General features: G+C 49.4%; 1 protein-coding gene across 1 annotated transcript; it reads left to right on the forward strand.

Annotated features, from left to right (window-relative positions):
• The first annotated feature begins 2,495 nt into the window (after positions 1 to 2,495).
• Positions 2,496 to 47,341, forward strand: Esyt3 (extended synaptotagmin 3). The gene is made up of 23 exons (XM_052187559.1): positions 2,496 to 2,984; positions 21,123 to 21,164; positions 23,532 to 23,666; positions 26,779 to 26,855; positions 28,162 to 28,228; positions 28,806 to 28,895; positions 29,796 to 29,851; positions 31,611 to 31,731; positions 34,812 to 34,982; positions 35,616 to 35,698; positions 37,224 to 37,272; positions 37,672 to 37,761; positions 38,259 to 38,324; positions 38,407 to 38,469; positions 38,918 to 38,986; positions 39,290 to 39,376; positions 40,006 to 40,155; positions 41,467 to 41,966; positions 43,234 to 43,335; positions 43,790 to 43,921; positions 45,343 to 45,448; positions 46,456 to 46,505; positions 46,779 to 47,341. The coding sequence occupies exons 1-23, from the start codon at positions 2,646 to 2,648 to the stop codon at positions 46,813 to 46,815; spliced, it is 2,682 nt and encodes an 893-aa protein (XP_052043519.1). The 5' UTR covers positions 2,496 to 2,645; the 3' UTR covers positions 46,816 to 47,341.
• The last annotated feature ends 3,610 nt before the right edge of the window (positions 47,342 to 50,951 follow it).

The raw sequence follows: 50,951 nt of genomic DNA on the forward strand, positions 1-50,951 counted from the left end.
GAAGCAGCCTCTGCTGCTGCTTGTCTGTCTTACACCACGGGCCTCACTGTCCTTTTCCTCACCCGTGTTTACTGTGCGTCATCTATTAGAGACAGCATCTTCTCCATGCCGTTCATCCAGACTCTCTCCCAGACCTGGACCAGTCCCTGGCGTTTGGTAACTGGCTGTGCACTTTTCAGAGGACTGTGTTGCAAAGTTACACAATTTAGGTGTCTCGCACATTGTTTTAAGACTCTGGTAGCCTGACACCAGAGCCTCCTTCTTCGATTTTTCTTACCTTCTACGGGCTGCCAGCATCCATCCCTTGGTTTGCAGCTATATCACTCCGGTTCCAGCGTTAGTCTCCACGTGGCTTCCCTTCCATCATTTCCTCTGTATCTCTATGCACAAATTTCCCTTGTGTATGTGTACTTAATGTGTAGTATGTAGTTGTTTGTGTGTGTGCATGTGTGTGGGTGTATGTGTATGTGTGTGTGCATACACGTGTGTATTCATGTGTGTGTGTATTTAGTGTGTGGTGTGTAGTTGTGTGTGTGTGTGTGTATGTATGTGTATGTGTGTGCATGTGTGCATATGGTTGCCCATACGTGTGTCTGTCTGTCTGTCTGCCTGTGAAAGCAAAAGGTCCAGTTTGGTTGTTTTCCTTCATCAATTTGCATCTTATTTATTTATCTGCTTATTTTGAGTAGGGTCCTGCTGTGTCTCTCTGCTGGTCTGGAACTCACCATATACACCAGGCATGCTACCTTACCCTGCACTCTCATCATATTTTATTTATTTGTTTTTTGTTTTTCTTTTTGACAGGTTCTCTTGATGAACCACTCACGATTTTGGCCAGGCTGGCTCTACCCAGGACCTGTTCCTGCAGTGCCGAACACTGGCGGGAAGGTACAGCATTCTACACGGGCGAGGATCGGGGTGCTGATGGGTGACATCTCGATCTGTGTATCCCGAGTGTCCCTTCTCCCTCACGTTGCTGGAGACAGCTCTGAATCCTTGACACACAGCCTCATGTTAGCTTCTGTTGAGCTGGGCCAATCAAAAGAGAAATGGAGGGATGGATTCCATAGTAAATAATTGGAGAAACACAGGGTTAGATTGTGTTTACCAGCCTTCGCCCGTAGGACTTTTCAGAAACTTTAATAAGGTTTGAATGCAGTTGATTCTTCAAAGGCACTGGAAGGAGCAGTTTGTGGTTGATATCCCAGCGTACCCTGAAGACAAGAAGGTACCTCAAAAGCAGAGGAGGGAGATTCAGGTATTCTGACCTCCAGGAACATTCCCATTGTTGTAAAACCTTACTCTGACAAATAAATTTTTTTATATTGATTCTTTTTTTCTTTTCTTTTCTTTTTTTTCCAAGACAGGGTTTCTCTGTGTAGCCCTGGCTGTCCTGGAACTCACTCTGTAGACCAGGCCGGCCTCGAACTCAGAAATCCGCCTGCCTCTGCCTCCCAGAGTGCTGGGATTACAAGTTGATATTGATTCTTAATTTAAAATTATATGTATGGATGTGGTATCCAAGGCCATCCCTTGGAACTGGAGTTATATGAACTTGGCGTGCCTCTTGTGGGTGCTGGGACCTGCATTAGTGTCCTCTGCTCCAGCAGTAAGTACTCTAACTGAGGAGCTGTCTCTCCAACCCCTGCTGCAAGGAATTTTATCCAGAGGGGAGGAGGAAGAGAGAGAATTAGGGAAGGGTGCGAGAAAGAGAGCGCACTCATCTTTTGATTGTTCATGGGGTTAAGCCTCTCATTGGCTGTGGAAAGAGAGTGACATTACTCCAAACCAAGCCTGTTCTCCTCTTGACCCTGCCTCACCATCACTGCCATGATCTCCTGTATAGGTGCCTACGGTATATACCATCTACAAGGTGAGTCACTCTCTGAGTTACGGAGCCATGCTCCTCTCGGTCACTTGCCGTCTCTGGGAGCACCAAGAGAGGGAAAATGACTCTGAGTGAAGATGACCAGGCTCCTGGAAGCTCCCAGTCCGGGAATGGCACTGACTGACTCCCTCGCAGAGAGGGTTTTAAAAATGATGCTGAGGATGAAGGGTAGAGAAGGGTCCTTAAGCTCAGTTTGGCTGTGCTAGAGGCTGGGTCCAGATGGCTTAAGTAACAAATAGTTTGAGAGAGAAAAAAAGCAAGGCTTTAAGGACCAGCTGGCTGGGAGTGGTCCTAGACTTAGGGTCAGGTCCACCCCAGTGCTGGCCTAGAACACCCAGCAAAAAATCCAGACGAGTATAAGGAACGGGTTTAAGGTGATGTTTATTCATGTTGGGTCGATGTGAAGAGTAATGGTTAACTTCAAATGACAACTGCACCCCTTTTGTTGACATCTATGCCCAGGATGCCCTCAAGGCCTCATCGGGTTGACCACGCCCCTTTTCACCTGGGCCCGCCCCTGGTGGCGGAGACTTCCGGATTTCCCTGCCTGCCAGAGCTCCACCCCTCTGGCCGTATTCCCAGACTCCGCAGTCCAGGGCTGGAAGAGCCAGAGCTCAGAGCTTGGAGAGGCTGGTGGAGCAGGAGCTGCGCGGCTGTGGAGTCCTCGTGCCTTGAAGACAGATGTGCGCAGGCATAGGGGGTGCTCCAACCTGAGCAGGGGTGAAGCTTCTGGAGAGGACAAGACGGCGACAGCGAGATGCAGCCAGAAGAGCCCTGCGCTCAGAGCGCGCCCCGCGGTCCCGACACCCCGGAGAGAGGCCAGCGCTCGCGGGACCCCGAACCGCGCCTATCCGGCCAGCTACTGCCCGAGCTCTACAGCTTCGTGGCGCGCGTCCTCTTCTATTTGGCACCCGTCTACCTGGCGGGCTACCTGGGGCTCAGCGTCACCTGGCTGCTGCTTGGCGCCCTGCTCTGGATGTGGTGGCGCCGGAACCGCCGTGGGAAGCTGGGTCGCCTGGAGGCCGCCTTCGAATTCCTGGAGCACGAGCGCGAGTTCATCAGCCGCGAGCTGCGGGGCCAGCATTTGCCAGCCTGGGTGAGCCGGGACGGGTGGAGGGTTGTGGGCTTCCTAGGGGAAGGTAGGGTGCACTCCTGGGTCTTCATGTAAGTAGCCGGGTTTCAGAGAAGAATCGGGGGCGGGACACACCCAGGATCAAAACTGGGCGTCCAGGACTCCGCGAAGTTGCTTGCTTAGGAAACAGAGGGCGCTTCTTCCACCCGCCTGTTGATTTAAGAACTAGGGAAGGGCGTGATACGTAAATGGACACATACAGTGGTGACAGGAGCACAGGGCTCTAGTCGCCTTCAGCCCAGAGCTGGCAGGAGTGCCCCGCAGAGCTAGCCGGGATGCTGCGTGGACCACTGTCCTTTCCCTTATGTCATGGGCTTGAGCAGGCCGTTTGTCCAGGGACAGACCCGCTTCCTGGTGGCGACTGGCCTGGCTATGGTTTCTCAAATGCATCTGGTCCTGAGAACCCCACCTGGTCCACTTAAAAACAAACTCTGTACCCTTAGCTTAATTCCTTGGATGGGGCACAAGAACGCTGGGCAGTCCTTAGGATTGAAAGTTTCACAAACATTGACCAAAGGAGACCATTTCAGAGGGTTAGTGTGTGACAGACCTGTCCCCTTTGGAGCTGGAGGCTTCTGCTTCCCTGAGTATCCTGTACCTCAGATTCCCAGGGGAGATATGCAGAGCCCCCTCCCCCTTGCATGTTTTGTATGTGGCCTGAACTCTAAAACGCAGCTGAATCTAAGAGCATCACACCTGTCTGTGATTGAGAAGAAAATGTTAGCATGGCCTGTTAATCTCATTTGGAAATTAAAGTCTTGCCCGTAAATAGTTTGCTCAGGCCACCATAGCAAAGTACCGCAGATGTGGTGGCTTGCTCAATAGAAACTTAGTGTCTTGTAGTCTGTAGGTGCTGAGTTCAAGATCACCGTGTCTGTGGGTCCGTTCTTCTGAGGCTGCTCTCCTCTGCTGCCTGCGGATGACTTCTGACTTCCCTCTGTGCACCGTGCCCAAATGTTTCTTTTGCATACAAGGGCATCAATCGAGGTGTTCAAATCCATTCTAATGAGCTTATTTTAACTTGATTAGATCTGTCAAGATGTTCTCTAAATGCAGTCACATCCTGAGGTCCTGGGACACAGAACATGTGCATTTTGGGAGAGGAGGTTCAGTTTAACCCATAGCACTGATGTGTGGATCAGCACTAAAGCTTTGTACACAGGTTGAGAGGGTCAAACGTTTGTGGATAAGGGTATATACACACTGTGGGTAGGTTCCTAGAGGAGAAGCCATGGGAACAGGTCTGAACCAGCTGGCATGGAACACAGAGGAGGAGGTTGGTATTTCTTAGGGATGCTAGCCTCAGATGGGAGACGGATGCCTGATTGGTAATTGTTATGGAGATCCTGGGGAAATTAGAAGCAGGAACTTGCCTGGATTCTAATCAGGGGATCCGAGGTTTACAATGGACACCTTAGTGAGTTTCACATCAGGTTGTCCCTAGACCACAGTCGTCTGCCCTCAAGAGGGTCTCAGCCTAGGTTTTCCAGACTCTTGGCTACTGTGGTTGGCTGACTCTGAGGACCAGATCCTAGGTAAGCTTGGGGATTGAGGTGGTGATGCTAGGCCAGGCTCTGTTGACCTAGAGAGGTGTGTGAGCACTGCCTGGAGGGATGGACTGGACACTCTGAGGAGTAAATCAAACTTGATGGACAGGAAAGAGAGGAGGCGAGCATTGGGGAGATGGGGCAGATTCTGAAGGCTATCACCCTTGTGAGGTGCCCGTGCAAGATTTTGAAAGACCCCACAGATGGGGGAGGGAAGGGAATGAAAGGGGTAGAGAACCTGCCTGAGAAAATTCTTGAACCTGGCAGTAGTGGGCATAGCAGGAGGAGATGAGAAGCAGCTGGAGGGGAATTATAGCTGCCTATGGCCTCTAGAGTGAGGGCAGAGCCTATGGGTCTTCTAGGGTACTTCCTGGTGTAGAGAGCTAGGTGACAGCATGCCTGGGGTTCCTGAGAAGCAAATCTAAAGAGGTTACCTTCCCATGAACACCTGGGAAGGGTGCGCAGCTTGATGCAAATGTGGCCTTTTGACCAGGCTCAGGCAGGACAAGGAGGAACGCTGGGGGGGGGGGCCCTCGTGGTTGACTGTTCTGCTCACTTCCTCTTTACAAAGCCGAGCAGTGAGGAAACCCTGGCTGCAGCGTGGAGGTTAACATGCAAAGGAGAAAGCCATCGACGCTATTGGCTTAACCCCCGAAGCTCTGCTTCCATGCGCTGGCTGTAATGCATCGAATATTTGAAAACCCCAAGTTCAGAGCGAGACATGCCTGCCTGTAAGAGTCTGAGCATTCTAGAAATAGAGGCAAGAGGATCAAGAGTTCAAGGCCAGCTTTAGCTACACAGCAAAATTGAAGCCACACAGGGACACATGAGAAGCTATCTAAACAAAACAAAACCAAAAACTAAAGCGCCTATTCGAGCCAATCACCAGTGGGTGTTCAGTAAAATTGTTACTTTATGATCCTTAGTTTTCTTAGTTTCCCCGAGGAGTGTCCCAGGAGCAAATGTATCTTTGTGGAGCTGGTTGACCATGGAGAGCGGAGCGGTGGGAGGGGTGCACAGGGAGGAGCCGGTGGGAGGGGTGCACAGGGAACCTCCCAGAGGCCGCATTCTGCCTGGCTCTTGCTGGGCCACCTCTGTAGTTTCCAGGATGCCAGCAGGATGCTGGCTTCAGTGCTTTAGTGAGTATTCACCTACTGGCCTTCAGAGAGGGGCCTCCTTGCTTTGATCTCAAGACTGCCGGTGGGCTCAGCATCTGTTGCTTCCCTGCCCCAGACACCTCCTTAGCATACAAGTGGGCTTTCACCCGCTTGCCCATTTCCAGGACATCACTGAGCCAGCCATTCACCTATGATAATAATTCCTTACTTATCAGGTGTTTACTTTGGTTCCTCCTTGGTAAAGAGTGAAGACTGGCGACTGACTGCCTTCCCTGGCTCCTGGTCTGATGGAGTGTGTGAAGGATGAAAGCCGGTTGGTAGGCAAATAGCCGGAGGCAGGGTAGAGGGTGGAAAGAACTGTGGGAGACATTGGCAGTCTGTCTGCCTGTGGTTCTGAGTCTAGCTCAGCTTGTTACTGCCAGCTGATAGCAATCAGCTGGCAGCCTTGTTGGGGACAGTTAACCCTTGGGGAACTGGGAGGGTGGTGCGGATGGGAAGAAGGAGAAGGTATAGACCTGAGCATCTCTGAGCATTCGCCAGGGTATGCAAGGTTCAGGACATCCGAACCACTCTGAAAATAATGGATTTGTGGGGGAAGCTCGTCTGGAGAATCCGTTTAGCCGTGAATCAACCCCAGGGCAGCTTTTCTCTGCTTTCAACCCCCCACCCTAACCTTTCTTACCCTCCATGTGACTGAGAATGCCAGCCAATTCCAGGGAGGTGATACAACCACTCAAAATAATAGCTATGTGGAGGTCGCAGCAGCAGGTGCCCTGGATTGTCTCTGGTCTGCATCCTTGCTAGCCATTCTTACTGTGGGAGGACACAGCGGCCTTCCTAGAACCCAGGACTCCTGGTCGGCTCTCATGGATGGGTCTGTTAATTAAAGCAAGTTAATGTAGTAAGCCCGGACACTCTCAAATGAGTTCAGTTCACAAGGTTTGATGCTGGAGTCAGGGCCAGTTGATGGCCATGTGGGACCAGGGACAACTTGCTGCCTTGAGGTGTTCACAGCTCTGAGAGTCACACAAGTCAGTTTAGAGTTGGGCCTAGCCTCAGGAAAGAAGAGGAGGCCAAGTCATGCCCTCTGTTTCGGTCCCATGTCTCGGTGATGCTTCATGGACTTACCGTGTCCTGGAACGGGATTGGGCAATACATACGACTGCGTGTAGGTGTCCTTTCCTCCAAGCCCAGCCCAGGGATCTTAGGCATCTGTGTGTTCATTCTCTGCTCAGTCACCAAACATTTATAGAGGGCGTGCAACATGTGAGGCGCAGTTCTGCAGGGCGAACCACAGACATGAGTGTCCTGTCCTGTGGTCTCTGCCCTGGAGGAACCATGGAGCAGAGTGGGCACAAAGGCGTGAGAGCAGTCCATTCCAAGACATGTCAGGGGTCCAAGATGTTGCGCAGTTTCTGGGTGGGATCTAAAGCAGGCAGCAGTCCAGGAAACCTTCCTCGAAGCAGAGGTACTATGGCGTGAAGTTGAGGACTCTGGTAAGGACGTGACCCAAAACTTTGATTCACCTGAGATTGCCTGTGGCTTCATTTAGAAGTTCTGATCTCATGGTTGGACAGGAGTGTCTGGGGCAACCTCTCCTGTAAGCAAAGACCCGACTGACCTGGGGGTCACATGGTAGATGCAGATTAGTGCTGTGGGTGGGAGCAGCCCGGGCTCTCCTGTGCTGCAGGCCCCTCCCACTGGGCAGAGGAATGGAAGCCAGTTGCTAGCTTCTTCTTGTTGAGCACCTCAGAAGCAAGCAGAGGTGGCACTTCTGTGGGAATGTCCCTGGTGACTTAGGGTGGTGTGCGCTTCGTCATGAAGAATTGTGAGGGTCACAACATGAGGATCACAATCTAGCTGTTATTGGTTGGTGAACAGGGGTTGGGGCCCTAGCCTGCCTTTCTGTGATAGTTTTAACACTTCGACAGATATCTTAAGAGAAACAGTCTCTAGAGGAAGGATTGATCCATTTGGTTCACTAACTCAGTGATTTCTGGCCAAAGTTGTCCAGATCCACAAAATTCAGGCTAAAGGTTAGGGAGTCCATTTTGGCAGTGTGGGAGTGAGTGTGACATAGACTATACACGTGGAGAGGAAGGGGTGGGACAGTACACACCCTTCCACGCATGCCTCCAGTGACCTGTTTCCTCCAGCCAGGTTGCACTTCCTCACGTTTCCCTCATCTCCCAACAATGCTGTGGAGCTATGACTCTACCAGGGACGACTAATCAGTTCATGAAGTCAGAGCCCTGGTGATCCAGACACTTCCTCAAAGTCCTGCCTCTGGATGCGGCCACACTGGAGACTAAGCCTCTGTGGGGACACGTCATATCCAAACTCTAGCATCTTCCTTCTCCCCGCTGAGCCCCAGCGCTTCCTATGTTCTCTCTTCCTGTGTTCTCTGGGAACACAGAGTTTCAATACGGAGCTGCTCTCAGGTTCTAGAAGCAGGACTTCCCTTTTTCTTCTTCTTCCTTGATAAATAAATACTGAGGCAGGATTAGAGAAATGTCTGGTTGTCCCGTCCTGTGCCCCAGTGTGACCTGTTATAGGGACAAAGCAACATTTTGACACATCTTGTGCTCCTACAGACTATATGAGATTTGACTCTCTAGTCTCACAGAGACTCAGGGCCCAGATCTCACACACTCTGCAGCAAGACAGGGCCACTCCTACCCTACATATACCTATGTGTCATGTATCCTTGAAACCAACAAACTTCTTTGGACCATTTCAGAATCCCATAATCTGCCATCTGTCCCTTTGCACATGTTTATTTTTAATAAAAAAAAATTCCCCTTAAAATTTTAATTTTTTTCAAAATGTCAAGGTTAGAATACATTGTGGCCTTTTCATGTATGCATGTCATTATACTTTATTCTCATTGTCTCCCTCCCTTCTGCCTCTCCCCTTCCCCCCCCACACCTCGTGGTGCCCTGCTCCCTCTCATTGGTTCCCTTCTCTCCCCTGGTATCTCTTTCTTCACGTCATGTGTATTCAATTACCCCCTCTTTCCTCCTCCCCACCCCCACCAACTTCCTTAATATCCCACCCCCATGATCCCCTTTCTGGTTTCATGACCACATATGCAAACACATACGAGTACATATACCCTATGTGTAACTTTAAATGTAGATCACACGTGTGAAGGAAGTGGTGTTATTTGTCTGATTCTGACTTAACGCAATGCTTTCTTTCACTTAACGCAATGCTTTCTGCTATTTTCCTGCAAAGGCCTTGGTCTTTATCTTTCTCTATGGCTGTGTATACACATTTGGACCACATTTTCTCTATCCATTTCTTCTTGCTAATTCCAATTCCCGGCTGTGGTGAACAGTGCAGGAATAAACAGATGATGTACATGGGTTTCTGGGGTCTGCCAACTTCGAGTCCTTGTGGTGTAGGCCAAAGAGAGGTACAGGTGCCTCACTTCCCTAGGAGCCCCCACCCCTTACTGGTTTACAGGTTTACACCCGACAGTGGCGATTAAGGCTTCCACTATCCCCACATCCTCCTGTGCCAGCATTTGTCACTTGTTTTCTTGATGACAGTCATCTGAGTAGCAGAAAGTGGCGTCTCCATCAAAGTAGCTTTAATTTGCCTTTCCCAGTGGCTAAGGACATTGAACATCTTTTAAAGTATTCCCTTGCCATTTGTTATTGTTGTGTTTTCTTTTTAATATATGGCTATATACTAGTTTAAAACCTGCCTTTCTTATCTATCCCCGTGTACGAAAGGTACAAAAGACAGACTTAGAAAACACACGGTTTCATCACACAGGGTTCTACTTGGGTACACTTCTGTGCGTGGACCGTATGTGAAAGTTAAAAGCTAAATGAACTTGTAACCTTTCCTTACTTTTTAATATTCTTTTAAAAGAAGTTTCGCTTTGATTTTACAGGCATGCATGTCTGCGTGCATGTATGTATGTGCATTATAAGCATGCCTGTTGTTGCCCTTGGAGACCAGGAGAGTGTGTCGGATCCCCTGGAACTAGTTACAGTAGTTGTGAGTCACCATGTGGGTTCTCTACAAGTGCAGCCAGTGCTCTTAACTGTGAAGCCACCTCTCCAGCATCTTATTGTTTTTATAATCTTAGCCTTTTACAAACGTTCTCTGGGAACACTGGGAACAGCTACACTTTCTATGATATGAATATACTGTAAGTTACTTGACCATTTCTTTATGTGTTTTCCTATCCCCCTACCCCCCATATAGCCAGCTAAGGTTCTTAGGTCTGCCTGGAGTTTCTCCCTCTGACCTATCAGTCTGAGTCTCCTACCTCTTACCCCCAGGCCAGCTCCTTGGGCTCAGGCTCCCTGAGAGCGCACTTACCACTTATGCTGATGTATACCGTCCAGTGAGTGTCTGACTTTCCTCCAGTCTGAATGCTCCCCAAGGCAAGGCTGCTGCTTCATTTCTGTTCCCTCTGCTCCTGGCTCAGGGGCTCAGCACACATCAACCCTCAGTTAAAAACGTGCTGGGATGGAGAGATGGCTCAAAGGTTTTAGAGCACTGGCTGCTCTTCCACAAGACCTAGGTTCAATTCCCAGCACCCACGTTTCAGCTCAGAGCTGTCTATAACATCAGTTTCAGGGCCTTCAACTCCCTCTTTCAACTCTAAAGATACGACACGCACACATGATACACACATATGAGTGCCATGGAATCAATCCAGTTAGCGCTGCCTTGTGTGCCTGGTTGTAGGACCATCCACTGGTAGAGCATGGCCATAGCCCTGAGGAGAACTGACCGCCACAGGTAGGCAGCCACAGGGGCTCTATACTCACGAGCGTAATGGGTCTGTCAGGTCCCAAAGACACCATTTCGCAGCAGTTCTCCCCAACTGCAGACCCCTATGATGATCTTGCCCCTTCTTCTGTGATGTTTCCTGACTTTGGCAACGCGGACAACCCACTCGCTCTCGGCACTTGGGCCAGTTGTGAGCCTCTGTGTTATGCTTTCCACTGCAAGGACTTTCTCTGATGAGGGTTGAGAGTTTTACTAATTTACAAGAAGAAAGGTAAATATATAGAAGATGGTTTGTCACTAGGTCCACTTAAAGCTTACACACATTTAAAGAGACTTTTGTCCAGGTCATTGTCCACTCGCCAGCCTCAGTGGCTATTATTTTTTGGGCCTTTATTAGTCTGATACACAAGAAGATAATTATTTTAACCTCTGGGTATTGTCCAACCTGTCTAGATCACGGACCTTTCTGGCAGCTTACACCATCACTGAGGTCTCCTGGAATATCTGCTCAGGGCCTAGGGAGATGGCTCAGTGGCTAGTGCTTTCTATGCAAGCATGAGAGAGAGCCTGAACTCAGACCCACGGCAATCACATAAAACTGGGTGTGGCCACACGGATGTCTGTTACCCCAGTGCTGGGGGATGGAGCAGTAGACCTCTGAAGCTCACTGCGTAGGCAGGCTAGTCAAATAAATGGTGAGCCCCAGGTTGAATGAGAGACCTTGCTTAAGAAAATAAGCTAGGAGCTGGAAAGATGGCTCAGTGGTTAAGAGTGCTTACTGTTCTTGCAGAGGACACCAATTTGGTGACTGGCACCCACGTGGCAGCTAATAACTATCTGCAACTCTAGTTCCAAAGAACTCGGTGCCTCTCTGACCTCCATTGGTACCTGCGTGCATACTTCTTACATATATGCATTCAGGCATGTGCACGGCTCGTGCACACACACATACTTACACTCACATAAATTAAATACTAAAAAATAAAAAGGTTTAAGAAAAAGTGGGGTAGGCACCCAGTGTTGATCTCTGGTCCCCATACATATGCACATACACCCCCCTACTCATGCGTGCGTGCTCACATGCACACACACACCCCTGAGAAAACCTTCCTTGTGAACAGTTCTGAGTCCTTAGCCTTCGTAGGCTGCTGGACATCAATCAGGTCATTGATGGCCACTATTGGAGTTCCAGCTGATCTTTCTGCTCAGTTCCAGCTGGTTTTGACCAGTTTGCTAGCTGGGTGTGTTATTAAGAGCCTGTGGATTACAGGATAGCGCCAGACGGGTTGGCAGAGCAATTATTTTTCTGAAAGCACGTTTAGCAGGGTAATTTAAAGCAGAAAGGGGTCAATTTAAAAGTAGTTGTCAGCCAGGTGTGTCGCACGCCTGCATCTCTGGACTCCAGAGGGTGAGGAGGGAGGACAACAAGGTTGAGGCCAGCCTAGATTATTTAATAAGATCTGTCTCGAAACAAAAAGTAAAACTGGGACTGTGCATGACTAGATATTTGCTGCCTGATAGCAAACAGGGGGAAAGGCAGGGCTGTGCTTCCTCATGAGAAAAGTAAGGGAAAGCCAGGGACTGCTGTCCTACAGAAGCCGCTGGGTCAGGCCCTGTTGTGTGGTCTCCAGTCCCAGTTGGGGTAGCATGAGGACCAGTGGCTAGCCTTCGCAGGACATCTCTGCACAGTACCCAAAATGTGTGGGCCTCATCTCATCTGACCATGAGATGGGGGTAGCAACATCTGGTGGGGCCATTGTGTGTGTGTGTGTATGTGTGTGCGCACATCTGTCTATACTGTTTCATAGGAAGAAACGCCCCTACTAGATAGAGGGAGCAGAGTCCACCCAGAGCCAGGAAGACCCCTAAGTGATGCCTCTTCCAGCATCCTGGATCTTTCTGAGAGGGTCCAGTGGCTCAGAACTCCATAGAGACTCAGACACTCAAGCCACACCTTTCAAGATGGGACTTTATAGTCACTCTGGGCTCTGGTGCTCTGGAATTTCTGTCACCGAAGGCTGTATTAAGTAGGTTTCAGACATCTCCACCTAAAGATGGATACAGTCTGTAAGGTGGGCTCTGTCCACTTGGGGATTTGACTTGAACCTGAGCTTTCTCAGGTCTCCCTCCTCAAACTCTCATTTTCTCCAGTCAAAATGTCCTTGGTGAAATTATCAGCCTATGGCCAGGTGTATGCTCCCAAACTTGACAACGTTAATTTGATTCCTAGGACTCAGATGTTGGATACAACTGACTCCCCCAAGTTGTCCCTTGACTTTCTGACTTCCACATGCACCTCCCCCCCTCAATGATCCCGGAAGTCGGGCCATGTGTTGGGCCTGTTGGTAAAGACACAGCCTTGCCTGTGGTGCATAGTTTGGGATTTTGTACAAGTTTCTTTGGGAATGAATCAGGCAAGAGCCCTAACACATTTAGACGTAGGCTCACTTCCTATATCCCTGGATCATGTATATGAGCAGAGTAGAAATTAGCCTGAGGCCAAAGACCACCCATTCCTCTAAGACCACCCATTCCTCTAAGACCACCCATTCCTCTAAGAGAACCCATTCCTCTAAGTCCTTGGCTACCCTTTCCATTGGGGAGACATGCCTGGCAGGGTGAGCAAAGTCACAGCATTAATATCCAGAGCTACCCTTCCAGCTTTTCCTAGAAGGGCCCTTGTAAAGGAAGAGCTAAGGCCCAGAGGGCAAGCACTTAGTGACAGCAGTGCCACCTAGAAGAGCTGACGTCCGGGCAGTGGCTTTGGAGCATGGCCAGAGCCTGTAGAGGTGCTGCCACCTCCTGGGTCTGAGAAGACTCCCCCAAAACCTCCAGTCAGGAAAGCACGACTTCCTTGTTCTTTCCTACCCATCGCCAAGATCAGAACCATGCCTGGAGCATGCTTGGTAAGAATCAGAACCCCTGAGGACCTAAGAGAAAGCCCCCAGGTTAAGGAACATTCCAGGAAGTAAGTTTCCTGTTGTGATTTGCTATAAATGCCTAAGAACTACTTCCAGAATGATCCCAGAGACTCCTCTCTCTGGAGCACTGGACTAGAAACTCTGTGGCTGAGGGTCTCTGCCCCATGTTGCTGCCCTCTCTGTTCCTCAGAAATTTAACTTGGGAATTTTACATGACTGTAACACACACACACATATAAGAATGAAAACTAAAACCCCATGAGACTGTCTCTTCAGAGGCACTATCTTGGTGCTTCAGCAAGCTCTGAGGAGATGCCAATCAAACTCCTGCTGTGAAAGGCCCAGGTAAGGGATGTTTTCCTGTTCGGTTCTGCTGCCCCTAAACATGTCAAGAGTATGCTCAATGGCTCTTAAGCTTGACCTGGAGCTCCCTGCTTTCTGTTTCCATGGTGACCCAAGCTCTCAGGCTGGTAGTGTTCCACTTCCTGGCTAGCCCGCCTCCATCAGCACTGTGGGCATCTTGCCTAGGAGAGCCAGCTTCATGATGGCTGATCACAGCTGGGTTCAAAATCTCCTCCAACTCACATCCCAGTGAGTCAGTGCTGCTGACCCAAGCTTAGCACTCGGTCCTATCTTTAGTCTAATGGGTTCCTGCCAGGAGAAAGATGAGCCTGTCTTCTGGTGAAGGAACTCTACTTAGGAAAAACCAGAGAGCCATCAGCTGCAAGGACCACACCGAGTGTGTACACTGTGCACATACACATGCAGGTAAATTACATGTAAAATAAAATGAATAAATCTAAAAATTAAGAAAGAAAGCATTCACGGGGGAAAAGGACAGTATATTCTACAAATGTGCAGGGAAGCTGGAAGCACCCAAAGAGGAATGACCTTAGACCTGCATCTTGCACTATGCTCAAAAATCAACCAAAGACATAGCAGAGACTTTTTTAAAAAACCCTGAACTCTGAAACTGATAGAGGAAAACAATGGGATACAGTGAAGAAGTTGTCGATCTAGGCAAGAACTTTCTAAATGAGACGCCAGCACCACAAGAAGCAACAAATGTAACAACACAACGTTAAAATGTTTCTGCACAGCAAGAGAAAGTAGCAGCAGGGGAAACAGGCCACAGAGTGGGTGGAATCTGTGCTAGCTGTACCCCAGACAGGATGGATACCTATCATTGGCAAAGAACCTCAGAAGGTCATCAAAACCACAAAACTACCAGTTAATATTTGGGCTAATGAAATGAACAGACCGTTCTCGAGAGAAGAAACACAAAAGGCCAGTGTGTTCAACACCCTTAGCCATCAGGGAAATGCAAATCAAAACCATTTTGAGATTCCATCTTACCTTGGTCAGAATGGCTGTGATCACAAAAACAACAAATGTTGACCAGCATGTAGGATATAGGTCCCATTACCTATTGCTGGCAGGAGTGTACACTAGTGTAACCACTAGGGAAATCGGGGAGCTTCCTCCAAAAAATAAGACTAGAATGACCCTCTGCCCCAGCTACACCACTCCTCGGTGGATACCTCAAGGATCTGTGTGCTACCATAGACACAGCTGCGCATCCAAGCTATTGCTGCATTATTCACAGTAGCAAAGGAATGGTCCCAGCCTAGAGGTCTAACCTATGACAGATGAATGCATAACTAAACTGTGGCCTGTATACACGATGAAATTTTACTCTGCTATTAAGAAAAATTGAATGATTAAAATTTCAGGAAAATGGGTGGGACTGGAAGGTATTAAGTAAGGTGGCCAAGTCTCAGAAAAAAAAAATCACATTGTTTTTCACGAGTGGATCCTCACACTTAGTGTTTCTGTTTATGCAAGTGAAGGTTTGTGAGAATGGCTATAGGCTATGGAACTAGACAGGAGACCGTGAGAGGGGAACCAGAGGGTTAAGAAAGGGGAGAGGCATCAAAGCTACACGGGACATGAGAGTGGAAAGGAGGGTCTCAGGATCAGAGAGCACAGGGGAGGAGGGGCAGGAGGGAAGGAGGACGGGGAAGAAGCAGGGAGAGAAACAAGGACCATCTTAAAATATCATAATGGAAACTGGTTGGTTTTTAAAGATTCTATTTTCCTATTTTCTTATTTTTTGGGCTGTCTGTCTGTCTCTGTCTATGTTTCTGTCTCTTTATTTCTGTGTGTGTGAACATGTGGAGATAGAAGATAACTTGGGACAGTTGGTTCTCTCCTTCTACCGTGAATTTTAGGGATTGAATTTAGATCATCAGGCCTTAGGGGTAGGTGTCTTTACCCACGGCCAGTGCTAGTGAGTCCCAAACTTAATTTTTTTCCATAAGTTACTAAAAGGAAAACTTAAGAAAAACCAAACTGGGGCTGGAGAGATGGCTCAGAGCTTAAGAGCACTGACTGCTCTCCCGAAGGTCCTGAGTTCAAATCCCAACAACCACATGGTGACTCACAACCATCCGTAATGAGATCTGACGCCTTCTTCTGGTGTGTCTGAAGACAGCCACAGTGTACTTACATATAATAATAAATAAATCTTTGGGTGGGAGGGAGTGGGGCCACGGCAACCACATGATGGCTCATAACCATCTATATATAGCTGCAGTAAACTCACATACATAAAATAAATAAATAAATCTTTTAAAAAAACCAAACAAAAGCAAACTGTTGAGAGTAAGAGAAAGGATTCCACAGTTAAGAGAAGTTACTGTGTATGCAGAGACCCTGGGTTCTGCTCCCAGCATCCGTGCTGAGTGCCCACCACAGAACTTGGCTCCATCATTTGACCAGAACAGTGTGCTAAGCCCAAACTGTTTTCATTGCATAGAGGGAAAGAAGTTTATAAATGAGATGTGTTTTCCTAAGGGAATGTCCTGCTACTGGCTTGCATCCCTGAGGATCTGGGGAAATAATCAAGGAAAATACCTGTAACCACAGCTCTCGTCTGGCCTCTGCAGACTCTGCACTTATGTATACCTATTCCATATGCATGCACACACACATGATTCAACATTTTTTTTTAAAGAAAATGTTGAAAGTGGTATAGATAAAAACCTCAACCGAGCAACTTAGCATTGAGAGAAGACTTTCATGTTAGACAGCATGGCATTTAACACAGGTCTGAAGGCCATAAAGGTGAGGCATCCTCGCACAGGGTGCTAATTAGATGCCATCATGGGCAAATGGATTTCACAATACAAACCTGAAGTCGAAGTTGGCAGCTGGCATGGGGAAGTGATAGACTTGGGAATCCTAGTCTGTCCCTCTCTGAGAATAGCTGATCAAGCAAAAAATAAACACAAGGCAGAACGTATTAGCAAGACAATTAACAAGTCACCCTTGGAGCACTCGCCCACAGAAGAATTATCGATAGGTTCCATCTTGGTTCACACCATGAAGAAATAATATTGAGGGCTGGAGCGATGGCTCAGTGGCTAAGAGCACTGACTGCTCTTCTGAAGGTCCTGAGTTCAATTCCCAGCAACCACGTGGTAACTCACAACCATCTGTAATAAGATCTGACGCCCTCTTCTGGAATGTCTGAAGACAGCTACAGTGTACTCACATATAATAAATAAATCTTTAAAAAATAATATTAAACAGAGAGCTATAGAAATCTTAAAATCTCTGCATTTATTTCTTATTAGGTTTATTTTATTTTGTGTGTGTTTTGTCAACAAGTATATATATGTACACCATGTATGTGCTTGGTGTCCAGGAAGGTCAGAAGAGGGCATCAGATCCCTGGAACTGGAGTTAGGAATGGTTGTAAGCCACTGTGTGGGTGCTGGGAACAGAACCTGCCATCCAGCTGAACTGGTGACCTTCTGGTTCAATGAGAGACCCCGCCTTGAAATTTAAGATGGAGCATGATTGAAGAAAATGTCATGCATTGACTTCTGGCTTTTATATGCATGTGCACACACACACAGGGGCGGGGTGGGTTCTGATCTGATCCTCTGGCTGTTACTGTCTGTCCCTGCTCCTTCATCTGCTAACGAGCCCTGAGCCCTAGGTGCAGGGTGGTTCTATAGATAAATCTATTGGAACTGGGCTCCATAGCTCTGCAGTTTGATTGCTTGGACTTTCCTGTAATGGTCTCCATCTGTGGTAGAGAGACGTTTCCTTGATGAGGGGTGAGGACTACACTTTCCTGTGGGTATAAGGACAAATATTTAGAATGTAGTTAAGGATTATGCTGGTTTAGTTAAGTCGCAGTTACAGGTTTTCCTCCAAGATCCAGGGCCTCACAGTCTGTGGTAGTTGGCTAGGTTTTCAATATCACACATGGTTCCCTCTTGTTGAGTGAGAGCTGGCTCTGTTTAAAACGCACCATCACTTAAGCTGACAATGATGTTTATGGGATAACTATAAAAGGTCATGATTATCTCAGTAGACAGTAGAAGGTGTTGGGTATCCTAAATGCCTGTGCGTAATGAAGGCACACAGGAGACTGGGAGAGCTTGCCCTACTCTGACATGTGCTGACCCGAGAGCCTTTCCTTGAAGGCCAAAACCCAGGCAGAGACTCTAGTTTTTTTTTTCTCCCACAACTGTTTTTCAAACTCAGGTTTCTGGCTGATAAGGTAAAGTACAGGAAATGTGGAAGGCTAGGGCAGCAAGAAAGGAAGATAAAGATTGTTACTGGGGATGGAAATGTGGGAGAGCTTGTATCTGTATCCCTGCCTGTGAGGGCAATTCCTGAGCCTCCCACTTCTGCCCTCACAGGTCTCCCTTAGCGATGTAGCAGCTTGGAGCTTCGTGAGGTCCTGCCTAAAAGAAAGAAATGCATGACTAAAATTGAGGACAGAAATAACCTAGGAAAACCAAGGAACAATTAGAACTATTTATTTTCAGCAAAGTTTCTCAGACAGTAAAATGCTGATTTTTTAAAATAACTGCAAACCCCCAGTTTTTTGTTTGTTTGTTTGTTTGTTTTGGTTCTGGTTTTTTTAGATTTGTTTTGGTTTTGTTGTTGTTGTTGTTGTTGTTGTTGTTTTTTTTTTGAGACAGGGTTTCTCTGTATAGCCCTGGCTGTCCTGGAACTCACTCTGTAGACCAGGCTGGCCTCGAACTCAGAAATCCGCCTTCCTCTGCCTCCCAGAGTGCTGGAATTACAGGCGTGTACCACCCACTGCTCAGTCAAACCCCAGTTTTAAAAACTGAAAAAAAAAAAAAAAGCTATCTGATCAGTGTTCCTATGGGAGAACAAATACCTTCTGCAGTGGGTTGATCTGGAAGCCCCCCAAAGCCCTGTGGCAAAGGCTTGGTCTTCAGTAGGGTGCAGTTGGAAGGTGACACAGCCCATAAGGGGTAGAGTCTAGTAGAAGGAAGTTAGTACATTATAGGTGTTCTCCCATGGGATTCTGGGACTCCAGACACTAAAGCAAACCTTTCTTTATAATCTGATTGTCTCAGGAGTTTTATCACAGCAGTGCAACACTATTGACTAACACGCTGCCATTATCTTAAATAAGTTTGGCAAACAAAAAGCGAGGATCTCTCTACCCCAGGTCATTTTGAAATGATAGTAACTGAAAGTGTGAAGAGGGGAACAAACCTGAGGGGTTGAAGCTTGACCCACTCCAGGTCACGCGGGAAGGGCATGTGCGCCCAGCTTTGTTGTAGTTGATTAAGACAGCCTTCGGTGAAGTGGGACAGAGAGACATAAAATTATATCCTTATCTTACCCTGTTTAAAAAAAAAATCCAGGGAGAGTAAGCCCTGAATATACAAGCCACAGACAAAAACTTAGGATAGCCTTGAGAATTTGGCATGGGGAGAAGTTTTTGCAGAAAGATGGAAAAAGACCAGTTCTCATGGGAAAGAGGCTGATGGCCTTTGCACATCAGGGCGTGCTAATGTCAGGCTTCTGTCTCCGGCTCACTGGGCGCAGAGCATTGGCTCCTGTCTGCCTGTTCACCAGGGTGACGATAGGTGCTGAGATCCCGGCTGAGGGAGCCCCCAGGAGTATGCGCCTGACTGGATGCCCTAGCAGTCTTGTATTCTTAGAATTGCTGTCCAGGGGTTTCAAACCATCTGTGAGAGGCCTCTTGGTAAAGAGCCCCGAAGGCAGGTTTGGTAAATAGAGAGAGAGACCATGGCAACTTCAGGAATGTGAGTCTGATCATTTTGTTGCTCCCACGCTCTCGGGTGTGGGTCACCATAACACAAAGCGTGGGCTGTTCCTTGATATCTCAGAGCCAGCCCCGAGCGAGCGAGCGAGCTCCAGAATCACTGCAGGAGCTTGTTAAAAATAAGTCAGAGGGCCCCGCCCCAGTGCACTCTGGTTCAGGCGGTGCCGGGCGGCATAGGAATCTACACTTGACCAGCTCCCATGGGTGGCCTTCGTTAGACCTGCCAAGCTGGATCAGCCTCCAGGGTCCAGACGCAGAACAGCTCAGCTCCCAAGGATGTAGCGCTACCCGGGTAGGGAATGTGGAAACGTCCACACCCACTGGGTGCCAGAGCAGGAATCGGGATGGAGAGTGAACAGTCTAGCGACAAAAGCAATCATGTCAGTATGGGTTGGACTGAAGCTGATCCCCCCCTGGCCCCTCCATCCCGTCTCCGTCTTGTGCTCAGGTGCACTGTTCTCTGCATACCGGTTCGGTTCCTTCATGGCCCCCAGTGCTCTTTGAGAGCAAGAGCCTTACCTCCATGCCTGCGTGTATCCAGTCAGCAGGATGGTCCTTCATCCCACAAGTGTTTATTACGACATCCCATGATAGGGGAAGGTTGCGTCAGCTACGCATTTCCAGGCTGGTAGGGAGAGGGCGTGAGATCACTATTCAATAAAGGGTATTGAGTTCTACAGTGGAGAGGGACATCTGTTCTCTGCTTGGGGGACCCGGAAGTGAAGGGCGGGGCAGATAGTGACAAACAGCAATCCCCAAAAACAGGGAGGCCTGAGTGAGGGTGACTGATTGATTGATACCCTCGAAACTGGCCTGTGCAGGACCTTGGTGGGAGGTTGGACTAAGAGGCCCTGAGGATGTCGTAGGGTTGAGGCAAGTCATGTGGAGGTGAACTTGCATCCTGGGACCCCACCAGGAGCAAGATGAGTGGTCAGGAGCTAGAGGAAGCTAGGTGGCTACATGACAAGGCCTGTGGTTCCTCTTTGCTGGAGACAGGGTAGGGGGGTGGGGCTAGGGTGGGCCTCCGAGAGTAAAGAGGATAGTAGGTGCTTTATGACAGCCACACACCACCCCCTAGTGGCTATGGAAAATGGCACCCTGTTGAAGATGGCTGTCAAGGAGTGGTGACGTTTCCTAATAAAATTCTGAATTTCTCTTCTGTTTAGCTAAGTTTTGCATTTGCTGGGGTGCTGTTGTTGTTGACAGAGAATATATCGCTTGCCTCCTTGAAACAAATAAAGAAAATTTGTGAGGCGCAAACTTGCTTATTAACCCAGCGGAGTTGGGGGTGTCCAGTGAATGAGGAAAGGAGCGTCTCCAGCGTGCCTCCACGTAGCTGCACGGGAGACCAAGGGGAGAGAGACTTCCGGAGCCTTCCTCAGGCCTAGAAGGCACTTCTGTGAAATCAAAGCAGAGCTAAGAGCATACTGGCCATGAATGGGCAGGGCCTGGTGTGCGGTGGATGCCGAGGACACCCTTGTGACTTCTGCAGAGGCAGGAAGGAGCCCAGACACGGGCAAGGGGTGGGGACTCACGGAGCCACCTACCTTCCACACCTCAGGCCCCGGCTTACCAGCCCTCTTGGAAGGGCATGTGGCTCTTGCCTAATTCCTCTTGGGGTTTCTCTTTTCTAGATACATTTCCCAGATGTGGAGCGTGTGGAGTGGGCCAATAAGGTAAGGCCATGGCCAGTAGGGGCGTGGGCGGGCAGGGGCGTGGGCGTGGGCGAGCAGGGCAGCTGGATTCATGGCAGGCCTGGGCTCTTCAGTTACTCACCATCTGAGCCCCTGAGCAGCAGTGATGGGATCGCTGTGCAGACAGACCCAAACCTCAGCCAGTACTTCTCCTGTGAGGGATGGACAGAGAGGCCCCTCCACTGCCCAGCTTGAGTGACAGGTGTCCCCCCTTGGTTCATTCACAGAAATGTTTGCCTCCCTTTCCTCCTCCTGCCACCCCTTTAAACCGGTTTTTAATTACTATCTGGACCGTGGGAGAAAGCCCCCCTCTAAAAATAGGGAAAATTTATAGAGGAAAGTACAACCTTTATTCCCCCCTCCCCTCGAGATCATTGAGTAAAAGGGCCATGCTAATTAGACACAGCATCTGGATTCCATTATGGCTCCTACCCAGCTATAGAACTAGTGCTGTGCAGGCTTGGACAATTTGCCCAACATCTCTGAGCCAGTTTCCTTATCTGTGAAATTGAGTGACTACGATCCCTGCCCAGGCCCAGGATGAGTATGGGTCACTGGAGGAAGGCCACCTAAGGGGACTCCCCTTGTGCTGGCTAACTGCTCCGTGTCCTGCCTTCTGGCCCATGTGCATCAGGAACCCTGACTTTCCGGATGAGAAGCCTGAGTCCCATGTCCCTGGTGTGATCCGTGAGGGCTTCCTTGCAGCCTGTCCCTGTAGGCTCCTGACTCTCAGACTCTCCTTAACTCTGGAAGGAGACTTGGTCCACGGCAGCACTCACTTAGGTCAGGTACTAGCTAGCAACATCCTTATGGTTTAAGGTTGATATCCTCGCATTCCTGGAAATGTCCTTTGCCAAGTGCATCAGAAACTGCCCCCAGCCTCCAGGAAGAGTTTGGAGGAAACGGCTCGCTGCTTTAGAGTGACCTGGGTTCTGTGGTGAATAGCTGGGTATCAGGCTCCTAGGATACCCTCTGCAGAGCCCTTCCTGTGCATGCCAGCCAGGTCCTGGTCACTGGAGAGCCCACATTGACATGGAGTGCTATGCGACCCTGGAGGCAGCTGTGGATGTGTGGTGTGTGCCAGAAACGCTGGAGAACACAGGAAGACGGCATGGGAGAGGCCTCTGAGAAAGTGGGCGGACAAGCTCCTGGGTCCCGTAACTTCAGGCTCTGCTGTGATCATGGGAAGGAGCACAGTGGGGGAGGGGTACCTTTATATTGAAGCCCAAAGTCCTCACTCCTGGCGTCACTTGCCCTGAGACCCAAGGTCTTCACTTCACAACTCCTACATAGAAAATAGAAATAGCCATGACTGCTAGAAATAGTCTGTGGGTCAGTTAAAAACATGATGCCTTGCCAGCGCAATAGCCCAGCGGGTAAGGATGCTTGGCCACCCCCATAATGCACATGGTAGGGGAGAACAGACTCCTGTGTGTTGCCTGAACTCCACATGAGTGCTAAGATGTAAGCACGCGTATGCACACACACACACACACACACACGTACACGTACACACACATGATGTAAAAGAAACAAAAACATTGTGGCAATGTCATTTTGGGAAACTATGATCATTGTATAGCCATGTCTGCACAACATCATTTTTTGTCAACAATAAACCAAAATACCACAGTGGTCCCATTGATTATAATGGAGCTGAGCATTTTCTGCCTGGGGTTTCAGCCATGTCTTTCTGTTTACAAACACTTCCTGCTGTGTCATAGTTGACCTGTAGTATTCATTCACCTCAGTAACTTGACTGGCAGGTTCATAGTCTAGGAGTCATAGGCTGTACCAACCAGCTGGGTATGTAGTAGGCTAGACCATCTACTAGTTTATATAAGAACACTTGATATTTCGTGTAGGGGATATGAGGCCCTGGTATCAGGAGGAACGTGGTCCCAACATGGCTCTCAGATGAGCCCTGTGACTCATCCTGGTGTAGCAATGGACCAAAGGCTGCCTTTGCTGGCTTCTGAAAAATTATGCCTACAGGAAAGAGTCTCTTCTGTCACTGTTTTTCTCAAACCCTTCACATCTGTTACTCTGTACAGCAGCCGCAGTGCGGAGTGATGCTGCGGTTTAGCTCAACTCTAATGTAATGGCTTTGTATTACTGAATTAAATGGAAGTGTGTTTCCATGGCACCCTGCAAAATGCACCTCAGCCTCCGCACGGCAGTGGGACCTGCTGCTGACCCTGGGTATTTGCAGAATGGATTGATGACTAGGTGGGAGGCTAGTGGGCAGGCAGCACAGGGGCTGTGGACTCCGCCCGTGGAGTCAGGCTACAGAGGTCTGTCATCTACAGCACGGGTCTGACCTCCAAGGGCTTCTGTCCCTCTCTGCAGATCATCACACAGATCTGGCCCTACCTAAGCATGATCATGGAGAACAAGGTCAGGGAGAAACTGGAGCCCAAGATCCGGGAGAAGAGCATCCACCTCAGGACCTTCACTTTCACCAAGCTCTACTTTGGGCAGAAGGTCGGTACTGCCTCAGTGAACTCTGCCTGGACTTGCAGGGCAGACTTTTCTCAGACTTTGCTCTCTTCCTAGTTCTCCCAAACCTAGGTCAGTCAGATTATGAGAATATCCCTCTGGGCCCCAGAGAGCCAGAGGCCCCTGCCTGTGTTTCCCTGCCTGTCAGCTTTAGTGCACAGTCCTCCCCTCCTGTCCTCCTACCCAACTTCCTACGCTCCATGGAAACCAGGGCCCGAGAGCAGAAGGAAGCGGAGGGAAATAGCTCCTCTCTTTCTAGAAATTGTGGAAGCGTGCGTGAAGGGAGCCAGCTGGATCCAAAGATGGACAGGCTGTAACTGCTAACCGCAGTGCCCGCTATGATCACCTCTGTCTAGTGCTTTGTGACAGGCCCACAAAGGTCAGAGTTGTAGGAGATCATGCCTATCTACTCTCTGTTCCTCATCCTCCCATCCTCCCCCGCCCTTCCACCGACTGCAGTGTTATCCCAGGATGCCCCTGAGCATTTGTCCTCCCATGTCTTCCAGATCTGCCAGGATCTCTAGCATTTCCCGTGCTTGAGTTAGCTTGGGTCAATGACCTACCTTCTCTCAGTTCCAGTTGCTTGTCCTAGAAAAGGAGAGGACCGGAGTTTCTAAGGGCTGCTGTGGGGCATGAACTGGCCTCCAGTGGCCTCTGAAGTAGGTGTGAGCAGCGCCCCACATGCAGAAGCCACGATCTAGCCTGGCGCCCTTGTCCAACTGTGAGCCTGGACCAGGACTTATCCTGCCTGGCATAGAGTGTGTGCCCCAAGTGTGTCCCTGAAGGCGAGGTATTGGGATAGCTGAACATCATAGGTGCCCACTATCCTCTGCTCCCAGCAGGCCCCGAGAAGTGGTAACTGAGCATGGCACCCCTCCCCCAGCCCACACGTCCAGTGAGGCCCCGGCAGAGCCAGGCTGTGCATGTCCTTTGCAGCTTTTACCATTCTGGGGAGTTCAAAAGAATAATAATATAAAATTAAAATTGTTTAGTGTGTGGAAGGTCTTGGGTTCAATTTCAGGTACCACAAAGAGTCTAAACTGAAAATATCAAATGAATATTAAATAAATGTGAGAAAACTAATCACAGATGTAAAGTAAACATTTTGTTCATAATGAATTCCTGGACAGACATTCCCTCTAATACATTTTTCTATATTTATGCACCATGCTCTGAGAACCTATTCAGAGGTGAATACATTTTTAGATTTTATATATGTGTATGTGCCTAAGTAAATTTATGGATACCATATGTGTACCAGAGGCTCCCAGAAAAGGGGTTGGGGAGAAAGAAAGGGCGGCCTCTCTGTAAAGTTCTAGGGATCAAACCGTGGTCTTCTAGAGCAGCACTCTTAACCACGGAGCCATCTCTCCAGCACCAATAATATATTTTAAAAGGACACTTTCTGTGGAGTGAATAGAAATGTAATGGATTCCTTCCTCGTGTGACTGATTGGATTTTCCCCCCAATTATTTATTATCATTTTTTCCAAACATTTAAAATTGTAATGGCTTGTTCAACGAGTATCACAAACTTGACATCGGAACTGTGCAGATGTTACTCTCTTGCTGTGTTTGATTTAAATATATCCCTGTATCTGTCTTTATGTTCATCTTTCTCTGAAAAGCTACATAGGTCAGTGAACGTTCCCCCCTCAGCACTTTGCCATGCACATTACTAGTTCGGGTACAGAGGAAATTTAGTTTTTACTGATTAGTCTTACCCAGAGTCCCTGAGAGAACAAACAGTGAGCAGGGGGGTGGGGGATGGAACGGAAAGGATTGGGTCCCCCAGGCAGTGACCCTGCCCTCTCATGCCCATGTGGAGCCAGCTCCTGCCTACCTGCCACACTCAGGTTAAACTCTCTTCAGGAGACCTTCTACCCTCCCCTGAAGTCCCACCCTGGGGGCGAGGGCGCTCCCACCCCCTCTTCCTCTCTCTCTCCAGTTAATTAATTTAGATCCTAAGCGCTGCCCCTCTCCAAGTTCCCCTCATATAGCCCCTCCCCTTTGCCTGGGTATCCTCCAACCTGTGCATCGAGTTTCTGTAGGATTAGGCACACCCTCTCCCACAGAAGGAGAGGCAGGACAAGGCAGCTTTCTGCTACTTATGTGCCAGGGGTCCAGGTTAGAAGACACTGTTGGTCTTGCTGTGGGGTCCCCATACCCTTCAATGGCCTTCAATCCTTCCTCCAACTCTTCCATAAGGGTCCCCAACCTCCATTCAATGTTTGGCTGTGAGTGTCTGAATTTGTTTCAGTCATCTACTGGGTAGAGCCTCTCAGAGGACAGTTATGCTGTCTGTAAGCTCAATGGAGTATCATTAATAGTGTCAGGGATTGGTGCTTGCCCCTGGGGTGGGTCTCAAGTTGAGAAGGTTACTGGTTGGCCATTCCCTCAGTCTCTGCTCCATCTTTGTCCCTGCATTTCTATTTTGACAGGACAAATTTGGCATCCAAAGTTTTGTGGGTAGGTTTGAGTCCTTATGCCTCCACTGAGGGTCCCGCCTGGCTACGAGGAGGTGGCTTCTTCAGGCTCCATGTCCCCTCTGTTAGGCATCTTGGCTAAGGTCACCCGTGTTGACTCCTGGTAGGCTCCCAAGCCCAGGCCTCAGGGACTGCCTTGAGATTCTGCCCACCATTCTACCCCTAGCAATTGCAGATTTCCATTCATTCTCCTGGCCTTCTGGGTCTCTCTCCTGTCTCTCCTGTATTTTCCCACACCTGATTCTGCCACCCTATTCCCCTCTCCCCAAAGCCCTCCCTCTCTCTTCCTCCCGTGACTATTTTGTTTCCCAATCTAAGTAGAATTCAAGCATATTTATCTGGGTCTTCCTTCTTGTTTAACTGCTTTGGGTCTGTGGGGTGTATGGTGAGTATTCTGTACTTTATGGCTAATATCCAGAACACATTTCTTTGACTCCTCCCATTTCACTCTTGTCTGGGGCTGGGCTGTGAGCATCTGAGGCCAACCTAGGACCCTTCTGTCCCCTGGCTTCTTGTCCAGGCCAAGGCCTCATAGAGTAGATACTGGTAAGTAGCTATGGTAGGAAGGGAAAGCAGGAAGGGCACCCACAGCCCTTCTGTCATCTTCTCCAGTGTCCCAAGGTGAACGGCGTCAAGGCACACACAGACAAATGCAACCGGAGGAAAGTGACCCTGGACCTGCAGATCTGGTGAGTCCTGGTGTCAGGGGCAGGCAGGGTAGCTCTGGACAGCAGCTTGGATGGAGATAGAGTGGATTGTGTGCACACAGATGTGCAGGGTATGAAAAAGCCTTCCTAGGGTCACAGCTACCTCCAGGTTGGTACCCAAGTCTTTGTAAAAGGTTAGGTATAGAAAAAAGGATGGACGGATGACTGTCCCCAAATAGACAACCCTGGCTCACTCTTTAGCCTTAGCCTGGCTTCCCGCACTCCTAGTAGCTCTGTGTCACACAGTCGGGTAGCAGAGCTTTCTTGTGGGCTACCTGGAGGGTCAGAGCAGCCTCTGCCGAGGAGGGGGCCAAAGGGAACAGGTGTGGCAAGAGAAGAAGAGACGTGTGCTGAGGCCAGGGAACTTTAAGCACAGAGATGAGAGGCTGGCCTCTGACCTGTCAGGGAAACTAGAGAGTCTACTATGAGCAGTGGCTGTGTACAGCGCTGGGCATGGACATCTTTCCAGTGAGGCTCAGGATGGGCTTGGGTCAGGAAGGGAGATTCAAGCAGTAAGTCTCTCTGGAGGTGTGCTAAGAGGACAGAACTAGCCCCTGTGGTTGTCATTCCCTCCCAGAGTTTCACATTCCTTGGCCTTGGCCATACATAGATGTCTAATGGGGCCACCCTCTTAGGAGCTGGTCTCCATTGTGCTGGGGTAGTGGCAGGTCATAAGTGCCCCTGGCTCTGCCCTGAGATCTTCATATGAATATTTCAACCTCCCAGTAAGTGCTTGGCACCCCTGCACCCCTCTGCCCGTCCCTTCTCACTAAGCACCTATGTTCACATACCCCAACCCCCAGCCTCCTTCAGACCTTAGGCGGTCTCTTGACCTTTACCCTCAAAGGCACCCATCTTGGGATCCTCAGGGTCTATCACCAACAGGGATCATGAGTTGGCCAAAACTTTATCACCAACCTCTACCTCCAGCAACAATGAGGTGTGATGGCAGGGTGAACCCAGAAGCACTACCTATGTCCTCCTGGTCAGGGACCCAGAAGTAGTAGATGGACAGTGTGTTTACCAGAAGTCCCTCCTTTTCATCCGTGGGTGCCCTGGGGCCGTTGGCACCACAGGACACTGCTGTCACTGACAGAGGTGGCGGTATGCCCAAGCCGTCAGGTGTAGGAGTCTGGGAGGGGCCAAGAAAGGCCGAGGCTATGGTATACGCGACATGCTGAGGGACAGCTGGGACTTGATGGCCAGCAATGAGGACTGAGGCCGTGGCGCACTGGGCGTGTTCCCCGCCTGCTCTTTCCTCTCCTTCCTTTACTCTTCCCGTTTCCAGCTACATCGGGGACTGTGAGATCTGCGTGGAGCTTCAGAAGATCCGCGCTGGCGTGAACGGCGTCCAGGTGAGCGGGGATGCTTGACGGCTCCAGCCCCCACGGTAGGCTCGGGGAAGAGGAAGCGGCTCACCCTGGAACGGGGCTGGGAAGGACACGATGGTACCAGACACGGGTTGGTGACATCGTGGGAGCAGCTATGAGGTCATACAGTCAGCAAAGTGGTCCTCGGCTTCACTTACTGGTCCTTGGCTCTGGAATTGCCTGTGTGTGGAGTCCCCAAAGGCTTTGGATGCCTAGGGCATGAAGGAGAGCCAGCCATAGCTGAGAGCCAGGTAGTCTGGGAGGTGGAAATGTCCCTCAGCAGAATCTGTGACAAGATTTGGGAGTCACTTCGGTGTCTCAGCCACCCCAGCTGCCTGCACAGTGTACTTAGTTCATAGCCCTTGGTGGCCAGCAGCAGGGTCATAGCTATGCACTGGCCCCTGAGCATAAAGTATGGGCCCTTCGGTGACAGCATGTGGTCCAGGCAGGTGGCCTTGACAGTGTCATTAGCATGAGTGATAACCAGGCCACAGACGGGCTAAGCTGAGCGGCAGGTATGAGAAGAGAAGTTTGGTTCCTCACAGCTCTCTGTGCCTACCAGTTGCAGGGGACCCTGCGCGTCATCCTGGAGCCCCTGCTGGTAGACAAGCCCTTCATAGGAGCTGTGACCGTGTTCTTCCTTCAAAAGCCGGTGAGCTCAAAGCCTAGGAAAAGGCCTGATACTCGGCATGAGGAGGCGCTGGACCTCATATGTTGACATTTAGCTTGAGAATGGATGTTACCATAACCCACCACCGCTGGACACCTATGCCACAAACCTATTTGAACCCACCACCACTGGACACCTATGCCACAAACCTATTTGGTTTTTAAGGGAACCTCAAGGAGTTTGGTTCAGCTCTGCCCGTGCTGAGGAGACTGAGCTGAAAGACGGTCCCAGGGTCCCAGAAGGTGGAATTGAGACAAACCTGGTCTCTGGAGTCCACCAACCTGGCTGTGTGGCACAGCCCCCTTCTGTGGTGGTCCTGGCATGAAGCAGCAGCCTAAACTAAGGCCTCGCTCTAGTCTCTTTCTGCTGTTGTGTTTGAACACTGATCAGAGGCAGTTAAGGGGAGGAATGGGGTTATTTTGCCTACAGTCCCTCACTGAGGGAAGCAGGAATTCAAGCAGATATGTAAAGCAGAAACCACGGAGGAAACCTGCTTGCAAGCCCACTTAGTCTCCTGCTTTCCTGGGTTCTTAGACAGTCCGAGACCGCCTCCTGCCCACAGTGGGCGGGCCCTTCAATTAACAATCAAGACACACCCCTACAGATGTACCCGTAGGCCAGTGTGAGCTGTGCAATCCCTCAGTTGAGGCTTCTCAGGTGTCCCTGAATTGTGTCAAGTTGACCATTATAGCCAGCTAGGAAACTCCTCCATATCCCAGGCCAAGTTTGGCAGGCTGAGAGACATCCTTTCTACCTCACTCCTGCTGAGGGTGGACCCCAGCAGGTAGGGTTCTCCCTTCTAGGGGTGTGAAGAGTTTGGGAGAAGGTATGAGCCCTGGGCTCCCAGCTCCTTGGGCCTAATAGCTTCCCTCTGCCCTGCAGCACCTGCAGATTAACTGGACAGGCTTGACCAACCTGCTGGACATGCCGGGTATCAAGTAAGTGCCTGGGGTGTGAGGGGCTCTCCTAACAGTGCTGGGAGCTGAAGAGGCTGTGCCCCACATACACACACTCTGCATAAGGGGTGGGCAAAAGGGACAAGCACCAGGGGACATGTGTGAGTGTGCTTGTGTGTGTGAGTGTGGTTGGGGGAGGGCTAACGTGTGGACAGGTGCAAACAATCCTGCTGAGAACTGTGCTCAGGTCTCGGCTGAGGGGCCAGGCTTTTCTGTCCTGAGGTTCCCAGAGGGCATGCACATATGCCTGGTAGAATCACACTGTGATTGTATATGTCCTCACTCTCCACCCTTCCCTACCCCCAGTGTACTAAGAGGCCCAGGTGGCTTCCATGACCACGGTTGATGGGGAAGCGCACTTCCCAGCAGAGGCCTGAGAGAAGGGACCGGACCGGGGGCTCTCTTTCCTCCTCAGGCCAGGGGCAGGCGCCCTTCTGAAACCAGGCATCTTTCAAGGACAGAGGAGGGGACCAGCATCATTGGGTTTGGCTCCCCAGCAAGCAGGGTCAGCTGGACTGGCCAAGAAGGCTATGAGCTCTCTGTCTAGGGGATGCTCCCTGGGCGTGTCTCTTCTGTTCTAAATGGAGAGAATCCAGCCATGCAGCTTTTCTCCCAGTCTTTGAAGATTTCATAGATGCGTGCGATGAAATCTATCATCCACTTCCCCTCTAAGGTTCCCCATTTCCGCCCCCCCCCACATCTTCCTGCTGACTTCATGTATTTTCATTTTAAATAACCTGATGTCCATTAATACTGACTGTATGTGCGTGAGTGTGGGACCCTCCATGGAAGCATGAGAAATCTCCCAGTGCCCACACCCTCGTAAACTGTTCTCCCTCTAGCAGCAGCTGTCCGCTGCCAGTAGATTCTCAGTTATCAGGGAGGCCTCGAGAGTTCCTTCCCCACTGATGCTGGAGTTGTGAGTGGTTTGATCTTATGTGTGTCCTGTGCGGGTACCCATAGCTGCGCTGAGTTCACGAGCGTGATGGCCATGGCGTGTGCTGAAGCTGGCGTTTAACTCCCCCCTCCTCCTCTGGCACCTACAATTCTTCCCACCGCCTCCTTCACCGTCCTTGAATTTTGGCACAGGGGCTTGATAAAGAGGTCACATTTAGGGCTGGAGAGATGGATCAGCAGTTAAGAGCACTGACTGCTCTTCCAGAGATCCTGAGTTCAATTCCCAGCAACCACATGGTGGCTCACGACCATCTGTAATGGGATCTGATGCCCTCTTCTGGTGTGTCTGAAGACAGCTACAGTGTACACATATACATAAAAGCACTTAGGTCATGGTTCCTGTGGCCCTAGAGCTGTTCTCAGTGCTGCACCCACCGCTCTATTCCAGGGCCACTGTTACCAGCCCTGTGTGCCAGGTCACTGAGGTGTGTGTGTTGGGGGGGCATCCATCTGAGGCAAGGCAGCTAGGGGTGTGAATGGGAATCTTGACCCAGGTCCAGGGACCTATTCTAAAGGTGCTCTGTGTTGCCTGTGGGTGAAGCAAGGCCTTTGAGGGTGGGGTGCAAGCAGGATGCTGTTCTTTGGGTCACCATGTCTAGGTGTCAGGATGTCTGTCCACTTCACACCCAGCATCCAGGCATGAAGGGGGTCAGGGATGCCTGGGGAGGGGGGAGCCTTCTGCCAAGCTAGACTCTCAGTGTCAGCACTGAGGATGGGTTACAGGGGCAGGTGGCACAGAGGAGGCAATGTCCCCCCACACACACCTGGTCAATGTCCCTTTCAGTGAGTTATCAGACAGCCTGCTGGAGGACCTCATTGCTGCCCACCTGGTGCTGCCCAACCGAGTCACTGTGCCTGTGAAGAAGGGACTGGATATAAGCAACCTGCGAGTTCCTCTCCCCTGCGTGAGTACTGGGAGCCAGCCAGCCCCAGAGCCCGGGCCAGTGGGGAGGGACGCTGGCCAGGGCTGGGATCTGAACAGAGCTCATTCATGGGAATTGTCATGCTCTCTTCGAGAACATGGCAACCACTTCACAGGGTGCCACTGAGTCTGAGAGGGCATGTGACTTGCCCAAAGTCACTGCCTGGGAAGGGTCAGAACCTTACTGTGCTCCTGTCCCCAGTGTAGCTTGCAGATGGAACTACAGTAGACACTGTGACATCGGAGGTCCTCCTTCCCCCCTAGGAAAGCTTCCTTGACTCTCCTCGGTGGTAGAAAGGACCTTCAGACCTACAGAATAGGAGGGTTCTTGTTTAAAGTAGGACTGGGAGTTCTTTGGGTTCTGAGTCCATTTTTCCCCAACTTCCTGGGGCCCACTCACGAGGCCCTGATTAGCCTGTGACTGCCCTACAAAAAGAAGTGCTAGCTAAGGACCTGCAGTTGGGACCATTGAAGAGGAAAACATATCCGTTTCACTGTCCGCCAGGTGAAAAGTCTTAGGCCTTCTGCTCATGCTCACCCTAACCCAGACTGGTGCACACACTAAGGTCAGCTGGCTCGGGAGGCAGCATGGATGTCCCAGGCTTCCCATAGTAGCTCATTGGCTTTCATGCACATGACACGCAGCAGTCCTAGAACATTGTAAGCATTGTCTCACCCGCGTAAGGATCCCTAAAGACATTTTATTCTCCAAGTGTATCCCATTGGCAATGTACTGACAATTTGCCACATTTAAGACTCCTTGGTGCTAGCTTCTGTGATTCTGGTAATTGGTCATGAATATTTACATGGATTTCATTCTGTTCTCTATATTCGTTTTACTTTTTAATTTTCTTTACAGTTACACAAAGTAGCTGTGTGTTTCTAAAGATCAATATCCCATCCCTGCTCCGATCCCACCCCACCCCCACCTAAGTCATGTTTTCTTTCTATTGTATTTCAGCATCAGTAAATGTGGACAGATCCACATGTTCATATGTGTACATCTGTGTTTATATTTATAGTCCTCATTTCTTTTGATTAGTTTGTTGAGAATTTCATAAAGTGGGTTTTGGAGAAGGGAGACAGACTCAAAAGCCATGAGGTCCCACTCCTAGCTGGCCATTGATCCTGCTAGGAGAGCATTTAAAAAGGAAGATTTATATATATATATGAGTACATTATCACTGTCTTCAGAAACACCAGAAGAGGGCATTGGATCCTATTACAGATGGTTCTGAGCTACCATGTGGTTTCTGGGAATTGAACTCAGTACCTCTGGAAGAGCAGTCAGTGCTCTTAACTGCTGAGCCATCTCTCCAGCCTGGAGAAGGATATTTAAGTTATCAGGGGCTATAGCCTTAAAGAGAACTGTCTTTCCCTCTCTGGAATTGTCTGGCCTGAGCTTGCCTTGGTCTTGTGAATGTTGTCACACTACTGTGAGTTCATCTATTCATTTCCACTGCAGTGTCTGGAAAACACCGTTTCCTTGTAGTGACACACCACCTCTGACTCTTAGCATCTTTCCACTTCCTCTTCTACACTGATCCCGAGCTTTGGGAGGAGGGGCTGGGATACAGATGTCCCATTTAGAGCTGAGTATTCTTGTCTCATTTTCTGTGTTAATCACCATCTGCTGCAAAGCAAATCTTCTCTGCTGAGGGCTGAGAGACGTACTAATATATGCATCTAAGAAGTCACTGGGAGTCCGTTTAACTCTATATTAGCAGAATGGTGGAGTCTAGCTATAGACTCTTGAAAACAACAGCAGAAAGAAGGTATTTCCATCTTGAGGAGAGGACTGTTAGTCCAGGTGGTTGTGTACCACCGATATGTCCGCCATTGCACCAGTGGATATGTGTTACCAGCCTAGTCATTATTGGAGCCTTTAGGGTTCACAGCTGGGTACAGTTGATTACTCTCCCCCGTCCCAATAACACGCTTTGAAAGTTAGCCAGTCGGTTCTATGACTCAAGTATATGGAATAGTCAGCAACAGACTCTTCTCGTCAAGTTCCGGAGGGTAACCAAGAGCACTGACAGTGGCCTATAATGTTTGGGGGTCTGTGGGGCCAACCGTTCCAACAGAGGTAACCCACCCCTGGCGCTTGGATTTTTGTTAGCCTATGAAGTGTAGCAAGGCACATTCACCCTTCTGTTACAGGGTGACAGTATTTGTGACAGAAGATTCTACAGTAGAAAAGGGCTTAAGTGGTATTTATCACGGTCTCCATCTTTAATAGATGCGAGTGTATTATTTCCCTTCAATTTTATTACTGCACTTGTCACAGAGCCCCGCTGTCACAGTACAGATAGACCTTCCTCGGTTCCGCTGATGGCGCAGACTGTTTTACTGTCGGAATTACTGTCCCCACACAACAGCCCTATTGACGGATAGTCAGGTTGTGTCTGGACTTTGGCTGCTACAAACACTGGTGCAGTGCGCAGGCCTGAGTTATCAGTCCTGCTAATGACACTGTCAAGGCCACCTGCCTGGACCACATGCTGTCACTGAAGGTGACAGATTCCTCAAAGCAGCTTTGTAGATCAACAAAACCGTGTATGCATTTACTGGTTATCTTAAAAAAGTATTGTTCCAAGAAAGAGTTGTTGCTGAAGACCAATGAACTGCGACTTTCCAAGTTCAGTTTTGCATTTCTTTTAAACAGTGGGAGTGTGGGGAAAGGGTCTTCCCTGTGGTGGGCAATATTCAAGCGGCTTTTATGCACACAGGGACCTACCACCATTGCAGGCAGGGCCATAGCATGCTTCCTGGAGAATCCCTAGCATTCAGTTTAGGTGCAAGTGTCACAGCAGTGCTGAGGAAGCTGTTCATATCAAGTCTGGAGAAGAGTGTGTGGGAAGGCCAGAGCCTTGGATAGAGCATGGGGCCCTGCCACCAGGGGCTGTGTAGCCTTGGTTAGGTCACTGTTGTCTCTGGTTGCCATCTCTGTCCAGACTGTGGAAGGGGCAGCCGTGATCTCCAGTGGTTTGGGCCCTGGTCTCCTGGACTTAAGGCTGGTATGTCAGGAAGATGCCTGTGAACCGGGGCTTGTGTGCTTCTCAGGGTGTGATCAGAGTCCATCTGCTGGAGGCCAAGAAGCTGGCCCAGAAGGACAACTTCCTAGGGCTTGGAGGCAAGTCAGACCCCTACGCCAAGGTGAGCATCGGCTTGCAGCACTGCCGGAGCAGAACCATCTACAAGAGCCTAAACCCCACCTGGAACGAAGTGTTTGAGGTAAGGGTCTCTTCAACCTCCCTCAGAAGTCCTGGTGTCTGCAGGCTTCACTCTGGGCTGGGATGGGCACAGTGGCTCTCACGGCTCCTCAGAGAAGCCATGGTTAGGGTGAAAGTCTCGTTAATGGGCAGGTAGGTCTGGGTAACTCTTGCTCCCTGTCTAGAAGGCTCTCTAGTAAACTATTCCGACCCCATTTTCTGTGCCCTTTCTTCCCTAGAATCATCCGTTGAGTATTTTCAATGAAAGGAGAGCAATACTGCATAGGCAGCCATGTCCAAGTCCTCAGCCTTCTCTGTTACCGCATGGGTGGGACTCACAGCCTGGCAATCACATTTCAGGGTCACCCCCAGCTGCCCCTTTCCTTAGAACTACCTCTGTGCTCTGTTATGTCTGGTCCCAGGCAATGAAAGCAGGTGGAGAAAGGGCAACTTAGCTCCCTGATGTCCCACAGCCCCCATGTGAGGAGAATGTGTCAGCCTAAGGCAGAGCAGATGGCAGCCAGTGACTTCTGTGGCACCGTGCTGTGGAGTGTTTGTGCTGTCTCTGGTCCCCTCTGCTGCCCTCCGGGGAGGCCCTAGGCTGGGCTCTGGCAGTCTGTGGGTTGTACGGTGTGATGTGTCTCTGTCCTTGCAGTTTATGGTGTATGAGGTGCCTGGGCAGGACCTGGAGGTAGACCTGTATGACGAGGACACTGACAAGGATGACTTCCTGGGCAGGTGAGGAGTCAGGACCTGGGCTTTGGAGTGTCTTCTGTGCTTAGAGTACAAGGCTGGGACTTGGGGCATTTAGAAAGGACAGACTCTCACTGCTTACTGACCTGCAACCCCCTGTGACAATGGCCACAGTGAAGAGAGTGACTGTATCAGTCTGTCACCACATTCTACAGTCCTGTTACAAACCTCCCTAGATGTTTCTAGCCCTGACACAGGCCCTGGAGGAGAGTGGTAAGAAGTACAGAGAGGACCCCAGGGCCCGTGTCCCCACTAAGAATCTACCCAGAGTCCCTTTTGGAACAGTGAGCAAGGTGCTCAACTCTAAGGAGCCTTGGTCATTCCCTGTGTGCTGAACTGAAGGCTGCAGGCGCACTGACGTGACCCCTGGGGGGCTGGTTGGCAAACTCAGACTTGCTTTTAGTCTAGGCCGGTTCCACGTACAGGAACCTCCTGTAAAGGCACTAGCCCTCAGTATGCTTACTGCCAAAGTCTCTGTGGCCACAGAACACCCTCCCTTGGAAGAGTCTAGCTGAATGCTTGACTACAAACATGTACAAACAATACGGTGTAGTGACTTTGGCCACTGCGGTTTCCCACCAAGTAGGGAAGGGCACAGTGCAGCTGGATCCAGCCTCCCAGAAGATGACCGAGGGTCAAGCGGGGGAGACACGGATGCTTATTCCTCAGAGCAGGAGGCAGGAGCAGAAGTGACTCGAGTCTCATGCCCCTGTAGTATGTAGCTTGTTTCCCTGAGCGTGGAGTTATAACAAGTAGAAACATGACCAAAGAAATAGAAGACAGAGCATCGCAGGGTGCTGCTGCTCGTTCTAGAGTCTTCGTGGTCTCGGAGACTGCAGTTTGTAGTGATGTGGGTGGAAGTACGGCCTGTTACTTCCTTCCAGGGTGAGTTCAGGTGCATGCTGGATGTGTGCGCACTCCTGAGTCACACAGGAACTCAGACCTCCCTCTGGCTCACAGAACCTGCAGGTTGGGTTTAGCTTGTGATAGGCTAGGGCAACATTGTGATATGGGACGTCCCAGCTTTCACACACACACACACACACACACACACACGTCATCTATTAATTGCCACCTACATGACACTGGTTCCACTTATTGCCAGTCACAGTGCACTGGACCCAGTTTTCAAGTCAGAGGGGCATCTGACTGTTAGAGTACCTCTGGCATTCAGAGGGCATGGGTCCAGCCAGGAAGGCAAATTCCTGTGATGCATGAACAGTTTTGCACAATGAAGAATTATCCTGCTCAAAATGCCAACCGCAGTATGATTGAAAACCCAGAGGGGCTGTATCCAGACCTCTGCTTGTCCCTACTGGGGCTGGGAGCCGCTTCCTCCCTACAGCATAAGCCCAGTGGAGCGCGCTGGAGGTTAGTTAGCCCTCCCTCTCTCCGCCTGCAGCTGGTCTCCCACTGGCCCAGTGGCCACATCCGGTCCTTTGAGATCGGAGGCCACAGTGGGCCCCTGGGCCTGCTCTGGGCCCTGTTGTCCTTACTCTCCATCTCCCAGCCTGCAGATCTGCCTCGGAGATGTCATGAAGAACAGAGTGGTGGACGAGGTAGAGACGGCACACCCAGCCCTGGGGTTTCCAGGGACAGCCCTCTCAGAGCACAGCTCTGGCAGGTCACTTCAGCCATCTGGCCCTGGGGACACATGTCCATTCTCAGGGACGAGAGTTGGGTGAGGCACAGATGGCTCTGGGGAGCCCCCTCTGGCTGGAGTTAGAAGTTTCCCTGGGAAATACCTATAGGATAAGGCACCTCAGCAAGGGCATCAGTCACCTCATAAGAAGGGAGGCTGGAGCTGGGTCCACAATCCCAGAGTGTGGGACTTTTCTCCCTTACCCGCCGGTCCCCCAGCCTGCTGGGCTCTCTCTGGGTTAGCTAACCTTTTCTCTAGTCCCGAATTGTCAGCAGCCAGCCTCCACCCTGAGCTTTCCTTCCTCTGCGACCCGCAGTGGTTTGTCCTGAATGACACGACCAGTGGGCGACTGCACCTGCGGCTGGAGTGGCTGTCACTGCTCACTGAACAGGATGCGCTGACGGAGGTGAGTGGGTTCCCAGCAGAAAGGATTGTCAGGGGAGGAGCCTCAGGAGAAGAGGAGGAGAAGGAAGAGAGTCCATTTTGCCTCCTGGTTCAGAGACAGGAAGGGAGATAGCCCCCACTTCTACCTATTGCGTGCAGGTAGAGGCACGGAGGGAAGAGGCCTCCCTCCATCTGTTGCTGTCTCCTGGAGAACATGTCACTCCAGCTTCTCCATCAGGGCAGCTCCTCATCTCTCAGTAAACAGCCTCTGAGCTTCAGTCAATACTTTTCAGCAAGCATGGGGTCCTTGGCGCTCTGTGTCTGGGCCTGTACCGGATTTCACAGACATCTACTTTTGTCTACCTTGACCCTATCCTGCTGCAGATGTATTCTCAGCCAACATAAAGCTAGGTTTGTTAGAGTGAGCATGGGTTGGCTGCCTCTGCCCTGAGTAGACGTCTCCAAACCTGCCTGTCTCCTGATTCTGGGAGTATTCAGTGAGGGTGTGTCTGTTTGCAGACCAGAGATAGCGGCCTCTCCACTGCCATCCTTGTGGTCTTCTTAGAAAATGCCTGCAACCTGCCGGTGAGTCATGGTGGGCGTTAGCCTTCTGCTCAGCACTGTCAGATGCCCTTGTGTTGTTTTAACGCCAATTCTTGTGTTGCAGAGAAACCCTTTTGACTATCTGAATGGTGAATATCGAGCCAAAAAACTCTCCAGGTTTGTCAAAGTAAGTGAATGTGGCTGAGAACTTGACTTTTCCCTGAAGTGACTATAGCCTGGGCCTGTCTGCCACATAGCCTCGGCTCACTGGGCCGACACTTTGTTCTCAGTCATTACCCTGGAGTCCCAGAGTAATGGATTCCAGGTTTTCTTGTTGTTTGTTGCTATTTTATAAAAAGATCCAGAGGGTGGAGGGTCTGGGCCTGGGCATAGTGGTGGGTGGAGCTGGACGTGTTCGCTCCAGTTCTGGCCTCTGCTGTGCAGCTTAGGGTTCCTACTCAGGAAGTCTCGCACAGTGCCCATGCCATAGTGCAGCCCTTGATGCCAGGAGACATCAGTGTCCCCACAGAGACACTGGCTACCCTACAGTCTACTGATAAACCTGGGGAGTGGAGGGTAGGGAGGGATAGCTGTCTTGGGCCCACCCTGAAACATTGTGGGTCTCCCCCTTACAGAATAAGGCCAGCAGAGACCCTTCTTCATACGTCAAGCTCTCTGTGGGCAAGAAGACCTTTACAAGTAAGGTAAGACAGTTACTGTGGAGGTCTGAGATAGGAAACGGGGCTCCCACCCCTCTTAAGGAGAGACAGAACAAAGGGAGTTTTCTCATGCTGCAGGCTTACAAAGCCCTTGGAATCCCTTCCTTATGTGGCAGGTGGCTCCACCAAGAACAGGCCAGCGGAATTAGGGCTTACCTTGGAGCATGGGCTGAAGCCACGCCTTTCTGCTACACTGACTGTCCTCAGGTTCCTCAGGCAGCTGGTGGCCACACTGGGCAGAGCGTGTCCACCTGGCCCTCAGGCGATCTCTCCCTTTTCTGTTCTCAGACTTGTCCCCACAGCAAGGACCCTGTGTGGAGCCAGGTCTTCTCTTTCTTTGTGCACAGCGTGGCAGCTGAGCAGCTCTGCCTGAAGGTTTGCTTGGAGTGGGGCTCTGCGGACACTTGGGAGACTGCTGGGCCAAGGACTGCGGAGAGTTTTCTGTGTACCTTGGGCAGTTCCGGTAGTCAGCCCCATAGTGCGTGGGAGGGTATGAGGCCCCACAAGCCCTCAGTCCCTTGAGGCTGGTGAGGTCACCACATAGGAGACTATGGGAAGACGGACGGTTCAGTCCCTTAGTTCCTTCAGTACAAATGTATTAATGAAGGAAAAGGTAACAGGCTAAGTACTCAGCAGTATCAGGGTCCTGTGCTAGAACCTAATATTTACAAAAGATCTGCAGAAGAATTACCTTTTCACACGAGCAAAGAGAGGCTAAAGCAATGATCTGCTCAAGAGCTTATGGCCCACAGTAGTGCCTTTAAGCCTAAATGTCCTACCACACAGCAGCACAAAAGCCCCTCTGGTCCTGGGCATGCGCCAGACTAGCCTCCTGCAGACCATCACCACCTCTGCTGAGTTGCTCTCTTCCCCAGACGGCCTGCCAGACGCTAATTGCTCCATAGTCCATACATACTGGAGTAAGCCCAAACCCACCAGGACCAGAGAGCTGTGGTAGCAGGATGGGTTTAGCTCCCCCTAATTCTGTGACCGGCCCCGCCCAGGTGCTGGATGATGAGCTGGAGTGCGCCCTGGGAGTGCTGGAGTTCCCCCTGAGCCAGCTCCTCCCCTGTGCTGACCTCACCCTGGAGCAGTGCTTTCAGCTGGACCACTCAGGCCTGGACAGCCTCATCTCCATGAGACTGGTGCTTCGGGTAAACAGCTCCTGTCTTGGTGGGCGGGGCTGGGGTGGAACAGGACCCAGCACTGAGCATCTGTTGAATGTGAAAGCCAGGAGAGAGGTTTCTGTCTTCATCTATTCACTGGGTCAGTACATCAAAGATAACCTCTCAGAGTTCCTTCCCGACGGTGTATTAATGAAGGAAAAGGTAACAGGCTAAGTACACAGCAGGATAGCGGACTTAGTGCAGTCTTAAATGATCTCAAGGGTACTATCAGCTCTGCTATGAGGCCTGCTGAAAGTTCAGTCTTATTAGGGCCACGAGATATTTCCACAGAAATGTATGCACCGTCAACTCTTGTTGCTTCAAACACTGCCTCTCCCATGCCTTCCATCCTTCCTCCTAGAACTTCCCTGCTGACTTTTCCTGTCCTTGTCCCATGGTAGCACACTGACTGGCCCCTGGCCCGCGCTCCAGACCTAACCTTTCATCCCCTCAGAACCAGCATCCTAATCTTTTTATTTGCCTTACTATTTTTCAGTGTGGTTTTTATTTCAACGGTGATTTTCTTCTCGTCTTAATTTGACCCCTTCCAGATCCATCTGGTCTTTTCCATGCCCACACTCCCATTCTGTCTTTAGTCATTTCAGATGTTTACATTGTCCTCTGCTAATTCTGCTGTCTGAAGATCTTGGGGGTCTGGGAGTAAATTTCTTCCCACAGTAGATGGATAATGTGATGATTGTGAGAAGGTTCGAGGGAGGCACATGTTAAATGCTCACAATCCCTAGTCTTCACACTGTGACCCACAATCCCATCTTCACACTGTGACCCACAATCCCCTGTCTTCACACTGTGACCCACAATCCTGTCTTTCACACTGTGGCCCACAATCCCCAGTCTTCACACTGTGACCCACAATCCCCAGTCTTCACACTGTGGCCCACAATCCCCAGTCCTCACACCGTAACCTGCAATCCTGTCTTCACACCATGACCCACAATCCCCAGTCTTCACACTGTGACCCACAAAGGATATTGGGAATTAACTTTGCTGTTTAGCTTGTCGACTGTGTTTTCGGGGTGACTATTCTGTGGCTGTTGTGAATGTGTTCAGTGTTCCCTGATGTGTAGATCAAGGCTGTTCTCTGTGGGAGAGGCTTAGCTGTTGCTCCAGCAGAGTACACACAACTTTAGAGACCTAGATGCATTGTTATGTTAATTGCAGTGGTTTTTAAAACCCATAGCAAATCTGGATATGAACTGGAAGCTCTTACCGACGGGCCTATCAGGTGGTGTGTTTGGTGGACTTTTCCCTGTAAACAACCTTGTCATCTGCCTGCAGTTCTTACGCGTGGAGGGACGAGAGCTGGGAAGCCCATACACCGGACCCGACGCGCTAAAGAAAGGGCCTCTGTTCGTCAAGAAGGTGGCCACCAACCAGGGTTGTAAAGCCCCACCTCTAAAAGAAGGCCTTGGAGATGTGGCAAACACCTCGGACCCTGCCTCTTATGTCAAGGGAGCCTCCAAGAGCACTGATAACATCAGCGTGGCCACCATGGCCCCTGAACCTAAGCCCGAGCCCCAGGAGACAGGCCTGGAGCCCAAAGGCAAGGACAGTGCCAAAGGGCTCTGTGAGTCCCCAGGAAAGAAGAAGATCCCAGCTACCACCTTCCTGACTGTCCCAGGTCCCCACTCTCCGGGGCCCATCAAGTCACCCCGACCCATGAGCCGCCCCGCCTTCCCATTCGCATGGCCGCTCCCAAGGGTGGCTCCCAGCATGTCCTCACTCAACTCCCTGGCCTCTTCCTGCTTTGACCTGACAGATGTCAGCCTCAGCACCGAGTATGCATCTCTCTGCTTGATCTTATCTAAGATAACCTGCATGAAAAGTAGATAGGAACTACTGACCTGCTCACGCTCAGGGTGCTTACAAAATGAGTTGACAAGAGGCAGCCTGGACTAGTAGGAAGGACACAGGGTGTGTGTGTGGGGGGGACTGGACTAATAGGAAGGACACAGGGTGTGTATGTGGGGGGACTGGACTAATAGGAAGGACACAGGGTGTGTATGTGGGGGGGGACTGGACTAATAGGAAGGACACAGGGTGTGTATGTGGGGGGGGGGACTGGACTAATAGGAAGGACACAGGGTGTGTATGTGGGGGGGGACTGGAGTAATAGGAAGGACACAGGGTGTGTGTGTGGGGGGGACTGGACTAATAGGAAGGACACAGGGTGTGTGTGTGGGGGGGGACTGGACTAATAGGAAGGACACAGGGTGTGTGTGTGTGGGGGACTGGACTAATAGGAAGGACACAGGGTGTGTGTGGGGGGGGACTGGACTAATAGGAAGGACACAGGGTGTGTGTGGGGGGGGCGACTGGACTAATAGGAAGGATACAGGGTGTGTGTGTGTGGGGGGGAGCTGGACTAATAGGAAGGACACAGGGTGTGTGTGTGTGGGGAGGACTGGACTAATAGGAAGGACACAGGGTGTGTGTGGGGGGAGGACTGGACTAATAGGAAGGACACAGGGTATGTGTGTGGGGGGGACTGGACTAATAGGAAGGACACAGGGTGTTTGGGGGGGAGGACTGGACTAATAGGAAGGACACAGTGTGTGTGTGTGTGTGTGTGTGTGTGTGTGTGTGTGGTGGGGGAGGACTAACACTGACTTATGACCCTGGCTAACAGACTTCAGTTGTTAAGGTCCCTTCCACAGAAACATTTCCTGGATTCTAAGTGTAGTGGGATAACATGAAAAGTTTAGAATACAAACATACATGGTAAGTGGCTGCCTTGTATTATGTGTTTCCTATGGGCTTAGCGTGTCTTCTGACTCAATCTTCTTAATAACCCTACAAGACAGAAGAGACCATTATAAAGTCCCAATCCCAACTCAAGCAACCATGGCATAAGGTCCGGCTCCCTCCAGGGTTGGCTGTGTTTTCTACTGAGAATTAGGAGAATTCTCTGAGTGCTGGATGGAACCCTGGAGGGAATTATTGGCTCAGATGAGTCTGTGTTCCTCACAGATGACATTCTTTTCTGACTCTGGGTGAAGGGAAGAGGGACAGTTCTGACAGTAACAGGACCCTTTCTTTTTTCAGAGTTGTGGATTCCAGGCAGCGGCGGCGGCTGGGTGAGATTCAGCTCACGGTGCGCTATGTGTGTCTCCGGCACTGTCTCAGGGTACTAGTCAACGGCTGCAGGTAAAGAGGTTCTGGGACCAGGGAGGTCCTTTGGAAGGACCAGGTGACGATATAGCTGGAGTGCTGATGGCAGCAGCATGTCCTCCTAAGTGACTCATAGGCCATGGGTGGCAAAACCCCTCCAGGGAGCGTGTTGAGTGGTGGTGCTCTCTGTGGGTCTGTGTGGGTGCTGATGGGGTCAAAGGGGCTTCGCTCAAACACCTCTGAACTACTGTCTTGGGGTGTCCTTCCTAAGCAGGAACTACCAACTTGTGTTCCTTAAGCACAAAATATGTGTTCAGAACCACAGCTGGTATCTTGTCTTTTAATTGTGTAGACTTTTGCCTTGCATTTGTCCAGAGTACAGAGAATTTTAGTCCTCCAGTGCATCCAATCCCCAGTGGTTGGTACATCCTCCTCCAAATGAGTACTTGCCAGGTGTAAGGACCAGGGATTCCTTTTCTCTGCACATCAGAAACTTGACGCCGTGCACCAGCAGTGGAGCTGACCCCTATGTCCGCATCTACCTGTTGCCAGAGAGGAGATGGGCAAGTCGGAAGAAAACCTCAGTAAAGCAGAAGACCCTGGAGCCCCTATTTGATGAGACGTGAGTAGGGCAGCACTTAGCAAACCTCAGCATTTACACAGTCCTGAGTGCCAAGGTGACGTGTCGGGGCTTGCCAGGTATGGGGCAGGTATGGGAGGACACTGGGCTGGGTGACTTCATGAAGCCCCATATACTTTTTAGTGGGAAAAAGGACCGGTTGGGCAATTTACCAAAAAAAAAAAAAAAAAAAAAAAAAAAAAAAAAAAAAAATGTGATCAAGGCTGCTCTGCTCCCATTTGCTGTCCTTAGAGGATAAAATGTTACCAGTGGTGGACAGTACTTATTCTTTCTCTCAGTTCTCTGGCCTGTCCTTCCCTCCTGCAACATAACAGAGTTGGCAGGTGAAAGACATCCTTTCTATCCGTCCATGTCTTTGAGGACAAAACTGATAGGCAGACTGTAAGCACGTCTTGCTTTTGTTAATCCAGTTGTAGCAAGTCCTTTAAAAATGTTTGTGTATGTGTGTGTATTCCACACGCATAGCAGTGCCTTCGATGTCCAGAAGAGGGTGTTGGTCCCTTTGGAGCTGCAGTTACTGATGGCCTTGAGCCACCCGCTGTGGGTGCTGGGAACTGAGCGCCAGTCCTCTGCAGGAGCAGCAGGCTCTCTTAACCACTGAGCCACTGTCTCCTCCTCTGCTTCGCAGCCCTAAGAGAAGACATCTCCAGCCAGCTTGGGCACATGACCTTCTCTCCCTCTTATTTTAATCTTAACTACTCTAAATGGCTGAAACTAAGTCCTCTTTGTCCATGTCTACCCTCATCAAGAAAGACTGCAGGAAAGCTAATCCAGCATTCTCTGAACACCATGCCAGAAGCACCCTCCTCTAGCCAGAGAGTGGGGACTGCTTTGAAGAAGAACTCTGACAGAGTTATACAAAGATGTTGAAATGGCTGCAGTAGGTCACAGGAGAGAGTTTAACAGCTGTTATTAATCCTCTCTAAACATTACAAGATGAAAGCCAAGGTTATCTGAAGGCAGATGAGCAGACCCCGGCATAACAGAAACCTACATGAGGTCGGTTCCAGATTCCCGTGCTGAGCCATGACAAGGCTGAGGCACAGTCACTATTTTCCATGTGGCTTCAGTAAGCCCACTCCATGAGCGTCCTGGTTTTCCATGGTCAGAACAGAGAGGAGTGAGGTGCTCCTCTGAGCGGGGGCAGATGAGGGGAGCAGTGAAACCACGATCAGTGTAAAGTCGGGACACGATGTGACACACTCTGAACGGCAGTCTCTTGACACTGTCTAGATTTAGAGACGGCTTACCTGTGATGGAGACACACCGAGAGCCCAGGCTCAGTCTGTCACTTTTAAAAGTTGTCAGCTCTTGTTTTAGTGGGAAGTGAAAGGAACCACATGTTTGATTTCAACACAAGTTACTGTATGTCAATTTCATATTTAACATTTCGACTTTTAAAGGTTTGAATTTTTTGTTCCCATGGGAGAAGTACAGAAGAGGTCACTGGATGTTGCAGTGAAAAACAGCAGGCCTCTCGGCTCACACAGAAGGAAGGAGATGGGGAAAGTAAGTAGCCCACTTCCCTCTGTCCTAACCCCTGATTGGTTCTTTCCAGCTCTTACCAGGAGGGACAGCCTCTTGAAAGGATGTTGGCTTTCATATTCTTCAGACCTAATGGAGAAATACAACGTAGTGTATAGACATTATTTTTACAACCTTGAGAATATCCAAGTTTAATATTCCATAAGTATGTGGCATCGACTCTGGTATTACCTACTGTTTTTTATAAATAGACCATTAAATGAAGCTTGGATTACATTAAGGTTTCTGAGTTACCAAGAGGACTCCTCTGTGGCAATCATCCAGTGGTACAGTTCTGTTCTTAATAACGACCGTCTGTGCTCAACTCTGCATGCCTTCTATGAAACTGACAGCAAACGTCAGAGTTAAAATACCTGTAATTCTTGAAGGTAGTCTTTGAAAACTTAAATTTACGTTCCAACAGGAATGGCTTTTGTGTTGTTTTTGAGTCAGGGTCTCATTACATAGCTCTGGCTGACCTAGAACTCAGTATGTAGACCAGGCTGGCCTCAGACTTAAGAGTTCCACTTGCCACTGCCTCCTGAGTGCTAGAAGTGGAAGTTACTTCTAAAACATCTGAGGCAGTGTCTGCACTCTGGAGGGAAAGGAAAATACTCTGATGGATGGATGGGGAAGACCCCCAGCTGAGGAGCTATTGGCAGTTCGTAGCTGCGGGAGGAGAATCCTTGTGTTGCGGCGTGGCCACTGGTAGACTGCTATACTCGGCACACATGAACAACACTAACTGGATTAGTGGGTTATTAACAATAGAGACATGAGGTTGGAATGTGGACACACTGCAGTGCTCTGGTGGAGCTGGGGAGGGAAATGTCATGTCTAGGTACGATTATATTTATTTGTATGTGTGTATAAAATTCTCAAAGAATAATTAAAAAATACCTTGCTGGAAACTGAAACCTTCATGCTCAGCCCGCTTGCCCCAGAGCGCTCCCCTCAGACATATGTGGAAAGCACTGTTTGTCATTGTTTAGGTGCTGATTGACTTATCAAGACAAGATCTGATCAAGGGCTTTTCACAGTGGTAAGTGTGCCTTTCGCTTGTCACCGGCAGCATGTAAGACACCCTCTCAGATGGCTGCCCTGTCCCGAGCTCTTTGCCTGTCAGTACTTCTCAGATGCTTTCACTTAGGTGTAACTGACTGTAGGTCTGCCTGCAGCCCTCTGTAACTGCAGCATTTTCCCTGGCCAGCAACTCCCAGACAGCTGGCCTCTGCCGTCTCCACAGAGACATGTTGCTTGTCTTGTTGCAGCCCCAGGTTCTCATTCTAACACACTCCAAACCCCTGTCTTACAGGTATGAACTGACTCCAGATGGACAGCCCAGAAGCTGACCATGAGCTCTTCTCTCCAGTGTTAGAAAGTGTATATGTGTATTTTTGTCATTTAAATCAGAACATACATTTGATGGAAACAGATATTGTATGAACTCTTAACTACATGATACTACATGGATAGTAGAGGAAGGTCTTGTAAAAGCAGGGACCATTTCTGTTAACTTGGATTAATTCAAATCCGGAAAAAAAAAAAAAAACCTGTGGTATTTGTATCTATGAGGCTCCAAAACCTCAGTAGTAATTGTTCACATTAGTGCCCTGTCCTGAGCACAGGGTTGTGGGGGAGGGAGCCTGTTTAGAATAATTCTTGGGCAGTTACTGAGCACAGGAGGGCACTCTTTTGTGGAAATAAAAAGCATCCAAAGTCAAAATCACCCAGAGCTAACTGCCAAAGCTCTTCTGGTTGCCGCCTGTGATGCTTGTAAGCCTATGTTTGCCCAAGATTCTCAGTTGGGACAAACTACCCAACTACCAAATCCCAGCTACTGTGTATTTTCCTAGAGGCAACAGTGTTAAGAGTGATATCCTTGGGCTGGAGAGATGGCTCAGTGGTTAAGAGCACTGACTGCTCTTCCGAAGGTCCTGAGTTCAAATCCCAGCAACCACATGGTGGCTCACAACCACCTGTAATGAGATCTGACGCCCTCTTCTGGCGCATCTGAAGACAGCTACAATGTACTTAGATATAATATTAAATAAATCTTAAAAAAAAAAAAAAAGACAAAAAAAAAAATTTAAAAAAAAAAAAAAAAAAAAAAAGAGTGATATCCTTAAATTAAATGCTCTCGGAAAGCCTAGGGCCAAACCTCTGGGATGTGGCGTTATTTCCATAGGAAATGTCCAGCCTCAAACCAAGGTCTATGTCTGAACTGTAGGTTCAGGAGGCTGCAGAACAGACACTTCCTAGGAGGAAAGACGGCCTTTTGTGTTTCTGTTAGGCACATGTGAGATTCTAAGAAATGGACAGGTCCTCCACATAGACTGTTAAGAGGAAAATATGTGCATTGTGTATTTAAACAAGTGCCTTTTACACATTTCAGTTTGTAAGACCAGATAGATTTTTGTTCTGTTTCTAGGGTGACTGCCACCCATTCAGACAATACTCCCTGCCATGTTCCTGCTGTCTTCAATGCTTTTCCTTTTTATTTATTATTATTTTGTGTAGGACATGAGCAGGGGGTACACAGGTCATGGCACACGTGGGCGTCCAACACTTTCCATAAGTTCTGCGCAGGAAGTGACGTTTACCTGCCTAGCAGCCATCCCTGATGCTCTGCTAAAGACTGCAGCAGAGTGGGTATAGTGGCAAATGTCTTTAGTCCCAGCCCTGGGAGGCTGAGGCAAGTGGCCTCTGAGGTCAGGCCAGCCAAGGCTACAACGTATGAGTCTCAACAACAAAAATGGCAATCTTCTGCCTGGGCATGCTGGCTCCACCTGAAATCCCAGCACGTGGGAGGCCAAGCCTGGCCTGCCTCAACAACACGGCAATAGTGTGCACTCTGACTTGTAGGTTATGTGTTATTTATTATAGACTGATATTCATAGCTCCCACTCACCTATCAAGTGTGAGATGTGGTTTCTGCTACTGTATCCTGTGCAGATGTGTGTTCATTCAGTAGCATCCTGAGGACACAGAACAGTTCAGATAGTGTGCCTTTTTTCCCAATGGCTATTCCATACTGAAATGGTCTCTTCCTGTGTAGTAGCACTTTCCATTTTAACAGTTCTCGGTGTAGGCAAGTGGATCTCTGAGTTTGAGGCCAGCCTGGTCTACAGAGGAAGTTCTGGGACAGCCAAGGCTACACAGAGAAACCCTGTTTCCAAAAAACAAAAACCAATTCTTAATGTTGTAACATTAATTTTTTAATGTTTACAAGCTCTCTACTAGGTCACATACTAAGCAACTACAATATTTCATTTGATATTGTTTTTAGTTTATATCCCAAACTACTTGATGCATAATAAAAATTTTGTAAATATTTCTATTTGTGTGTCTATATTTCTATTTTTATGTGTGGAGAGGAGACTATAGCATCCCCTCCCCCTTTTTTCTTTGAGATGGGATCTCTCACTGGCCAGGAACTCCTCAAGCAGGCTAGATTGGCTGGCCAGGGAATTCTAGGCACCCAAAACTCCAACTTCCCCAGTCTTGGGAACACAAGATGCACCACCACCACACCTGTTTTTATTACTATTACTATTATTATTAATGTAAGAGCCAACAATTCCTCAGCCTGACGTATCTGAGAATCTCAATAAAATATGGCAGTTGACACCCACCTCACCTAATGACACTGTAATTTTTCCCTACATAGACAAGTATCATGAAAGTGGGCAAACAAATATTAGCCACCCTAGGACTGATGGTGGCAGACAGGAAAACCTGCCACTCCCCAAAACATCATGGCCAAAGCCCCTTTCAGAAGAATTCACTTTACCCAATGGTTCTAGAGAGTTCCACAATGACGGTGCAGCATGGCTGCGGGCAGCAGGTATGGTGGCTGAACAAGAAGCTAAGAGTTCGCATCTTACACTGAAAGCTGAGCACACAAACTGTGACTGCCAAGTAGGTTGAGGCCTTCAGCTTTCAAATCTGGATCCCAGTGCAGCACCTCCTTTAACAAGGTCGCACTTAAACCACACCACCAAGTGGTGACCAAGACTTAGAGCATCCAAGCCTATGCAGGACATTCTCATTCAAGTGGTTACAAGTTAAACAATGAACATGGTCAGTGTAAAAGTATCCCTGATGAAGCTTCTAGTCATGATATAAAGAGAGGACCTAGAGGTACAGGAGTTAAAGGAGGTTACAGCATGGAGACCAAATTGTTAGCATGTATCAGAGGAGGGGCATTGCGTGATGACAAGGACCAGTTAGCAGTAGCATAGAGAACAGCTATTCTCTGCTATTGCAGTGTAGGGTCTGACAGTATACACAATCAAGCTGGTGTAAAAATACCCCGACTACAAACCTGGTGTAGAACCTGGAACCCTGTAGAGCCTTGATAACCAAGCACAAAGCTCACACTTATGACACTGAGGGAATATCAAACTTAATGATGGTCACAAGGTATCAGCAAGAAGAAAAACAAGAAAATTAGGCTGACATCCAGGCAGTGGTGGCGCACACCTTTAATCCCAGCACTTGGGAGGCAGAGGTAGGCAGATTTCTGAGTTCGAGGCCAGCCTGGTCTACAGAGTCCTAGGACAGCGCTACACAAAGAAACCCCGTGTTTATATGTATATATATATACATATATGTATATAATATATACATATATGTATATAATATATACGTGTGCATATAATATATACGTGTGTATATATGTATGTATATAATATATGTATGTATATAATATATATGTGTATGTGTGTGTGTGTGTGTGTGTATATATATATATATATATATATATATATATATATATATATATATATATATATGGACAGCCTGGTCTACAAAGCAAGTTCTGGGATAGCCAGGGCTACACAGAGAAATCTTGTCTCAAAAAATAAATAAAAATAAGACTAGGGCTGCAGAGATGGCTCAGCAGGAAGTGCACACATTGCTCTTACCGAGACCAGAGTTCCATTCCCAGAGCCCATGTTTGGTGGCTTGCAATGACTTATCAACTCTAGAACAGCAGTTCTCAACCAGTGGGTCTTGACCCCTTTGAGGTCCAATGAACCTTTCCCAGGGGTCACTTAAAAGCACCAGAAAACACAGATATTTGCATTACAATTCACAGCATAAATTATGGTTAGGAGGTAACAACAAAAATAATTTTATGGTGGGGGGGCAGCACAACATGAGGAACTGTGTAAAGGGTCCCAGCATGAGGATGGTTGAGATCCACTGCTGTAGATGATCCACTGCTGTAGATGATCTGATCCCGTCTACTGGTTCCATGAGCACCTGCACTCACAGATGCACATACCCTTCCCCATGTATATAATTAGAAATGCATCTTAAAACATACATCTACATGGATATATGGCATGACCTGGAGGGCCATGGCTATGGTAGCAGAGCCTGAGGGCATGTGCTTTCAACATGAGGATGATCAGTTACTTGTACCTTTAGCTTCAGATTGTATCTCTGAAGTAGGGTTGATGTGGGTTTTGACAACAGAGGG

Source organism: Apodemus sylvaticus, chromosome 7 (assembly GCF_947179515.1).
Source record: "Apodemus sylvaticus chromosome 7, mApoSyl1.1, whole genome shotgun sequence".
NCBI lineage: Eukaryota > Metazoa > Chordata > Mammalia > Rodentia > Muridae > Apodemus > Apodemus sylvaticus.

Bases quoted from the DNA above. Each gene is read 5' to 3' on its own strand.
- Esyt3 (XM_052187559.1), top strand. From the start codon at position 2,646: ATGCAGCCAGAAGAGCCCTGCGCTCAGAGCGCGCCCCGCGGTCCCGAC. The intron at 37,273-37,671 runs GTAGAGACGGCA...TGCGACCCGCAG, and splicing joins AGAACAGAGTGGTGGACGAG to TGGTTTGTCCTGAATGACAC. The intron at 46,506-46,778 runs GTAAGTGTGCCT...CCTGTCTTACAG, and splicing joins ATCAAGGGCTTTTCACAGTG to GTATGAACTGACTCCAGATG.